The sequence below is a fragment of the Amblyomma mixtum genome, chromosome 3 (assembly GCF_055824585.1).
Source record: "Amblyomma mixtum isolate Tamu chromosome 3, ASM5582458v1, whole genome shotgun sequence".
In the NCBI taxonomy this organism is placed as follows: Eukaryota; Metazoa; Arthropoda; class Arachnida; order Ixodida; family Ixodidae; genus Amblyomma; species Amblyomma mixtum.
In genome coordinates, this window is record NC_143014.1 from 374,886,901 (window position 1) to 374,958,382 (window position 71,482).

Sequence of the window (71,482 nt, forward strand, 5' to 3'; positions counted from 1 at the left end):
ACGTACGTACATAAACCCACGAACGATTCAGGCGTCCAGTGACCCAGGGAGCCATTATGCGCACGTTTTGTCCTCAAATTGATCGGAGTTTAAAACGTTGTCAGCGCCAAAGCCAATGAACACAACGAACGCCGACGGCCTATGGCTTCAGCGACCCCGACGACCTATGGCTTCACCAACGAGGAGAACACGAAGAGAAACCATAAGATATCAATAAACGCTTCACAATTGATGCTGCACATTTTCTTCCCTTTTTTTAGTCATAATTACACGTACCAGAATTTCAAGGTTTAACAGGGAAGAAACCAAGCTAATAGCAACAAGCTTAACCAAAATATACCAATACCTCAAGCTACGTATGTCCTGGCATAGCAGAGCTAAGTCACTGCCAACTTGATAGCGATATCTAGCGATAAAATTTGGTGACAAATGTCTGGATGCAAGCATGAGCAGTTAAACTGATACGATTTCATCGTAATTTTTTGCCTTCCTGGTCAGAGCGGCTTTTCGAGCTGCGGAACACAACGCTAGCTCGTTCTAGACGTCAAGCGTATGCAGGACAACCATGGCGCGCAACAAGATGGCGCTCTCGTCGCGGCCACAGGAGCCAGACGATCGAGTTCGGGAAATTCGGTACTAACTGTCCCCACAAGGCGTGATGTGTGAGACTGTTGTCAGCGCCGTTCGACACGCCCATTACAGAAGCCAGGAGAGCGCCCCCTCGGCAACTCCATTTCTGCAGCGCTATTTGGGCCTCCGAGCACTCCTCTCTTGGAGCTTTTAGTTTCGAAGCTCGCAACAGTATGGCGGATGGGGGTGGGACATAGATTAAATCTGAAATTAAAAAGAACGAAAAATGTGTTCAGTACGGCAGATGGGGGGGGGGGGGGGGGGGTTCTGTTGCCATGCAGGATCCTCCTGGCGGGCGCCAAATCTAACAGTGAACAGCGTCCAGAGTGCAGTCCAGAGCCATTCTCCTGCGCGGCCATTTTCCGCCGACTGGCGCACCGCGGTGCGGGCGCTCGTTTGTGGACTGCTGGGCTGTGGCACCTTCGAGCGCTCAAAAAACAACTACCTTTCTTCGACAGTGCGGTAGCGTTGCAGGAAGCCTTTACGTTATCAAAGGAATACAATTGATGCGTTAGTCTTGATATTTAGTTCGACATTCTCGTTAAATTATGCCGATGCTTAGCACGCTCTCGTGCTGTCGCCACTGTAATTAGTTCTCCATCGGAGAGGAAACGTTTTTGGTCAATATCAAGCAGTAGGTGTATGGCTAGCATGCAGTTCCAGTTGCAATGCACTCTTAATCTGTCCGGCCGGCCACAACCCCCTCCCCCCCCCCCCTCCCCCCTACAAAGGATTTGTTGTCGCCTGCGTGGTGGTGTGCCAGTTGCATCAGCAAGTTATCGTTGTGAGTTCAGCTGAGGCGGAGGGCGAACAGGAAATTAACTTTGCTATCTGCCGCATATGTGTGCGCATTTTAGTCTATCTGGTGCATAAAAACGTATTTCCGCTTAATTTATCAAAGCTTGAATAAATATTAGCAGAAAAGGCAGGATTCACGAATTCTGCGGCCCGTAGGGGCGTCTATTTTATCGAAAGCTCTCGGTACGTGTGACAGCGTCGCGTAGCCCTTTAGCCAAGTGCCATAGAACGTAATAAAATCGTGTATAGTTTTTTACTCAGGGAGATACTAACAGCAGACAGACACCACGGTCAGCCCTTTACCACGTGATCCCTTGGACATTCGTGTCTAAATAGCAACTTAAACCGGTAGCGATCGTGCTTATTCATTCATTTAATTTCAAAAATATTCCCTATTTAGAGACCCCAGTAAGCGAACTCGTACCTGTACTCGGGGGCGACAGATGTCTGGGAGATCTTGCTTCGCGCAGAAATGTCTCGTATTCATCGTCATGAGCTACCGCAGCCGGTGTAGTATTTTGCCTGTGAGAATCCTGAGAGACGTCAACGACTGCACGCGCATTTGTGCTAAGCGACAACTTGGACTCAGATGGAATTGTCGTCTTCGTATACATGTCATCCTGGACCGCGGAGCTCAAGAGTGCATCATGCTGGAGTTCATTTTCCATAGAAAGTTGAGGATAAGCAACCTTGTGAAACCCACAATTATTTTCAGGGTGGTTAAGAAAAGCTCATATTCTGTTTCAGCAGATTGATTGTCATAGCTGTTGGTATCCGCCAAAAATAGTGATCGGTTTCTCGTCTCCGAGGTTACTATATTTTCTTCCAGCTGGTTAGCGTGTCATGTGACACAATTCCGATTGATCTCAAAGGCTACCTTCGTTACTGTCGTGCGAGCGGCTGCGGGGAATGCCTTCCTTAGGCGCACGCAGTTTTGCACCTCTACCGTATGTACCGAGTTCGGACATCTTCAAGCTATGCTTGGTATTTTGACGAACAGACCGAGTGGTGGCACTTGATGGCAGCATCGCTGCGTTTTGAGCGAGTTGGTTGCTCATAGTGACTGGAAATTTGGCGCACACAACAATTAGGGACAAGAAAAAAGACACACTCAGGCGCAATGATAAACACATGAAAAAGAGTCCGATTTATTAGAAGTGTATTTCATCATCGCTGCATTTTGAGCTGGTTGGTTGCTCATAGCGGCTAAAAATTTCGCGCTCACTACAAACATGGACATGAACGGAGAGACACACAGGCGCAAAGATAAGGACTTGAAAAAGAACCAGATTCATTCAAAATGTAGTTCAGCATCGCTGAGTTTTGGCCGTGTTTGTCACTCATAGTGGCCGGAAATGTTGCACGCAAAACAAACATGGACAAGGAAGGGGACGCACACAGCCGCAAGGATAGACACATGTAAAAAAAACCGGTGGATTGGAAATGTGGTTGAGCGGTGGCTGGCCTGGAAAAGTTAGGGCGTTCCAGGCAAATCCGCTAACAGTGCCTGGGCTGGCATGCTCTACGCCTGGAGTGGTAGACTGGGCATCTGTTCCGAGACTGTTGTCTTCAACAATGAAGCAGTCCTCATCGTCACTGCTGTCAATTATTATCGGGGCTACATCTTCAACCTGGGGCCTTCGCGGTTCCTCACTCCAATCTTGACCGCCGAGTGCATCTTGTATGTCACAAGTGCCGTTATTCGGCTGACCAGGAACTCCACACTCAGTGTCCTCGTGATGGCGCGGATTTACCTCCTCCTGAGACGGGCTGCTGCCTACACGGGTCACATTTCTTCCTTCGCGTGAAGGTCCAGCTGAATGATCTGATATCCTAATGGCAACCACATGGCTGTACCTCTCTGGACCACTCCTGAATTCCAAACAGTCTGGCCAAAACACGCTGCGATCCTCCGAGTTTCGGGAATGAGAAAACCCGCGCCCGGGCTCCTGCAGGCTTTGCTGTGGGCTCTTTTCAAAGTAAAGACCATAAAAAGAACTGCTGTCACAAGATGAATCCTCTTCGGGGTTGTTTATAACCTGCTGCGGACTACGCGCGGGCGAGGGCGGAGTCGTGCTCCTTGCAGAAAATTCATCTAGGATAGAGAGGAGTGATTCGTCCTCGCTGTCGACAGCCCACACAGCGGTCTCGCTTTCGTTAGACTGAGCCTCCCCAGTGGCCCCTTCGAGCCCCAGCAGGCCTTGCCGTGCGATGTCTTCAAAGTCAAGGCCAGAAAAAGAACTCTCACAGGGTGCATCCTCTTCGGGGCTGTTTACATTCTGCTGCGGAGTCGGTGCCGGAGAAGGCAAGGTCGTCCACCTTTCAGCAAATTCATCTAGGATAGCAAGAATTGACTCATGGTTGCTTTCTGCCGCTGCCTCAGGGTCTTGGCTATGGCAAGACTGAGCACTTCCACTCGCCGCTCTCTGGTATTGTACAGGATGGCTCATGTTTGAGGTTTCCGGTCTAGGCGTGTTCGGAGTCTTCAAGTGCTCTCGATCTCCGCCTGTTGAAATGAAAGTAAAAACAAGCAAGTTCTTGTTAGCACAAAAATTCTGAGGGCACTAAGTCTGCTTAGGTGGAGGAATGCGAAATCACGTGTTTTGAGGAAAGGAAAGATTTTTGAGGAAAGGGCGCGGGATCTCTAAAATCGCGACATCTCGATGAGCACCTCAACCGCGCCTTAAAGCATGCAACTGAAGGTGCATATGTCATCGGCCCGAACCCCTGTCGCAAGCTAAAATCGAACTTCACATATCGACATCTAAGTGGGCACCTCAACCGCACATTAAAAAAATGTAGTCTCAAAAAGCGTGCAATTGATGGTGTTTAAGTCATTCGTCGGAACCCCTGTCGCAAGCTAGCCTCTAGCTTCACTAAAACAGGGAAGCTATATGCAAAGAGAAAAGCAAGGATACCACCCGGAATGCTGTATGATGAACGCTTGCTCAAAATTTTGGGTAATGTATTCGGGAATACTGCCACCCCATTCAGGTCAACCAGTGATGACATCGCTCGGATTTCGTCTGCCGGTAGGATACAACTGGCATATCCTTTTCTCCTGAGGTATACTGGTATAGTGCCATTCAGGATCTTAGAGAAACTGCCAAACCCGCGCGGCCCCATTATTATTCTACTTAATCAGTTCTCGTGATCCGGATCTGTACTACCCGCCATAAGTAGACGTATTCTCTAAGCACTTCCAACGCCTTGCTATCAATCGTTAACTATTGTTCCCTTCCGATTTTGTTCAGCATTACTTTGGGTTCCTACATATTATTCTTTAGACCGCCTGTTCACCTATGCCTATCCAAAATATTGATCGTGCTTTTCATTTCATCCCATGAGTGAGTTCGCAAGACATTGTCATCAGCGAATCACTAATTACTGATATATTATTTATGAGGTCTTATCCACAACTATCTAGGCCTATGAATACCTCCTGTAATCAGGCGGTGAATAGCACTGGCGACATCGTGTCTCCCTGCATTTGATCCTTCCTTATTGGAGTTTTATTGCTCTCTTAATGGAAGACTATGGTCGCAGTTGTCGATATCTGTCAGGACCTTTCCGTATGCCTTTTCTACCCCTTGGTTACGATATGTCTGCATGACTGCTGAGGTTTCGATTATGTCAAATCCCTTCTCATAACGTGTGAAGGCTATATGCAAGGGTTGATTGTATTCTGGGCATTTCTTAATAACCTGATTGATAGTGTTAATATGGTTCATGTCGAGTAGCTTTCACGAAACCCTGCCTGATCGTTCGGTTGAGTGAAGTGTGATGTTGTCCAGGCTCTATTATTGATTTCCTTAGTAGATACTTTGTAGGCAACAGAGAGCATGTTGATCGGCCTGTAATTTTTTCAAGTTCTTGACGTCGCCCTTCTCATGGATTGACTTGTTAGCGTTCTTCCAAGCTTACGGTACTCTCGAAGTGATAAGACATTCCGCATAGAGGGTGGCTTGGTTTTCTAGCACAATTTCAACACCGTCCTTCAAGAGACGTGCTCTTACCTGATCCTCAGCAGGTGCTTTCTCCTTTCGCATTGCTCCTGAGGCTTTATTCACTTCCTCTTTCATTACAGAATAGCTGTCCCATTTCTGTACGCTACTGGCTCTCTCATTAACGTCCTGATCGTAATGGATACTGTATACATTTGCGTGGGTGTCGTGTTTGTTCCGTCCTCGTGTTTTTTCCGCGCTGGTTTACCATGGATAGTAATAACCAACTTGCCCACCTTTCTGTACTTTTAAGTAACTTATCCATATATTGCTAATGACACGGCCCTCTTTCCCTCTTAAAGCATACATGTGATTTTTTGCCTATGCCTAGTTTCCTCTTCACCACTTTCTTTCTGTCTTCGTTCTTTAGTACATGCTCATATGTCTCCGCATTAAACTTCCGTATGTCGGTTACCTTGCGTTTAATGATTACCTTTTATAGCTCTGCCAGTGCTATTCTGTCTGTGGGGTTACAAGCTTTCATGCTTTGTCGGGTCTTAATCGAAGCTCTTAATAAGACTAATTGTTACAATGGATTTTATACAACAACCTCAAAGACGACCCAACTCACACTGAACATGGCTTCTTGATTCAGGTGGATATCTAGCCACGCACAATTCAGTTGCGTTAGATTGAGAGAAGTATTGTTTTAGCAAAAGTAACCTCCTCAGTAACCTCAAAAGTCCTCGTACTGCGGAACCCTTGCAACTTCCCTTGAAGACATGGGAGCGAAAACAGGCGCTCTTTACGACTTACATGACAGACGTCAACATTCATTGAAAAAAACGTAGCATAGGGGTTGATTTTAATTTATGGGGTTCATGAATGGGCGTATAATAGGTTGATTATTCAAAGATAATTGAATAGAAAGCTGGAAAAATGACAACTACATGCCGCTAGTGCGACACATAGAACGACCTTGAAATTTCGCGTCCGGTGCTATACCAGCTGAGCTACGGCGACGCCTGCCTAATCCTCTGCTTTCGGGTGTATTTATCTGCAGTGTAACCTAGCCTTCAGACTGTTCACTAGCGCCATCCTCGTCCATAGCGGCTGACGCAGTTTGCTGCGCGAGAGCCCTCTTATGCTGCCTATGATATCGATACTTCCAAAACCGAGGCCCTCGTTAGCTGTTGAGACAAGGGAAGGGAAAAAAGGCGCCGGTTATGACATGCCTGGTTTTGTCAAATGGTCTTGTAAGGTGAGGAGAAGAGACCTCTTAGAGATTTAGCGCATGAATGGTGACATAGGTGCTTCACTAAACGGCTGAGAAGCATACCATGAAGCCTGATTATTTTTGGCAAGGACTGTATTTGAGAGTGACACTGCTGAAATGAACCAGTGACTGCTGCGGGATGTGTCGCTATAAGTTTTGCCAGCTTCCAAGAGCTTTCTTGCAAGCGTTGCCAGTGTCCGCAGTCAAACAACAAAGAAAATAAAGACAAGAAGTAAATCAAACTCCCGTGCTCGACACCCGGCCCCGAACGCCGGATGTGGAACGTCTCCTTCGCTTTACGAGCAGCGGGTTGCTGGTGCTTGAGCCCCAGAAAAACGGTGTCAAGCTGAAGCCTCGAACGTCTAGTATGCCAACTTAACATGCATAGCTAGCATTCTGAATTATGTTTCAATACAGACCGTTCAGATGGCAGCTTTATCTGCGTCTTCATCAATGTTATATATTTCATAGTCTAAACGATCAGACGACTGAACTTATGAAACGAAAGTCCGAACTCTCTTACCAGGGATTAATGAGTGTGACAAGCCCACCTTGGGAGTTCAAGTGCGGTGGCCGGCTGAGGACAACAGAGCCGAGGACAGTTCGCCTTGTGCTCGTATGCTGAAGGCCGCTCGACGTGCCTGCACCGTAAACATTCAGTGTGAGTGCGTACAGCAAGCATCCGCTCTGTAACGATTAGAGATATGAAAGGACAGCCCCTATTTCTCAAGCAACCTGTGTACTGCTTAAACTGCGTGAAGAAAACACGGACAGAGACAGAAAAAACACATACACACACTGAGCGCAGTTTAACCATGAACGAAAAGCACCAACTAGGCCGCCAGAAGACTCTTCTGTGTACTGCACAGTTACACTCATGACATACTTTATGCACTCGTGTATAAGGTTGCTTATGTTTGCCGTTACACTCTTCAGATGCTAATGTGAGAGGAATTTGGTTACAAAAATACCAAATAACTAGCTTCAGGTGCTGAACAGTGCTGTCGCCGCCATACGTGTATGCTTTCGCTGCCTATGCGCGCACTTACATGGCTGCATTTTGATTGTTTTTGGCTCCTATATAGTTACATGGTGTGCGGCCCCAACATTTCATGACTACTCTCGTGATCGTGCAGCCCAGCAGAGTAATATGTACTACGCTTCTCTCACTGTCGCCGATCTGTGGGCATATACGTATAAGCGATCGTACGACGCAATTTCTCATCGGCGCCTACTCCCGTCGAGACGGCGGCAGTCGTCCCCTCGAGGCTCACGTGAATCTGGCTCGGTGCGCCGGTCGGTCCAGAGTGCACACCGCATCGCCTGCCTCGAGTTTCGCTCACGTGAATCTGGCTCGGTGCGTTGGTCGGTCCGTAATGCATACGGCATCGCTTGCCTATCCTCTTCCATTCTTCCCGGCGCCGTCAGGACGCCGTTTGTGTTTGTGATGTTTGTGTTTTCGCGAGTGCGGCGTTGACTCATCAGCGTCGGCGGCAGGAAGCACGACGAGAGTGTGTGGTGCGCGAGCGAGCTGAGCGGACGTGCGTGTAAGAATGTGTGAACCCTTTTGAAGTGCGCGAACTTGAATTGTAACCACAATATATCCATCATTTATTCCCAATTTAATGTGTGCGTCAAGTGTCCTTACTCGCTCCCCCTTCCCATTTTCGGCCATCTCTAACATACGATAAAAGAAGCCTGTGAATAGTGCAGGTCGCGGCGCGGTCCTCGCTGTAATTACTCCTTATTACAAAGCAATAAATTCTTAGGAAGGGAAGCTCTGTACTAGCGGAGAGTAAGTCGCATACAAAGCGACAAGACCCTTCTACTGAAGTGTTAATCGACATTGCTTGTATTTGCACTGTAGGAACTACTATTTTAATGTATCCGTATTGCTTCCTCAGCTTTCTTGTCCGCGTTTCATTCGGTGCTGATAGTCCACTACACAAGGTAGTGAACACGGGGGGTCGCATTTTTACAGCAGGAGCTGCTGCTCCTGCTCTTGGGTTTCTCGTCGTTGTCGTCGTAGTAGTAGTGGACGCAGTAGCGGTATTAAGTCGTACTAGTCGTCGGTGTAATTGATGGCTGCGTTTTCATGGGGACCACTGGAGGAAGGCTACAGTGGAGGGAGGAGTTTAATGAAGCTGAGAGTGCGACGGAATCCCGTCTGGCCGGGTGGGGACATTTGAAACCGATGACTATTGAATAAGATGAAACTGCAGGCGAGGTTACCGCATCGGTGGATCAGGGTTATGAGTTCCAGACCATACGCCTGGAGAAGGGAGATGAAGGTGATAGGGTGACGGAATCTTGCTTCGCTGAGCGGGTGCGACTGAAACGAGGGAGATCTAAAAAAACAATTAGTATTAGATCTGAACTCGATATATGCCCGCTTCTTACTGTGCACTCAAGGCTATTTAAAAACGACTCACTTCTGTTAATGCTTTCACTACGGACGAAGCCCCCGCACTGGGAGCCGAAACTCCAACGATCATTCTTTTCCTGGCCGGCGTCTCTGTTTTTCTTTCAGGAAGGAGGGTATGATATGAGTGTAAGAATGCGTAACCAGTGGGTAGTTTTCACCGGGAACTATCGGAGGGTGACTATTGTGGAAGAAGGTGGGTATCGCGATACTGGAGGAATTCCAAACAGGGCGATGGTTACTGTGAAAGGAGGAGGGTAGGGCGAGAGCGTAAAAAGGGGCAACCGGCAGGCTGTTGCCACGGGAACCAGCCGGATCGTAGTTACCGTAAAAGTAGGGCATGCGGCACCGTAGGAAGATGAAACCGGAGGGCGTTTACCAAGTGAACCGTCTGGAAGGTTGTTACCGTGGAAAAAGGAGGTTCTGGCAAGAGCGGAGGAATCCCCAATCTGAGTATGGTTGCCGCGGAAGGAGGATATGGAGACAGCGTAAAAAAGCACGACGGGAGGTGGTTGCCACGAGAACCACCAAGAGAGTAGCTACCCTGGAACAAGGAGGGTTACTGTGGGCGGAGGGAGATGTGGCGAAAACGTAAGAAGGCGTGACCAGAGGGTGATTACCGTGGTACCGTCCGGAAGCTCGTTCCGTGAATGGAGAAGGGTGTGGCGAGAGGGGAAGAATCCCCGACTGTAGGATGCTTTCCGTGGAAGAAAGAAGGTATCGCCAGAGCATAGGAAAGCTTAACTCGAGGGTGGTTACTGTGGAAGGAGGAAGGTAAGGAGAGAGCGTAAGGTGCAAGCGCAGGGTGGTTGCCACGGGAGCCCCCGGTAGGCGGCTAACATGGAAGAAGAAGGGTTTGGTGAGACCGCAAGAATACTTAACTCGAGGTTGGTTACAAAGGTAACCGTCCGGTTGGTGCTAACCATGAAAGAAGACCGTGTGGCAGGTGCGGAACAATCCCCGACCAGATGTTGGTTTCCATAGAAGAAAGAACCTTTAGGGAGAGAATAGGAAAGCTTTACCGGAGGGTGGTTAACGTGGTAGGACGAAGGTATGGCGAGAGAGTAAATCGCAGAAGTTGACTGGTTGGCACGGGAGGGACCCGGAGGGTAGTTACCCTGGAAGGAGCAGGAGGAGGGTTTACCGTGGAAGGAGGACGGTGTGGAGCCAGCATAGAAGTGCGTAACCGGTTCGCGGTCACCACGGCTCCTATCCGGAGTGTAGCGTGGTTCCTTTGCGGCAGCTGGTGACAAACGCGCCATCCGAGGAGAGGGTCCCCAGTAAAGCAGTGCGCCTAGAGCAGCTGACTAGGGCAGAGAGCTAGGCGGAAAGGGAGTGTATGAGGAAAACAAAATAGAGCGATATAAAACTATACAGACACTCAGCCGCTCTCATATTCTCTGGGTCAACAAGTTGTAATCGATAAATCCCTTAACAGCTGTAACCGAACCTCGAGTCACGCAGTGGTAACCGTTATGTCAATTTTTTTTCGTGGTTGTGGCGTTGGAGACATGGACCTCAGAAGGCGAGATCGGATCCCGTAGCGTTTTAATGTAGGCGAAGTGCAAAAGAAGCCCGCGTGTCAAGAGACGCTATCACACGTTAAAAGATCTCAGGCAGTTGAAATTATTCCGGGGCCTTCTACTACGGCACATCTTTCTCGGTTCCTCCTTTCACTCCCTCCATGGTTCCATCTCTCATCGTGTGTTTGAGGTGTCCAGTGGGATGTGAGCCAGTTGCTATGACTTCCCTTCTCTTAGTTATGATTTTCGTCATATGACGGTGATATGGTTGAAATCGGCTTCTTGAGGTGTTGTTGAGAAGTTCTGGTAGGAGGGCCGATATTGTGACGGAACTGAAAAAAAACAGTAGGTGTCTCACTCAGTACCTGGGCGAACTTTTCCCGCTGGGGCGCAGGACTACATAAAGGAGAGGACAAGTACACACAACGTCGTAAAATTAGCAACTGACTGCCCCACTCCGACGCAGCGCGAAAGGTTCTTTACCAAAGAAATTCAACACCAACGATCCTGCGTACAACATTTGCCGTCTCACTCAGGCTAGAACAGTGAAATAAAAGCAAAGATGCGTTGAGCAAACGAGGGTGTTAGAAAAAAATGCAGGTGCAGCCACACTACACGCGGCTTAGGTCGGCCAATTTCCCTTTAGCCACCTGCTTTTCGTACTTCCGCAACTTGATGAAACTGGTATACCCGACAGCATAATTTCAATATAAAACACAGCTAAATAGTACAACTTTAGTAAGATAATAGCGCTCTTTTAAGCCAAATCTTTTCCCACTAGAGATTGGTTACCATGGCGAGTGAGTGGAGCAAATATCAACATTGCCCATGCAAAAAAAATTCGCACGCGTTCAGTGGCATTCTTGCGGCATGTTCGCGTTAGCAGCCTTGGTGAAATAAAGCGGCCGCGGTGTTCTCTTCCTTCTCTGTTCTCCATCCTACGGCCGGTGCACTCTCACTCCGTAATGATTTCCGTCTTTCTCTCGGGAACCTTTCAAGTGAGCGGACATATTTTGCTTGCGCTCCTGCCCTTGTTCGCCCTACTCGTCGCGGCAGTCACCTCCCAGCAGTCGGCGCTCCCGGACGAATGCGTCACTCGCTCCGCGGCGAATACGCACACGCTCGCCCGCGTCGCCTCACCCCCCAGCCGCTATAGTTCGCGCCTGCTGCCCTTTCCACGGCTCTTCGTGAGTGCTGTCGGGGAATGTGGGGTAGTTTTCCTGTGCCTGGAGCCGTGGATTACCCCCGTAACCAACTGATGCGCTGCCCGACGCCGAGCCTGGTGCGGGTGAAAGCCACTACCTTCCCGGTCCTTCCTGATGTGCCCGCGTGATCACCCCGAGAACGCCTGCACCCTGGAGCGCCTGCAGGAGCCTCAGCCTGCACCCCAACCAAAGAAGGTGTAGAGAACATTGTTAACCTTTTGCGCGCGTTAAAGTTACAGAACGAGCAGACCCTTTGCTGTCTTAAAAACGTGTTTTTCGGCGCTCGGGCAGCCTTCTCTGCGCTATAGCGCTACTTTTCGTTTTCCTCGCATTACCACGACCTTAGCGCAGATATAGCACCCCCTGTTCACACAGTAAGTGCAGCCCTACAGCGCTCGTCTCCTTAGTGCTTAAAACATTAGAGCAGCGTTTTTGTGCACCACTGATTTCACCCTTTCTCTTTCTCAGAGCGAGTCCAGCCTATGTGCAGCGCCTCTCCCTTTCGGCAGCGCCTCTCCAAAGCAGCACCTCTCCGTTTTTTTGGTTTTGTGTTTCGCTTACGCTTGATCGCAGCTTTACTCTGCCGCTGTTATTAAGGCGGAAGCCTTTGATGCCTCATCGTTGTAAGCAGGAGTTGTCGACAGAAAATGTCATGCTTTTCAATTGGTCGAAATGCTCGTGACGTCACAGTGCGCGAATTTCAAATGGGGCCAATTGTACTTTGGCTAGTAACCATGCAACCAATCAAAGGGATCGTATAGTGATGCTGCAACTAAGTTGGACTGAGTTTAGTTAATTGCTTAATTAATCAATTAGCCTAATTAATATAGAGGGGAATGAAGAGGTCAGAAGAAGAGAAAAGAAAGACGCGCGCCGCAGCGACAACAGCGTCCGCGGAAGGAGACGCTGCTGAAAAAAACAGATAAGTACGAAGCCGCGTTCCCTCCACCACCACGCACTTCCCCACTCAGTAAGACGTTGCTCGTTTCATATACGTTGTGTCGAACATCCTAGACAGTTCCAACAATTGACAGGTTAATGACAGAACACGATGGATAGAAATACAATAATATAAATATGAAATAGCCTAATTAACCTTTCTAGTTAGACCGCATAAATCAATAAAACCGAGAACGAAATTGGTCGAGTTGGGGAATCGAACCAGGGTCTCTGGAGTGCGATACGAGCACGCTAGCCACTCCGTAATGCCAGCTGAATGGTTTGGAATGAACAAAGGCGCGTCTAGCTAATACGGCGTCTTCGTTCACTCCCATCTTCCCCCTTTCCCTTACGGCGAGGTGCAGGTGTCCACCCAGATATGCGAGAGAGATACATTTCCTTTCCTCAAAAAATAAATTTACCGTCCAGCAAGGCGTACAGCCGAATTGGCGATGGCGTTCTGTGGACTCCCTGGCAGCGTTGCAAGACGCTGTCGCGTTCCACTCTTACAGGCGAAGCTTAACATGTTAACCACACATCAGTAACACACGCAGACAGCCAATGGACGCGTCATTCGCTGGCAGCACTTGATTCATCATTCACAACCACATTCGTGACAGAATGCTGTACTAAGGCTTTCGCCTTGCACAACTTTAGTCGCCAAAGTGACTCCTAATTTTTTCTTTGCTTCTCTTCTCACTTTCTTTCAGCACTTTCTTTGTCTTTATCCAGCCGTCCGCAGTGCCCCTGTAGTTTCTTTAAGGCAGCCCATCGGCGCGCTACATCTCTAGCGTTTGGGAACGGGCCTGCCGTTTTTGCTTTCTTTCAGAGAGCCTCGTGATCTGCGCAACTTCTCCGTGCTCTTGCTAGCGCCTCTCTCTCTTTTTCCCCTCCTCTAACTCCTTTCACCTGCGTTGTCACTCACGGTGCAGACATGCGCGGGCTGCAGTGTTTCTGAGAGTTAAATTCTCGCCCTAACACTAAGTGTCGCGTACCTCAGACTGCAGTGACTCCGGCTCTGCGCTCTCCCTCCTTTTCTTTTCAATCGCTAGCAGTCCTGACCTTTTTCTCTTAGTGTGTTTTACTTTACACGTCACTAGCGCAGCGGCGGCTGCCGCGCCGTCAGTGCTCGTTTATAGTTGTTTGTTGTTCGCAGCTGTTTCCACAGATCGTACCTGCCGAAACCAACATGGAAGATGGCTCGGATGGCACGGATTCCATCCCAACCAGCCGGCGTTACCGCACCACACTGGAGAGGGCAGCCAGGCACAGCGCCTGTAGCGTAGAATGCGACCCCCGGTTTTCCTCCGCCCCTTTGAGCTGAGGGTCAGCGCTCTCCTGGAGGAGGCAAACAAGGGTCGGCATCGCCTTCAGACGCGAGATGTCCCACTGTCCCCAACGAGATGTCCCCCCCCCCCCCCAACGAGCAGTACCACGGAGCTCGCCTTACAGGAGGCAATCCGCTTTGCCACCCCCTCGGGATCAAGGGAGTCCTCGTGCGATTTCTTGGTGTCGAACCCTTTGCCGCGCCCTGGCCCCCGACGGCAGCCCAAGAAGAAGAGGAGCTCTAAACCAAAACGCCCTGGCCCTTCCCCCCGCCCCTTAGCCAAAGGATGCAGCTGCATGGAGCTGCAGGATCTCCTGCAGCAATGGTAAGTAGCTCTTTGGCCAGCTGCGTAACACCCGCTATTTCCGACAAAGGTGCCCTCGAAGAGGCAGTCACTGATCCCCACAGTTGTGTTCCCTCCCATAACCATAATTTCCATCTCTCTGCCGGCACATAGAACGAACTTCCCAGACAAGGTAACAGGTAAAATATAAAGGTTTAATACATGATTAAAGGTGAGACAAGAAGGAAAATAGGTAGACAAGGTTACAAGGTTGAAGAAAAAAAAAGCCCCCTTCCATGCCGAACAGCGGCTTAAATAGGGTGTCCTGTCCCCAGGTCCGTAGTTGGGGAATTTGGTTAATCAAAAATGTGTCCAATCACTGTGAACTGGGTCACGTGTCCATTCGTAGTGTTCCGCCCACAAGGACGTCCCCCAGTTCACCCTCGCCACTTCTTCGAAGATGCTGTCCGGCCGATCCCTCGCAGCAACGATGACAAGCCGTTAAGTTCGAGCCATTCGTCAGCCGAAACACGAGTCTGACACCTGCACTTCACAGCGAGCCGCGGGGACGGAGGGCCGGCGTCGCACTTGCGCCGAAAGGTTCCAGGAAGACCGGAAGCCGTTACCGAAGCGCGAGCACGCCAGCACCCGCGCTGGCCACAAACAACACAGACAGCCGCCGACACACCAAGCCGTTGCGTTTCGTTTTGGTTTGGCACCGCTAATGGGAGTTTAGCCGAAGACCGTTCCCGTGAAGCGGATGTCCCCCCATAAACCACCAGGGGGTCCCCTCGTTGACGCCGCTCCCTGCTTTCGGGGTGCCGGGGCCGCCACGTCGACGCCTCTCCGAAGCCTGTCTATTGACAGTTTCCAGATGTCTGTAGATTCCTTGCAGGCTGGCGCTTCCCGTCTTTAACACATTAGCCACCGCCCCAAGGAGCCGTCCCGATGCTTCGGCGTTTTAGCGGAAGGAGTCGAGCGTAACACCTCCGCACCAACTGTGTTGCATGGTTTTCCTAGCGTGCAACACAACACACCAGAATAGCTCGACAAGCCGGAGCCCCGGCGGCCGGGAGTTCCCGACGGCCTCCCGCGCCGCGTGCAAAGTCAAAGCCTTCTCCCACTTATCTCCCAATACCGCAAAAGAGAGAGAGATAGAGAGAAAGAAAAAAAAGGAAAGCCCCCCTCGACCCCTCCCCCGCACACACAGGGATCTCGCTGGAGATTAGCCGGCACTCACAAGTCTCGACATGGCGTCGGCGTTGGCATTTTGGACCCCTTTTTTGTGTTCTATTGTGAGGTTGTACTTTTGCAGAGCCAACGACCATCGAGTGAGCTTAGCACTATGTGGACTGCAAAGGGTGAGGTAGCGAAGAGGATTATGGTCGGTGATCACTCGCACCTTAGTGCCGAACACCCACTCCTCGAGTTTCTCTAGGGCCCAAATGATGGCATAAGCCTCCTTCTCAATGGTGGCCCAACGGGCCTGGGCCGGACTCAGTTTCCTGCTCAGGAAGGCCACGGGGCACTCCCTACCCTCCTCGTCGAGTTGCGCTAGACACGCGCCGACGGCGAAGTCGGACGCGTCTGTGGCGAGGACATATTCTCGCGTGGGATCCGGTGCGCGTAGCGCTGTCGCAGACTTTAGCCTAGCCTTGACCTCGTCGAATGCCTTTTGGGCCTCGTCTCCCACGGGGAGTTGTTGCGGTGTCCGCCTCGTAGTGAGGTTTGTCAGTGCAGGCACCACCTGCGCGTAGTGAGGCACATACTGGCGGTAGTAGTTGGCAAGACCTAAGAAACTTCTCAGTTGCCTCTTCGTCTGGGGCGCGGGAATTTCATCGATTGCCCTCACCTTGTCTGGGTCGACGCGGTGGCTATTCGATCCCACAATGTGCCCCAAGAACCGCACCTCCTTCTTTGCGAAGCGGCACTTACTCGCATTGACGGTGAACCCCGCTGCTCCGATCGCAGCCAATACCTTTTCTAAGTGCTCGAGATGATCTTCCCACGTTTCGGAAAATATTGCGAGGTCGTCAATGTATGCACAGGCATACTCGCGGTGGGGAGCTAGCACTTCGTTAATTATGCGCTAAAAAGTTGAGCCGGCGTTTCTGAGACCGAACGGCATAACCCGCCACGCGTACTGGCCGTGAGGCGTCACGAATGCGGTGAGAGCCTGTGCCTCCTCGTCCAGCCGTATCTGCCAGTATCCTTTCAGCATATCTATCAAGGTGATGTACTCCGCCTTCGCCACTCTCAGCAGGAGCTCGTCAGGTACACTCATGGGGTAAGCGTCCGGTTCGGTGATGCTATTGAGTTTGCGGTAGTCGCAGCATAGTCTCACTCCCCCGTCCCGCTTTGCCACGCAGACCACCGGATGGGCGTATTGGCTTTCCACGGGGTAAACCAGGCCCCATTTCCTAAGCTCGGAAACTTGCCTCTCCACCTCCTTTCTAAAGGCCATCGGCACCTTGTACGGATAGACCGGTTGCCTCTCCGCGCCTGCCTTGAGCTTGATGCGGTGCACTCCTACGTTGCAAGTACCTGGCCTGTCTCCGAAAACGTGACCGTTTCGGGCCACCAACGCGTCGACCTCTGAGCGTTGTGACGCGTTCAGATGACTTAATGCGTCGGGCGGCAGCTCATTGATTGGGTCCGCAGGGGTAGGAAACGTCGGCACGTGGCCGAACTCCTCATCGCCCTCGAATATTAACCCGACCGCACTTACGCGCGCGTGGTACGGCCGCAGCTTATTTGCGTGCACTGAACGGTGCGACCCATCTTCTAGCTCAATGACGTAAGTGTAGGGCCGCAGCTGCCTAACGATCCTGACCGGCCCCACCCACTTCTCCGTTAACTTGTTCCCGCCTTGCTTCTCGAGCCACAATACCTGTTCGTCCTCCCTGAACCCCTTGTCTGTTGCTCTGAGATTGTAGCGGCTGGTATAAGTGCGCTGAGCTGCTTCTAAGTTCTCGTCGGCTGCTGCACTGGCCTCAGCCATCGTTTCCCGTAGTCTTTGCATGTAGTGCGCCGCGGGGACTCCCAGTGAGTCTGGAACTGCCCATTCCCCCGTCCAAGATTTTTGTAGGATGGTGAGTGGCCCCACCGGCAGCCTTCCGTACATCAGCTCGAACGGCGACCTCCCCGTGCTAACGTTGGGCACCTCGCGGTAGGCCCACAGGAGGAACGGAACGAATTTGTCCCACTCTCTCCCGTGTTCGTTTATGGTGTGGTGCAGCATGGACTTGAATGTCCCATTCCACCTCTCGACTAACCCGTTGCTCTGCGGGTGGTCCGGCGTAGAGAAACGAGGACATGCGCCTAGCTTTGCAAGGAGCTCCTGCGTCAACTTAGCCGTGAAATTTGTGCCCTGATCGCAGCAGATCGTCTCTGGGACACCTAGTCGCGCAAATATCTGTAGTAACCCGTCGCAAGTAGCTCTCGCGGTCAAGGCCTTCAAACATATTACTTCTGGCCACCTTGAATGGACGTCCACTACACATAAAGCATAACGGTGTCCTCTAGCGGAAGGCGGCTCGAGCGGGCCTACACAGTCCATGTTTACCACCTGGAATGCGACGCCCGGTCTAGCTAAAGGTGAGATCGGCACGCGGTCCTGTGTTCGCATAGGGGCTCTCATCTGACAATCATGGCACGTGCGGCAGTGCTGCTTCACATCGCGGGCTACCCCTGGCCAGTAGAATGACGCCTTAATGCGCTGTAGAGTTTTCCGCTCGCCAAGGTGCCCTGCCCATGCGGAATCATGGGCCATTTCTAGGACTTCCTTGTGGCGTTATGATGGCAGAACGAGCTGGCAGCACTCGTGCCCGGCGACGTGCTCTCGGTGATAAAGCAGCTCGTCGCGCACGAGCATGCCATGCGTGCCTTCCTTCGCCTGTGCCCATGCTTCTCTCAGCGTTTCGTCCATCCGTTGCGCCTCGCGGAATGTCTGCCGCGTCGTTTGCGCTGCCTCTTGTGAGGTGCTCTCGACGGTCACTTCGCATGCGCGCACTACTTCCTCGCTCTCGTTCTCGCACGATTCCCGCCCTGGGTCTAAGTTCTCATCCTCGCCTTCAGGCTCGCCGATAGGTGGTGCTGCCACTCTGTCCTCCAAGAGCTGCTCGTAATCATTAGGGGTTATCAGCGCATCTATGCCCCTTGCCAACTTGTCGGTGATTGCACACAGTATGCCCTTCTCCGAGGGGTAAAATGAGACACCTGGAGCGCCCTCCGTAGTCGACATCGGCACGTATGCCAGCTCGGCAACTACTTGCTCCCCAAACGCGCCTGTCAGTTTGATAGTCGACCCTGCGCTGTCGTACCTTGGGCATAGTGATTTGCGAATGACGGTCACGTCCGCCCCAGAGTCTATTCGCGCGTCGAATGTTTGACCTGCACTCCTTATCGTAACTGTGCTGGCCCCGCCGACTTCTGTTACTCGCACTGGCGCGTCCCCCGCCTCAAGTGGTGCGGCTACCCGAGCAACGACCTCTCTGTTCTCGTTGCAATTTTTCTTTGTCGGCTCCCTCGCTGATAATGCACCCTGCAGGCATTCCTTTGCTACGTGCCCGTAGCTGTGGCAATGGAAACATAGTTTCCTGCGCCGCGAATGTGGGCTAGTGTTTTCTGAAGGCCGCGCTGTCGGTGTCCCTTCAGCTTTCTGCCTTTCGTTCGCACTTGATGTCCTTCCCGCTGTTACTCTGCACCTGACACTCTCCTCGAATGCCTGTGCTATCGTAGCAACATCTTTGGGCTTAAGGAATCCTCGCTTTTGGCTTTGATTTAGCACAATGTGTGCTCTCGCGTCTGCGCTGAGACAATCCTTCAGACGGTCTGAGACTACCAGCTGTTTAATTTTCTCCAACGAGTTTGCTTCACTGCTTTCGACATAGTACTCCCAATAATTCTCTAATCTGACCGCGAATTGCTCCCACGACTCTTCCGGTCTCCTGCTGGATGATTGGAACAGGCGTTTGTACTCCGCAGCTGATAATCTGAGTCCCTGCAAAATTTTGCTTTTTAGAATGGCGTACTCTCGCCTTTCATCTGAAGACAGACGTGTAAGGAGTCCCCGTGCCCTCTCACTGAGTCGCGGCAACACAAGTCCGGCCCACCACTCCGTTGGTACATCGTAGGATTCCAAGGTTGCCTCGATGTCTTCAAACCAACCCGGCACTAGTGCTTCTTGAGTAGGCATTGTCGCGAGTACCCCCTTCAACAGGCTAGCAAATTTTAGTTTCCGGTCCTCCTCCGACCGCGTATCCGCACCTGAGCAGCTGCTCCCCTCGACGGACGCGACTCCACTTTGCGATTGCAAACGTACTGTTTCTAGGACCCTTTCAGCAATTTTTAATTGTAACTCCAGCAGCCTTTCTTGCTGCTCCGACGCCGTCTGTGGCGAGGCGTTACTACGGCCTTCTACCATTTCGCTTGTTAGCGCCGGCACCTCTCCCCCTTCCCCATCTACACCCGGGTTCTCCATTACTGGTTCTTTAGCGATGTCACTCCTCAAAACCCAAGGCTTTGACATTACACGCAAACACAAGAAACCAAACGGGTACTCGCCTAGCTACCGAAGCGTCGCTGTCGGTGCCCCGGCTGGGTCAGATGAGCCTGGAGGTCTGGTGGGTCTCCTTGGTAGCTCGGTCGCTCCCTCCGCCACTCTCGTCGTCGTTGTCGCTTGTTCCGGGTGAAGTTCTTCCGCTCAGCCTAAGCAGATCCTGTCCACTGCGCCAGTTGTGTTCCCTCCCATAACCATAATTTCCATCTCTCTGCCGGCACATAGAACGAACTTCCCAGACAAGGTAACAGGTAAAATATAAAGGTTTAATACATGATTAAAGGTGAGACAAGAAGGAAAATAGGTAGACAAGGTTACAAGGTTGAAGAAAAAAAAAGCCCCCTTCCATGCCGAACAGCGGCTTAAATAGGGTGTCCTGTCCCCAGGTCCGTAGTTGGGGAATTTGGTTAATCAAAAATGTGTCCAATCACTGTGAACTGGGTCACGTGTCCATTCGTAGTGTTCCGCCCACAAGGACGTCCCCCAGTTCACCCTCGCCACTTCTTCGAAGATGCTGTCCGGCCGATCCCTCGCAGCAACGATGACAAGCCGTTAAGTTCGAGCCATTCGTCAGCCGAAACACGAGTCTGACACCTGCACTTCACAGCGAGCCGCGGGGACGGAGGGCCGGCGTCGCACTTGCGCCGAAAGGTTCCAGGAAGACCGGAAGCCGTTACCGAAGCGCGAGCACGCCAGCACCCGCGCTGGCCACAAACAACACAGACAGCCGCCGACACACCAAGCCTTTGCGTTTCGTTTTGGTTTGGCACCGCTAATGGGAGTTTAGCCGAAGACCGTTCCCGTGAAGCGGATGTCCCCCCATAAACCACCAGGGGGTCCCCTCGTTGACGCCGCTCCCTGCTTTCGGGGTGCCGGGGCCGCCACGTCGACGCCTCTCCGAAGCCTGTCTATTGACAGTTTCCAGATGTCTGTAGATTCCTTGCAGGCTGACGCTTCCCGTCTTTAACACATTAGCCACCGCCCCAAGGAGCCGTCCCGATGCTTCGGCGTTTTAGCGGAAGGAGTCGAGCGTAACACCCACCCAAAGGCCCTGGGAACGGCGGCGCCCACCAACAATCCAACGGCACCAGCCAGCCTCTCATCCGAGTCCCACCCAGGCGGGAACCATATGGCAGGTGAGAAGCCAATGGACACACAGTGAAGTACATTGGACAACCTCCTGCGCATGGCCAGCTAATAGCTTCAAGCCACCGCACCACTACTCAGCAGTTACTCGCCGCCAGTCAGTCACCTGACACTCCCAGGAGATCCATCCCAAAAGGACTCAGGACAGGCATTGCCAGGAGTCCACTCTGCACCAAGAGTGAGTACCCATGCCGACTCGCCCACTAATCCTGAGCACTCCAGCGCAGGTGAAGGGGACGACAGCAATCCAGGTGGCTGGATAAAAGTCAAGTGCAAGGCCAGGCGTCCAGCTTCCCGCAGATGTCCAAGGCTGACAACGGTCCTTTTCCGCCCCTTACAATGGGCCGGCCTCTCGAGGACATGGCCATGGAGGACTACAGCGCCTTCCTATACAGGCAACCTGGAATCCTGGAGGTACGGATGAACAGGAAGCGCAACATCATCGCAGCAGACGTCTCCACCAATGCATCCTGGGACCAGCTGCTGGCTTCACCTCCTTCCTCTCCGCTCTGGTCCAGGCCTTCGAGGCTTCTCGACCTGAAGGCAGCATCGGAGCTATCGACGGGGTCGACCGCGAAGTGTCCGACAACGACATCGCGGCCACTATTGAGGCCTGTAGACATTATTAGTCTAAAGCACCATGGCCGTGCCGTCACGGTTCGCTTCACCACCCCTCCCCCTGACCACGTCTTTATCGCAGGCATGCGTTTCCGGGTGCGCCCTCACATGGTCCGGCCTCCGAACTGCTCCCAGTGCGAAGGCTACAACCACGTGGCAGCTTCCTGCACCAGGCCCCATGCGTTGCACGAATTGCAGCGGCACACAGCACGATAGGGAGTGCTCGGCTTCTGCATCCAGGTGTTTCCACTGCGGAGGGCGTCACCGGGCTTCGAACACCACCTGTCCCAGGTGGAAGGACCAGACCCAGGTAAACAAGGCCCTTCGCAGGACAGCCAACCCCGCGGAGCGACGCACAGTCATGGCTCAGCTCCGACCACCACAGCTGCCCAGGACGCGTGCGAGTCCCGCCTCTGCAGCCAGCTCCTCGGCAGACTGGACGGGATTATCCAGCTACACCAAGACTCTCGGGTAACGGAGCAGTAGCTGCTCCCCTCCCCCACGCCGGTTGGTTGCACTGGAACCGGCACCTCCCACGTTCGAGGCTGTCCAGCCCTCGGTTACCTCTGCCCTGTGGCAAATCATCCACACCCTTGTGCACCAGCTTCCCCCCAGTTCAGGGGCTCGGAAGCTGTACGAGGCTGCTCTCAATGCCGAGAACCCTACCGACCTTCATTATAGCCATTAGTAAAGAAAACACCGGAAGGCCACGCGTCTTGCAGGGGAACGTGAATTCCCCTGCACGCACGCCTTGACGACCTAAAAGACCTTGTCTAGCAGGGCACACTGTACTACGACGTGCTTGCCCTCCAGGAGACCCGAAATCCTACCGAAGCCTCCTGCCTTTCTGGGTACACGGGCTCCTCGGAACGCTCCTGCTTCTCCCTACAGGACTACAACGACGCCTCCTTTTTGTGACGATGCCAACCCTCAGGAGAGACCCCGCAGGACCATTTATGTCACAAACAGCATCGGCCACATTATCCTGGCAGTGCCTCACCCGGACCTGGGCCACTTGGAGATTTGTGCTCGGCGAGTCTGAAAGGGCAACACGGACGCCTCAGTGCCTTCGGTCTACCTCCCTCCCGTGTGCCTTGGGATCTATCCTGCCTCATGGCCCTCCATGCTCACCTAGGTAAGGATGCCCTAATCTGGTTTGGTTTATTGGGGTTTAACGTCCCAAAGCAACTCAGGCTATGAGGGACGCCGTAGTGAAGGGCTCCGGAAATTTCGACCACCTGGGGTTCTTTAACGTGCACTGATATTGCACAGCGCATCCACAGATTACGGATACCATAATCTGTGGTTATTTTCACTTTCATCGCAGGGAATGCAGCACACTAACCACGACCGCCAGAGGCAGAAAACTCCTGGGTCCCGTATCTAATGCCAGGTTGCGTAACCTGCAGTCCCCGACCACTACCATCATCCGACCAGCACGCTCGTCCATCATCGACCTCACCCTCCTGTCGGACGCCTGCCATTTCTCCTGGGAAAGAGGACTGGACTCCCTGGCCTCGGACCACTTTCTCATATTCCAGCGCTCTTCTTCTCGAAGGTGACGGAAGGAAAAGGTGCACAGAGCCACAAAGTGGCCCTTGTTGAAGGATCCCGTAAAGTATATACCGCATGCACGGGTCTTCCTGGCCCTCCTCAGTACGTGCGCCCAGAGCGCCACCGTCTACTGCTCTAACCGAGTGCAGGCCCCGGCTCTCGGCCTCCGACTGCTGGGCCTCCGAGCTGCCAGGTGACGCACAGAGCTGAAGGCAGAAAGAACGTCGCTGCCTGCAGATTGGACAGCCTACCGACGGATTGACGCTGTCTGCCATCGCCAGGCCAACCACCATGCTCAGGAAACGTGGGCTGCCATCTGCCTTTCCATCCCTTCTACCCGGCAGTGGGCAACAGCCTGGCGCCTCCTGCGGTCCCTGCTCCAGGTCGCCACCAACCGCCATCCTGTGCACGTAGCGGACATCGCCCGGAGAGTTTCTTATCAGGCAATAGCGGAGCAGCTGGCCGACTACTTCTCCAAGGCAGCCCAACCGAGACCCAGCCTCCAGATGTCCTCCCCCCCCCCCACCTAGACAACACAGTGCTGCCCTCCCATGCCCGCAGGCTCTGTAGGTGCGGCCACGCTGTGCAACGAGGCGATCCCAACCACGAGCTCCACAGGGCCCTCAAGCGGTCCGAGAAGAGTGCTCCTGCAGCAGACGGGCTCACATTACAGATGCTGCGAAACCTGGATGCCCGGAAAAGGCTCGCCTCCTGGTAGTGTTCAACGACATCTGGACGAGTAGCACCTTACGGACGTATTGTATCACAGCCATCCTTGTCCCCTTCCTTAAGCCCCGCTAGCCATCCAGGAAGCTCTCCTGCTACAGACCATCTCACTGTCCTTCGCCGCCTTTAAGACAGTAGAGTGGGTGGCCCTCTAGCGACTCACCTGCATGACAGAGGTCACCAGTTTCCTCCCCGAGATCCAGACAGGGATCTGCAGGCACCGATGCACAGCATACTCTATCGCGGATGTGGTATCCTCCCGCTAGGAGGCGAAGCATCATGGAGACATCACCCTCTAGTCCTCCTGGACACTAGTCGCCATTCAACAGTCTGCTTTACAGCACCATCGTGACGGAACTGGATGAGCTGGGGGTGACGGAAACCTCCGACGCTTCATTACCTCCTTTTTCTCTGATCGTTCTTTGCAGGTGCGGGTACGCAGCACCCTAGCACTCTCCACCTCATCACCTCCGGGGTACCCCAGGGATCGGTCCTCAGCCCCTTTCTGTTCAACCTGGTCATGGCAGGCCTCCCCAGCTCCATCCACCAGGGCCGCCGCCACTTGGTTCTCTGCTCTGTGCGCGCTAACGATCGGGCTGTCTGGGTTCGAGCAGCGAGGAGGCAGATCACCACAGCCAGGCAGGCTCCCCATCGTGCCCTCAGTGGGGTGCAGTAGCTCCTGGCGACCAAGGGCCTGTCACTCTCAGCCACCAAGTCCGAGGCTCTCTTTGTCAATCCGAGGAGAGCACGAGCCATGGCTCAAATTACTGCCCTCACATCAACGGGACTAACGTCCCTTGAAAACCCTAGGTGAAGTCCCTCGGCCTAACAATCGACCAGCGGCTCACCTGGATCTCTGCTGGCAAGGCCCTCCTCTCCCACATGGATCGAGTCGGCAGAGCAGCCTAACGCCTCCGCGCGCGAGACAAAGGCTGTACCCCCACCTGGGCCATCGGACTTTTTCAGGCACCGGTCACATCAGCCATCCAGCACGTCTTGACTCTTGTCACTCCGGCCTACCCGCGTTAATCGCTTGGAACTCTCACGAAGTAAATGGTTTCGGCACCCACAGTGATCGCAGGCACCAGCCACACTGGCAGATGTGTGCGTCTATCCGCTGAGCCTCCTGCTCCTCCAAAGAGGCCTGACGCACATGGACTCGCTCTCCCACGTTCCAGATGGTGGCGCCCTCCATGAGTGCCTGCATGGCAACCCCAGCTCCAGGATTGGGAAGCTGTCTACAGCCCGTGTGGAGACATTTGGCCCTTCCCTGGGGCACCCGATCCTCCCTGCCCTCCCAACCCGACCTCCCCTGCAGGATACCCTGGGCCTTGACAGAGTGGCCAGAAATCGCTGCCCTGCTACCGCCCTCCGCCATCGCACCGCAACCTTCCTGGGTGAGTGCAAAAGTCCAGTCCTTGTCTACACCTACGGCTCGGTTCGACCAGCCACTGGGCAGGCGGCGGTGGCTCTGGCGCTGCCCCAGTCGGAGCTGTCACGGACCTCCAGGCTCTCCTGCCGGGGCAGCTCAACAGAAACTGAACTGGCGGGTCTACACCTATAAGCTGACTTCATTGAGACCATCGACCCTCCTGGCCCCGTTATTGTGCTCTGTGATTCTCGGCCAGCTCTCCAGATCCTGGGCAAGCCCCACATCTACCAGACCTCGGCCAGTGTCCTTCGTTCCCAGCTTCACGCCCTTGAGGACGCCCGCTACCAGACGTCTGTCCACTGGGTACCTGGCCTTGCCGGCTATCAGGGCTACGAGGACGCCGACACCCTTGTGCAGTGCAGCCCACTACAACGGGCCTCCAGTGACTACGAAATAGCCCCCACGACTCTTGTTGCCCGCTACTCAACAGGTGGTAAGGACACTCCAACCCGACAGGCGCATCGCTGCATACCGGCCCTTCACCGACTTTCTCGGAAGAGATCCCTCGCCAGGAACGAACCCTCCTGCTGCGGCTGCTCCTGGACGCCAAAGCACATGTTCGTCTGCGGCCTGGCACCCTCCGCTGCCTGCGTGTCTTCACTTCACTTTCACTTCACTTTATTACCTTAAAGGCCCCCAGGATTGGGGGTATTACATAAGGGGTGGGTTACATTGAAAAATCAGATTACATAAACAAAGAAAAAACGTAAGATACAAATATTATTCGCTGTTAAAGGTAGCAGTTAAACAGTTCGCAAATGTTGATGGGCAGGTGATTGCGGCGATGTCGTGTGGAAGGCTGTTCCAGTCCTTGGCTGAGCGTGGAAAGAATGACGATGCAAATGTAGTTGTACGCGTACATGGCCGGGCTACTTGAAGGGGATGACCAATGCGGAGGGAAATGCGTGCCGGCGGATTGATGTAGGGAGGACGACGAAGTGAGCTGAAATAAAATTTGTGAAACAAGCACATACTAGTAATATGACGCCTACAAGCCAGGGATGTTAATCCTGCCTCTGCTTTTAGTGCTGATATGCTGACATTATATGAATAGCACGAATGTATGAATCTTGTGGCTCGATTTTGTACTGATTCTAGAGAATTTATTAGATAATTTTGGTTAGGGCTCCAAATAGCAGAGGCGTATTCTAATTTAGAACGGACAAGTGATTTGTAGGCAAGCAATTTTAGGTTTTGTGGCGCATGACGTAGATGTCGTTTTAAGAATCCAAGGCTTCTGTTAGCGGATGATATGATTTTAGTGACATGCGCGTTCCAGGTTAGATCATTGGACAATGTTACTCCGAGGTATTTGTAAGTCTGAGCTAATTCTACCGTGACATGCGAGATTTTATAGGAGAAGAGGACAGGATTACGTTTTCGGTGAAATGACACGACTTTACATTTATTGGGGTTTAGTTCCATGAGCCAGTTGTTACACCAGTCCTGTATGCTGATTAAGTCATTCTGGAGGGCGAACTGATCAGAGGCGTTGTTGATAGTGCGATAGATGACACAGTCATCGGCAAAAATACGGACGTTACAAGAGACATGCGTTGGAAGGTCATTAATGTATATTAAAAATAATAGCGGACCAAGGACTGATCCTTGCGGGACACCTGATGTTACCGGAACAGAGCTAGAGGCTTGATTATTAACGTTAACGAACTGGGTGCGGTTAGCCAGGAATTCGCTTATCCACTGTAATATGTTAGGATGAAGGTTTAACCAGGACAGTTTTAGTAGTAAGCGTTTGTGGGGTACTTTGTCAAATGCTTTCGCGAAGTCCAGGAATATTGCGTCAGTTTGTAGGTTACAGTCGAGGTTCACATGCAGGTCATGGACGAAAATAGCCAACTGTGTATCGCACGATAGGTTCTTACGGAAACCGTGTTGAGCAGGATGAAAAAAATTTATAGAGTCAAGAAAGTTCATTATATGAGTATAAATGACATGTTCCATGATTTTGCATGGCACACTTGTTAAAGAGATGGGACGGTAATTAAGGGGTGATTCTTTGTTACCTGATTTGAAGACCGGAACAACCTTCCCCACCTTCCAATCACTGGGTATGTTACCTGTGGAAAGTGATTGTGCAAACAGTTTTGACAGATACGCTGCGGAAGCATGGCAAGTATTTTTTAGGAACTTGGGGGTGATATCATCAGCACCTGCAGAAGATGACATCTTGATATTTTCAATGATAGATATAATGCCGTGCACAGAAAAGATGATTGGAGGCATATGCGAACTCAGGTTGTCAGTTTCGGTACAAAGTGGCATATCAGTTTCGTGTGTGAAAACGGATGAAAAAGCGGCGTTAAAAATATTAGCACATTCAATGCCACTGGTCATCTCACCAAGCGGGTTAGCAAGTGTGATGACCGGCGCCTGTTCGGGGTTTAATACTTTCCAGAATTTTCTCGGGTTATTTGTTAGAATCTTGGGGAGGTCAGTTTGGAAAAATGTTCGTTTGGCATCATGGATAGACTGCAGGTATGTTGACTCGGCTTCGTAATATTTCTTCCATGCGCATGCACTCGGGTTACGTTTAGCTGCACGGAAAAATCTCTTCTTTTTGTTTTCAAGTGTTTTCAAATGCTTTGTGAACCATGGTTTGTTGGGATTGGCACGAAATGTGATGGTGGGAATAAACTTCGCTGTAAGTTCTATAATTTTAGTTTTAAAGATAAGCCAGTTTTCCTCAATTGATCGATCATCGAAACTTGTATCAAAGTTTGGAAAGAACGCTATTAAATTATTATTGATTTCTTCGTAATTCGCTCTGTCATAAAGGCGAATCGTTTTAGGGAATGTTAAGCGCGATTGGGGGATGAAGGTGAAAGTAGCGTGTAAAACTTTGTGGTCACTAATTTCGCGGAGAGAAGTAAGTGATGATAAACTTTCCGGGTGGTTAGTTAGAATGAGGTCCAGGATATTGGAGGATTCATGTGTTACGCGTGTGGGTTCAGTTACTAACTGGGTAAGATTGAAATTCAAACAAACGTCGACAAAGTTCGTCATTTCAGTATTGCCTGTTGGTGTTGGGTTCAGCCAGTCAATGGATGGGTAATTAAAATCACCGAAAAGAAGAATGCGCGCGTTGGGATATTTGCTAGTTATTTGATTTAGACTATCGCTTAACTTTGAGGAAAAGATTGGACTACTGGAGGGGGGCCGGTAACAGACGCCTAGTATGACGATTTGTGGTACGGAACGGCAGATTATCCAAAGTATTTCAAGCTCTGATTGGATGTTAATGACAGAACAAGGCAACAGCTGGTTAGTGGCAATAAGAACACCTCCTCCTCGTGAACCTTTGCGGTCCTTTCGGAAAACGTTAAAATTTGGTAAATCAGCTAAAACTTCCGGATCGGTGACGTCGTCTGTTAGCCACGTTTCTGTTAGTACAAGTATATTGCTGGAAGATGATGAAACAAGATTACAAATGTGTTCACGCTTGGGAAGGAAACTACGTATGTTGGTAAAGATAACAGAAAAAGGAGGATTTGGAAGTTTACCGCGAGGGCTGTTACAAGGAAGATTAGTAGTGGCGCGACGATAAGACTTATGCTATGAGATTTCGTGTACAGACTGTGATGACTCGTCGAATGCATAGCGTTTAGAACCGATGCACAAAGTTTTGTAGCGCAAGGAAAATTTAGTGGTAGTAGCTTTGGCAAACTTTACGAGGTGCCTTCGCGCTTCTCGGACAGGGCGTGAAAAGTCCTCCCCTATGCTGTAATCGGTGCCTTTTAACTTATGGCCATTTGAAAGAATCATCTCCTTGGTTTTAAAAAATGTAAATTTCACTATTATGGGTCGAATGCGCTCAGGAGAATGACGCCCGAGACGATGAGCCCTTTCAATTTCTTTAGGGTCAATGGATAGATCTAACTGATCACGGCAGAGGCGGAGGACTGTTTCTTCAGATTCCGAATATGTTTCAGATGTACTCTCATCTTTAATGTTGTAAAAGATTAAATTGTTGCGTCGCGAGCGATTTTCGGCGTCATCCAAACGGGCTTCTATACCTCTGATTTCTTTGGCTGTTTGGGTAGTGTTAGCGCAGATCGTATCCATGTCGGTGCGTAGGGTTACAACATCTTGATAATGAATTTCTAGGGTGGATAACCTGTTACTAAGATCAGAAATAGCTTGTACCGTAGTTGTAAGTTGATTTCTAAGACCTTGGACCTCGACTATTAATTGTGACTGACCATCAGAGAGTTTCTTCAGTTCCTCTAGAACCTTTTCGGGGCCTGGGTTTGATTCAACATCGCCAGCCAAGAGCAACAGGGCACGCACGACATCAGCACATTCAAGAGCAATGGAAAGGCAGCTCTGTGGGCTCGGTAGCTGCAGGAGGCAGTAATTGCTCGATTTTTTCGTGAAAAGAGAGTATTGTTTACTGACCTGCGTGGCGAAAACGAGCGGAATTGATGACTGCATCGTGGCACAGCCACCGAGCCCACAGGGCGCCGAGCGCGGGTGATGCGGTTTTATAGTCGCCGTAGCTGCTGCTGTCGATGACCTTGGGTGAGTCCGGGGACAGTCGAGGTGGTCGAGGAATAGCAGCGGTGGCGCTGCCGGACAGGTTGAAGCCGCAGGCTGCTGTGCAGACAGGCCGGCGGGAGATTCGAAGCGAAGGGATTCGATGGCACAGGTGGCATGCGAAGGGGCGGGAACCAGGGACAGGAATAGCATCTGGGTGATGAGCGGTGCAAAAACCTGCGTGGCGAAAACGAGCGGAATTGATGACTGCATCGTGGCACAGCCACCGAGCCCACAGGGCGCCGAGCGCGGGTGATGCGGTTTTATAGTCGCCGTAGCTGCTGCTGTCGATGACCTTGGGTGAGTCCGGGGACAGTCGAGGTGGTCGAGGAATAGCAGCGGTGGCGCTGCCGGTCAGGTTGAAGCCGCAGGCTGCTGTGCAGACAGGCCGGCGGGAGATTCGAAGCGAAGGGATTCGATGGCACAGGTGGCATGCGAAGGGGCGGGAACCAGGGACAGGAATAGCATCTGGGTGATGAGCGGTGCAAAAACCTGCGTGGCGAAAACGAGCGGAATTGATGACTGCATTGTGGCACAGCCACCGAGCCCACCTCGTGCGTAGATGCAGGTACTTTGGGACACATGCTACATGCGTGCCTAACATTTTATCTGCACCGTCGCCGTCTCTTGCAGGTTACCGGGCTGTCGGACTGTCAGCCGACACGGGGGACCAGATCCTGTTCCCTGCTCGAAACCACCTCTCCGCCCACCGCGTCCTCCTGGCCTACCTCGTGGAGACCGGCCTGGACGCACTGCTCTAGGCCCGCGGCTCCCCTAGACCTTTGGCCCCATTGCACCTGCGACCCCCTGGAGCTGTGACTCCTAGGACTTGGACCATGACAGCAGCAACGACGTAGATGCTGACTGCACCTGCCCCTCCACACCCCCTCTACATCTCCCTTCCCCCTCCCTTAGCCGACAAGGGGGATCCCACAAATAAGAGTAACATAACCCACGTCCAGTGTAATCTCCCTAGAATACCCCAAAGTAACCACCACCACCCCAATGTCAGGCAGCCACGAATGTGGCATGCGACGCCAGATCTAGAATGCCGAGTAGGAATGCCGATTGTTTAACGAAGGAAATGCGAAAGTTTTTACGTGCTCTGTTTTGCCTTGTACATAATAATTCGAAGGTCGTTCCAACAAATAAATTGTGTACCTTTCGTCATCACTATTTTACATACAAACACAAATAACCACTTCACAGAACGGCCGACATGCGGCTGCCCTAGCTGTCAGCTGGTGGGAGACAGACGTTCGGCTCCGCATCACCGAAGATATACCATCGTTCTCTGCGAATAACCGCTTGAGACAAGGTTTTTCCGCCCACTATGGGAGCTTAACCTTGTTGAGGATGAAGGTTCGGGGTCGTGGTTCCACGGAACCACGGTCAAGACGACGCCCGTTCCCACCACCAGGACAGGAGCGCCGCTTTGCAAACAGGTTAAGAGGCGGGGAAAGAAGACTGGATTTATTTACATACTTACAAGAAGCAGCGAAAAGCACGCTACGTGCCAAGATGGAACACAGCAGGGAATGACACGAACAAAGGAGACGGGAGCCCTTAAACAGAGTCGTGACAGACTCCCGCCCCTTTTGTCCAATCAACCATGTCAGTTGGGCTGAATCCCAATTTTTAGCGGGGGGGGCAAGCGGAAAATTTTGGCATTGCAAACTGACAACTTTATAGAGGCAGGCTGATACCTAAATTTTGGTAGGTGGGATAAGTGCCAAATTTGGTGGTGAAATGTTTCGGAGGTGGGGAAACTTCCAGAATTGGTGGGTAGGCCACCTGCAAAATATTGTTACATTAGGCGGTGCATGCATAAGGAAGGAAGAAGAAGAAGCTCTTGAGTTTTTGTGCAGAAGACGACGGTCGAGCAGTGTCGGCTGGTGCCTGCAGTAAACGCCTGTGGTTTTAAAGCCCTGTTTTCCGTGTCCGCTCTCTGCAATCCCAAGCGGAACTACCCCGTAACATCTTGGTGGAGGTGGTTTCGATCCCGCTGGCCACAGCTCCTCGTATTTCTGCGCCAGAAACCTGGATTTGCGCAGTGGACGCCATCTCCCCGAACTCATACCACCGACTGCCACAGTAAGCATGGCTTCCCAGGACGCATCTCCCGCTCCGGACACTTCAGCTGCCCACATGGTCTTAACCAAAATCCGCCATCCGCCTATTTTTAACGGTGAAGACAAGACGAATGTTGAAGATTGGCTCGACGAATACGAAAGGTGCGGCAAGAATAACCGTTGGGATGCTAGCATAATGCTCGCAAACATCATCTTTTATCTCGCGGGAACTGCGAAGACCTGGTTTACCAACCACGAACAGGAGATGCCTACTTGGGACATCTGCAAGCAAAAACTTAAGGACTTGTTCGGCAAGCCAATTGGGCGAGCTCTCGCAGCCAAAAACGACCTGGCTAATCGCGCTCAATCGTCAACCGAATCTTACCTTGCCTACATACAGGACGTCCTCGCCCTGTGTCGAAAGGTAAACACCTCCATGACCGAAGCTGACAAAGTGCGCCATATACTTAAGGGTATCGCCGATGACGCATTCAATATACTTATCTGCAAAGACTGCTCTACGGTGGACTCAGTCCTGCAAGTGTGTCGCCGTTTCGAACAGGCGAAGCAGCGCCGCATCGTCCATCGGTTTGCGCGCCTTCCCAACACGGCGACTACATCCTCATGCGACGATCTGCCCACTTTGCAGCAGCCTTCAAGTCAGAATAACCTTACTACCATCGTCCGCAGGGAAATCGAGGCCTTGACTCCTGTTCCACTTACAACACCTCCTTCAGAGGCAACAATAGCTATGATACAGGCTGTTGTCCGCCAAGAATTCGCGAATGTGGGCCTCGTTTGCAATCCTATCACGCCACCCCCTGCACCACAGCCAATACCAGTGGTTGCTGCTGCTACGACAACCCCGCCCTACACACCGCCCTACACACCCCGCTACACCACCCGCCATCCTGCGGAGTGGCGCACGTCTGACAACAGGCCTATTTGCTTCGTCTGTTGTCGGGCTGGCCATACGTCCCGCTATTGTCGCAGCCGCCCGGCTCCCCCCTCTCAACCCTACTACAGCCCTGTCCGCCATGACTATTATGCACCGCGGCGCGTTTCTGTCACCCCAGCACAGCATCGTGCCGAAAGTATTGAGCAAGTCCGTCGTCCTAGCCGTTCGCCATCGCCACAAGCCCGCCGTTCCCGATCACCTACTCCTCGCCGCAGCTTGTCCCCAACGTACCAAGACCCCTACTCGGGAAACTAGGCGACGCAGCGCCCGGACGTGACGCTGCGTTACCGACCCGGACAGCCAACTGTGTCTCGACCATCGCACCACTCCGCAACCTGATCAATGTCCTCGTAGATAGAGTCCCTGTGCCCGCTCTCATTGACAATGGAGCCCATATTTCAGTCCTTAGTTCATCGTTCCGCCAGCACCTCAAAAAAGTTCTTACGCCCGCTAACACCTCTACAGTTCGTGTTGCTGACGGAAACACTGCTACCATCATCGGAATGTGCACTGCGCGCGTTAGCATCGCCGGCCACCCCGTCCCTGTGCTATTCGCCGTCCTTACTACTTGTCCTCAAGACGTCATTTTAGGCCTAGACTTTTTAACAGCCCATTCCGCTCTCATCGACTGTTCCTCCGGACTTCTGCGCATAGCCCTGCCCCATTGTGTTCACGACCCTAGTGCTGACCATTCCCAGCCTCGCCTCCGCTCCAGTACATTTACTCGCCTACCTCCCGAGACGGCAGTATACGTGCCCATGTCACCTTTTCCCTCCCTTCCTGACAGCGACTACGTTGTCAACCCCATCACCGACGTCACTCTACAACACATCGCCCTACCTCATTACATTGTACACGTCGAGAACAACCTCACCTACATTCCCGTACTCAACTTCAGCATGTCCTCGCAAGTTCTCCCGGAGGGCATTTACCTTGCCGAGCTGTCACCTTTGTCCACATTTACTATTTCTGCAGTGCTGCCCGACCGTCGCGCCGAGGTACCTGCACAGCCTGCCTCGTCACATAGTCCGGAGGACCGCATCTCAGCCATGGTTGCCTCTGACCTGCGTCCCGAATATGCTAGTGCCCTTGTCAGCCTTTTGCGGTCGTACAGCGACATTTTTGATTTCGGTCACGGATCCCTGGGCCAAACGTCCGTCGTCACACATCGCATAGATACTGGAGATGCCCGCCCTGTTCACCGACGGCCTTACAGAGTTGCTCTTTCAGAACGCCATATCATTCAGGAAGAAGTGGACAAAATGTTGGCCAGCAACATTATTGAGCCGTCGAGCAGCCCCTGGGCGTCTCCGGTGGTACTTGTCAAAAAGAAAGACAACAGCTGGAGGTTTTGCGTAGATTATCGACACCTCAACAAGATAACAAAGAAAGACGTGTACCCTCTTCCTAGGATCGATGACGCCCTCGACTGCCTGCATGGTGCCAACTACTTCTCCTCCATCGATCTCCGTTCTGGATATTGGCAGATCTCTGTTGACGAACGAGATCGTGAGAAGACGGCTTTTGTCACCCCGGATGGACTCTACCAATTCAAGGTGATGCCTTTCGGCTTATGTAATGCCCCTGCGACCTTCGAGCGCATGATGGACTCCTTACTACGCGGGTTCAAATGGACCACATGTCTCTGCTACCTCGATGACGTCATCGTATTTTCATCAACCTTTGAGGGCCACCTCCATCGTCTTTCGGCTATTCTTGGCGTCTTCCGACGAGCTGGCCTTCAGTTGAACTCCAAGAAGTGTAGCTTTGGTCGCCGGGAACTCAAGATCCTCGGACATTTGGACAACACCCATGGCATCCAGCCGGACCCCGACAAAATTCGCGCTGTAAGTGGTTTTCCTATACCGAAATCTAGCAGCGACGTGCGTAGCTTCCTCGGACTTTGCTCATACTTCCGGCGATTTGTACCAAACTTCGCGGAAATCGCCCGTCCACTCACGCAGCTTCTGAAAAAAGAGGTCTCCTTTTCCTGGGGCCACGAACACTCGGCCGCCTTCGCCGCTCTTATTGCCCACCTCACCCGTCCGCCTGTGTTGTCTCACTTCAATCCATCACCACCCACAGAAGTACGCACCGACGCAAGTGGTCATGGCATTGGTGCCGTTCTCGCACAACGTCAGCTCGGCTCCCCTCGCGTCATCGCCTATGCCAGCCGACTCCTCTCTAAGGCCGAACAGAATTATTCCATCACTGAACGTGAGTGCTTAGCCCTAGTCTGGGCCATTACGAAGCCATTCACAGTAGTCACTGACCACCACGCCTTGTGTTGGCTTTCTACACTCAACGACCCTACTGGCCGCCTTGGACGTTGGGCCTTGCGCCTTCAGGAGTACAATTTTTCAGTAGTTTATAAGTCTGACCAGTTGCATCGAGACGCCGATTGCCTGTCCCGTCATCCAGTCGACCCGCCAAGCCAACCTGAATGTGACAATGACGATTTCGTGCTCTCTATTTCTGACTTTTCCAACATTTACCGTGAGCAACGCCAGGACCCTCAGCTTCGGGAAATTATCAGTCGCCTCTGCGCCGATCGCCATGACCCTGCCCTTCGTTTGTTTGTGCTCCGCGACGGCACCTTATACCGGCACAATATGCGACCTGATGCCCCTGACCTTCTACTAGTCGTCCCTCAGCACCTACGCAAAGCCGTCCTTGAACAGCTTCACGACGTTCCGACAGCGGGTCATCTAGGCGTCTCTCGCACATACGACAGTGTGCGCCGTCGGTTCTTTTGGCCAGGCCTCTACCGCACAGTCCGCCGATACGTGGCTGCTTGTGACCGCTGTCAACGCCGGAAAAAGCCATTATTTTTACCAGCTGGACTTCTGCAGCCGATCGACATCCCCATAGACCCATTTTCTCGCGTGGGTCTGGACCTTCTAGGGCCTTTTCCGCTCTCCGCATCGGGGAACAAATGGATTGCGGTGGCCACTGATTACACCACACGCTACGCGGTCACACGAGCAATACCAACCAGTTGTGCAACCGATGTCGCTGCTTTCCTCCTCAACGACGTTATACTCATCCATGGAGCTCCCCGCCAACTGCTCACCGACCGTGGCCGTTGCTTTCTTGCGCGTATAGTCGACGAGATCCTACGGTTGTGCAACGTTCGTCATTCTTTCACGACTGCCTACCATCCACAGACGAACGGGCTTACCGAACGCCTTAACCGGACATTGACTGATATGCTGTCTGTGTACGTGTCCGATGACCACCGCGACTGGGACATCACGCTGCCATTTGTGACATTTGCATACAATTCGTCACGTCACAACACTTACGGCTACTCCCCCTTCTATCTTCTATACGGCCGTGACCCTCTGCTTCCATTCGACAGCCTGCTCCCTCCAGTCGCCAGTGCCAGCTCATATGCCCGTGACGCCATAGCCCGAGCTGACGTTGCCCGCGTTGTTGCTCGCAACCGACTCACAGCCTCCCAGCACTCCCAGAAACGTCGCTATGATTCCTGTCATCGCAACACCGAGTATTCTTGCGGCTCTCTCGTGCTGCTTTGGACCCCAGCTCGCCGCGTTGGCCTCTCGGAAAAACTTTTGCCACGTTATACAGGCCCCTACCGTATTTTACGACAAGTGACTCCAGTGACATACGAAATTGTGCCCTTGCATCTCGCACGCCATACCTCCACACCTCGCAATGAGACGGTCCATGTTGCACGCCTCAAGCCGTACTACACGGACCCTGGTGTGGACGCTAGTACGCACCGGGACGGTGCTTTTCAGCCGGCGGGGTAGTGTTACATTAGGCGGTGCATGCATAAGGAAGGAAGAAGAAGAAGCTCTTGAGTTTTTGTGAAGAAGACGACGGTCGAGCAGTGTCGGCTGGTGCCTGCAGTAAACGCCTGTGGTTTTAAAGCCCTGTTTTCCGTGTCCGCTCTCTGCAATCCCAAGCGGAACTATCCCGTAACAATATTTTTGAGGTGGGTCAACTCAGAAATGTTGAGGGAAAGCAGATGCTAAATTTTGAAGGTTGGCCAACTGCCAATTTCTGGGGGCATCCAATTGCCAAAATTTATAGGGGGGTTAATAGGCATAATTTTGGGCAGGGCAAAGTGCCATATTTTGTAGGTGGGCCAAAAGACAAATTTTTCTATGGCACCTGCCAGTTGTGGAGGTGCGGCAAGTGCCAGAATGTCATCGTGGCCACCAGATAAGGTTTTGGGCCAAGCGATAAATTTTTCAGATGTTGGCCAAATGTCAAATTTCGAGGTTCCTTCAGAAGTTCAAATATGCCAGTGCTCTCTGATTTGTCTCTGTAGGTTCACGTGACCCTGATGACGTCATCTCCAAAATGACCTATCAGGGGATTTCATTGTGTAGAAACCGGGTGATTTATGGAAGACGTGCACAAAGGACAAGTGATAGCATTTTGGCAATCGCCCAGGCAGAATTTGCAGTTCACCATCATGTCGGGCGTGCTCAGCTATGGTTGTACATCTTTTGTGGTCCAAACTGCCCAAGGTCAAATTTCGGCGCTGGCCCGGGCCAATTTTTCGAAATGACCCGTGCCAGATTTGGAAGTCACCATCGTGTCGGGCGTGCTCAGCTATGGTTGTACATCGTTTGTGGTCCAAACTGGCCAAGGTCAAATTTCGGGGCTAGCCCGGGCTAATTTTTCGAAATGACCCGTGCCAAATTTGGAGGTCACCATTGCGTCGGGCGTGTGAGCTATGGTTGAACATCGATTGTGGTCGAAACTGGCCAAGGTCAAATTTCGGGGCTGGCCCGGGCCCATTTTTCAAAATGACCCGTGCCAAATTTTGAGGTGACCATCGTGTCCGGCGTGCTCAGCTATGGTTGTACACCGTTTGTGGTCCAAACTGGCCAAGGTCAAAATTCGCGGCTGGCCTGGGCCAATTTTTCAAAATGACCGGTGACAGATTTGGAGGTCACCATCGTGTCGGGCGTGTCAGCTACAGTTGTACATCGTTTGTGGTCCAAACTGGCCAAGGTCAAATTTCGGGGCTGGCCTGGGCCGATTTTTCGAAATGACCCGTGCCAAATTTGGAGGTCGTCATCATGTCGGTCACGGTGCATTAGGATGGACAACGAATCTGGTCCGATTCGGCCAAGGTCGGTCTGTTACTATGATTTTCGAGGTTAAACAAAGGTCAAATCAGGCACGGAATGGTGACCGTCTTTTGCATTTTCTAGAGCTACCGCTCTAAAGTGCCCACTCAATGTAGAACCCCTTTGTTCACGCCTACACTTGTCAGAAAAAATCACTCCGGAGGGGCTCAAGACAGTCTTTGCCGCGGGAACAAAACTTCAGAGGGCAGCTAAGGCTGCTTACGTGCTGTGATGGCGAAAGCATTAGTGTGTCATCGTGAGCGTTTGGCGTCGACTAAGGTTGCGCGATCAGAAATTGAACGCCCGAGCATTGATCACACAAACACTGAATTCACAAAGGTACGAGAGAAACACTCGGACACAGGGTTCAAATACCTGCCGCGAGCTAGCCTCCAACCAGAGTAAGAAGCGTATGCTATATCGAGCGGGAAGCCGTATGAAGCTACCCGCACTGGTGCACGATGGACGATCTCGTCACAATTTTAATACCCACATAGGTTTTTGAGGAAAGGAATGGGCGCAGTAACTGTCGCACATCTTTGTGGACACGTCAATCGCGCCTTCAGTGAAAACGTACAGTCGGGGAAGTCATACACCTGAATGTGCATATGTCGTCAGTTCGAATCTTTGTCGCAAGATAGCCACCAATTTAGCGAGAACATGTCAGCTATATGCAAAAAGAAATGGTATGACACAGCCCGGAACGCTGTAGGACGAACGGTTCCTGAAACTTTTGACACGTTTGTAGTCAGAAATTCTGCACAACGTTGATGTTGGCCAGGGGGGGGGGGATATTTAAGGCGAATCAAATTTACAGCCGTCCGAAATTGCGGCGGTCGGCTTGCTGTGCGCGTCCTACGGCCGCTTGATGACGTCACCCTTTTTTCTTCCCGTCGCTGCGATTTCCTTCACCATCTGCGAGTACACACACTAACACATGCTGCCGGCTTTTCTCGTAATGAAGCTAATACGGCTTTAGCCTCCAGGAACGCGAAAAGCGGAACACGTTCCTGCACTGGCCACAACGGCATGTTTGGCACTCATGGTAAGTGTCCTGGTAAATCCTAGGTACACGCTAGTTACACAAGAAGACACATTGTTAAAGTACAACGGAGTCCAAAGAACGCCACCACCTGTTCGGCGCGGTGCGTTGTCCTTCGAACGCAACGCTTTTTGAGGAAAGGAAATGGTCTGTAATTCTCTGTCATCTCGGTGGACACCTGAGCCGCACCGTACAGTAAGGGAGGAAGTGTGAGTGAAAGAAAAAAGAGGGGCCGTAATGAACAAACTTAAAATTGTATTTGAGAAAAGGAAATTACTCATTAACTGTCTCACATATCTCCGTAGACACTAGTCGAAAATTGTATTTGTGGAAAGGATGTTGCGCAGTAACTGTCTCACATATTTCGGTGGACACCCGTCAAATCTCGCGCGGTGACGTCACGACAACTTGGGTCAATCTGAAACGCGGACAAATACGCCTTGCTCGTCGGTGAATTGGTTTTTGAGGAAACGAAATGTATCTCTCTCGTATCTGTCTCTCATATCTCGGTGGACAGCTAAACCTCGCCGTAACGGGAACGGAGGAAGATGGCAGTGAACGAAGACACCGTATTCACTAGACGCACCTTTGTTCATTCCAAACCATCGAGCTGGCATGGCGGATGGCTCGATTCCGCCATGCCAGCTCGATGGTTTGGAATGAACAAAGGTGCGTCTAGTGAATACGGTGTCTTCGTTCACTCCCATCTTCCTCCGTTCCCTTTACGGCGAGGTTTAGGTGTCCACCGAGAGACCTAAACCTCGCCGTAACGGGAACGGAGGACTATTGGAAAGAGCAAACTAAAGACGCACGTGACCGAGCTGGGAAATGGAAAGGCACCAGCCTTTCAATTTTCGCCAGCGCTACAGTCTGCAATCTTTTTTTTATTAGCAAACTCTGGTATGTGATGCAGGTTTTGCATTGCTCGCGTGTGAACGTTCAGAAGCTACACAGGATTTTTGCAGTTTTCATATGGGCGTCCGAATGGGAACGTTGTAGCAGAACGAACCTGTTCCGGAGGGTAAAAGATGGGGGGCTAGGGCTAGGGCACCTCTTTTTAAGGCAGCTGGTGAACCGTTTTTTTTTGTTTTTTCGCGACGTCACAGACCCGTTCTTGCGCACCGTGTGCCAAGTGAAGCTGCGGCGATTGCTGCCGGAGTTTGTGGTATCCACAGAAGAGCTCTCTGGTGGAACTTTTGGTTACTACAAATAGATTGTAGCAAGCGTTCGGTTTCTTTCGGCACGTTTTTCCACCGATTATTTGTGGAAAAGCAAAAGGAAAAAGTTGTACAATGATCTTTGTGATATTGTTTTCCCAGAGCCCATGTACAGGGCCTTGTACAGTGGAGGCCCGGGAGGGGATGTTTTAAAAAGGGTGAAGAAAATGCAGGTGCCACCAGGAGTAAAGACTTTCTTTTTTAAGTTACATACCGGGACGTTACCAGTTAAAAAGTTTCTAGAAGGAAAGGATTTCTTTTTACCGTGGGGATCGAACTGCTTAATTTGTAAACAGCCTGAAACAATGGACCATGTTTTTTTGCACTGCTGGGAAGGGGTTTATTTTTGGTGCGTGTTACAAAGGACCATAAAGAAAGAGCTACCACTTGACGCGCACGGAATTCGCTATTTAAGCACTGATAATGAGGATGGGGTACCTTTTGATCTCATAATGCTCTTGGGCCTCCACTGTATATGGCGCTCCAGAATGGCAGGCTACCATTGTGACAAAGACGCACGACCGGCCCGAATTTATTTTCGGGAAAGCATGGACTGGTTTCTTGCAATCCAAAAAGCAGCTGCGGAGCCTCCCGAGTGGCTCTCAAGACTAGAGCCGTTGTGTATGTTGCGGGAATTTTAAGCTGACGAAGCCAGTCTCGTGCTGGCTGACCACGACAGTGTCGTATGTATATAGCGTTATGTGTATTTTTGTTGTGCAATGTCATGAGCCAAAGACAGGCAATAAAGAAGAAAAAAAAAGAGCTGGCATGGCGGAGTGGTAGCGTGCTCGACTCGCACTCCGGAGACCGGGGTTCGATTCGCAAGCTGGGCAAATTTGTTACTGGTTTTTATTTTTTTACCTGATGTGACTAGAAAGGTTTAGGGAATTAATTAAACTCAGTCAAACTTACTTGGAGCATCACTAAACGATCACTTTAATTGGTTGCATGGTTAGTAGCCAAAGTACAATTGGCCCCGTTTGAAATTCGCGCGCTGTGACGTCACGACCGTTTCGACCAATTGAAAAGCGTGAACTTTCTGTCGGCAGCTCTTGCTTACAACGATGAGGCATTAAAGGTTTCCGCCTTAAAAGCGCGCTTCGATCGCGGAGGCCTCGCCGTGGTGGCACCGCCGTGGCTTGCGACGGCGCGAGTCGGTCGCGCTTCTCTTCGGCGTGACGTCACAAAGCACCTGTTGTGCTCCTAGCGGAGAGCGCAGGCGTTAGGCGCCGGTGGTGGTGGCACCGCCGCGCCACGCCGAAGTAAAGCTTTCGCTTCGCTTTAAAATGCCGTGGCTGGAAAAGCAGGCACAACGGATGTGGACAGTCCGCTCTACCACAAGGAAAGCTTACTTGCGCCTCTAGTAATACAGTTGGTGCACTCTAAATCCCGAAGTCAGGAAGTACTTAAGTTAGCCTATGAATCTTACTGAGGAGGTCACTTTGGGTTCAGGAAAACCGAGGCGGGAATTAAGTACAGTTTTTATTGGTCAGGAATTGAAGGGGGTGTAAGGGCATACTATAACAGCTGCCATGGATGCCAGACTGGGGCCAGTCGCCACCAGACGGGCAGAGTGCTGATAGAGCCGTTAACGATGCCGCAATACACGTTCGAACAGGTCAACGTCTCCGTTATAGGTTCTTTGGACGCACCCTCGGGAAGGGTCACAGGTATGCATTGTGCATCATGGGTTTGTGCACACGATGGCCTGTGGCGGAGTGCTTCCGCTCCCTCAGTGCGAAAGCTACCTGTGACGCTCCCTTGACGCTGTCCAGTCGGACAGGAATTCCTGAAGGGGTCGCCTCTGACTGCGGAGCGAAATTTTTGGCCGAACTTATGCAAGAGTTTCTGAAGAAGCTAGGCTCCTCACCAAGGTTTCCACACACTGGCACCTCGAGAGTAACGGCGTGGTCGAGTGGTGGGAACGGACATTTAAGAACATGCTTTGCGATATTATCCACAAGAAAAGAGGAATGGGATAAATTTGTGCCTTCCCTGTTATGGATATACCGCGAGGTGCCACACGACACTGGCGTCGCTCCATTCCAGCTGCTGTGCGGCCGAAAGCAAATCAGCCCATTGTCCGTTTTGTAGCGCAGCTGGGCGAGACAGATAAGTGTACCAGCAGTGCCGGGGCTGTCCCTATCACAGTGTATGCGGGAGCTGAAGGCGGGCTTAGAGCATGCAGCGGAGGAGACAGAATTGGTGAACTCAAAGCAGCAGTATGCGTACGCGACCAAGTACAACAGGCGGGAGAAGGGAAAACCCTTTCAGATAGGAGACAGTGTGTTGGTGTTTGACGAGCAACGTCCCGGTGAAATGTTTCCGCAGTGGAAAGGGCCGGGAATTATTGACGGAAAGTCACTGCGAGACTCTTACTTCGTGCAGATGCCGGGAGGAGGTCAGAAACAGGTGCACGCCAGAAAATTGCGGTCGTATCACAAGCGCGTAATGAGAGTTGGACGCATCTTTGTTGAGTAGAGGGCGTTTGGCGAAGTAGAGTACGTAACTAGATTGGTGCCGACGAGGGCTACGGTATATATCCTTCCCTAGGAGATGACGGCTCATCTGAAGGTGGAAGAGGGCGATCTCATTCGCGAAGTGTTCGCATAACATCGAGGCCTATTTGACAAGCCAGAGGTGGCTATAATAGGAGAACACAAGATCATTCTAGAAGAGGGCTCCGCACCGAAGTCAGGTCACCCTTATGATATATCCGCAAGCCTACTAAAAGGCGAAGTGGGCAACAAGTAGGCGAGAAGCTTGAGATGGGTCTGATTTTTCCTTGCGAAAGCCCCCACGCCCGTCCCGTGGGCTGTGTCCCCTAAAGGACGGATCGATGAGAATGTGTGCAGACTTTAGGAGGCTCAAGCGGGGACGGTGCGGATGCCTACCCGATGGCATTGCAGCAGGAGCTCATCCTGAGCATAGGAAGGGCTCACTATATTACGCACCTCGACCTTAGAAGAGGTTATTGGCTGGTTCCACTAGCACAGTCGGCGCAGCTACTCCCTGCTTTTGTCTGCCACCGCGGGCTACTAGCGTGGATGGTAATGCCGTTTGGACTGAAAAACGCGACCTAGACGTTCCAGAGAGCCATGAACGAGTTTTTAGTCCCGCATTCTGCCTTCGCGTTAGCTTACTTAGACGACATCACGGTGTTGAGCGAGATGCTACCTGATCACATACGACACATGCACGCCGTCTTCGCAGCATTAGAGAGAGCGAACCTAAAAGTTACCTGGAGAATTGCCAAGTGGCAAGAGGGTCCATCCGTAACTTGGGACATGTAGTGGGCTCGGGAAATCACATACCCGATCCCGAAAAATTGAAAGCAATTAGGGGACTGAACGCACGAAAAGCAAAGAGCTCCTTAGCAGCGTGCTCGGACTGTGCGGTTACTACCAGAGCCAGGTGCCTAGCTATGCGAAGTGAGTGCCGCTGACAGGAAGAGGGTCCATAACCAGATCTTTAACGGGATCCGTTGATGGGGAAGAGGATCCCTAAGAAAAATCTCATGTCTCACAGCAGCTGAAAGTGCGTTTCAGCGACTCAAAGGGTACTCTGTGAAGCCACAGCTCTCGGCACGCCTGATGCTGAGAAGCTGGTTTTGACTGTACACGGAGCTTCTGAGGTTGCAGTGGAAGCCTGTCTCTCCCAGTGTGCTGCGGACGGCTCCGAGTGACCGATCGCGTTCCCGAGTCACAGATTGTCTCCAACGCAGGCTCGATGGTCAACCATAGAAAGAGAGGCATTTGCAGTGATCTGTTGGCTATATAATTTCGACCTCTGGCTGTTCGGCGCGCAGGTTATGGTGGTGTCTGACCACAATCTCCTCTCCTTTCTTACCCTGACCACACCTCAGGCAGCGAAGCTGACGCGCTGGGCATTTGCCCTGCAGAGGTATAATGTTTGATAAAACAACGGGAAGGGAACAGTCACGGTAGCGCCGACGAGCGGTCTAGGTTGCCGAACGACAGCTGGGAAGCAGACAGCAATGATTGCGCCGGGGGGCAAGACAGAAAGAACAAGTTCACAGAAGGACAAATTCAGCAACATGTACTGTGTCAGTAAGGGGAACTGCAGTGAACTCCGCGCGTCTGAGTGTATAAATGTGGTTGTCTGCATGCGTACAACCACGCGTGGAGTGTACTGTGTGCTCCCTATTTTTTCATGTCATATGTGCTGCTCGTTTACGTTTGTGCAGTGTTCCATTAACGCTTAACCCTCCTTGAGTGCTTTCGCTGCTTACGTCGCCCTCAGGGTGATTATGTGACGGAAAAACGATCCCTTGTTGGTTCTAATTCTATAGATGCCATTTCGGCCCCTTGTAGAATTTTGGAAAAGGCGTGTAAGGGATCGGTGGATGGCCGCGCAGTTATTAGGACTATTGGTCCTTTTGTTGCTGCCCCCCCCCCCCCCCCCAGCAAGAAGCGGCGATCTCCTTGTTAATCCCCGTCGTGTGCGGTGGCATGAAGTGCACAAGGCGAGGAAGACAGAAGTTGACCCGCCCAGGCCGCGAGAGAGTCAGATGGAAGGACGGGGGCGCGTTTTCTGGGAACAACCCGAGGTACCATCAGGAGGAACAATACGGCTGCGCGCGAGACGCGGGTTGGGTCACACGGTTTGCTAATGGTCCCCCCCAGAGTTGCTTCGCCCCAGAGGCGCCAACAATAGTGGGGGCCGTAGCAGCGCCGAAGCTTCCATACGTTGACCGCCACCTCATCCTGACATAGCAAAGATCTTCAAAAACCCATAAACTGAAAAAACCATTCAGGGTGATCATTTCTGAAACTGGCATATGGCTAAAAACGGTTTCGATGTACTTACAAAGCAAACTTAACCTTTTACCGCTTGACGACCCCTTTATGGTTAAGAAATCTGACGAAATTTTAGACTTTGTTCGGTCGCGCTATGATGACAGCATGGTTGCATTTTCTGTGGATGTCAAGGATCTATATTACTCGCTGCCGAACGACAAGGTGCTGTGCTGTGTAGAGGAGTGCATACATGAGTTCGGGTGTGTTGCTTTCCAGAATGCGGCGGGTGTGTCGGCGAGCAGTTTTTTAGAAATTTTAGCTATTTACTTAAAGTCAACGTTCATTAACTGGGAAGGAAAACCCTACCTTCAGAGAGAAGGGATATGCATCGGGTCGTGCATAGCGCCGATTCTGAGTAATCTGTTTTTATCAAAACTTGACAAGGCTGTTTCCAGCCACCTAGACAGCTTGGACGTAATCAAGGTCTTTAGATTTGTTGATGACTTTTTTATTCTTGTTAAGTGTGACCACGGCTCACTTGAGTCAAAGGCTCATAGCATTTTAACTATAATGAGAGAACATTTTAAACCGCTTGTTTTAGATGCGAATTGCCCATCGATAACTCCATTACATTTTTAGATATTAACTTCACCTTTCACGCTAATAATATATGCTGCGCCTACCTGTCGCGTAGCAACAAGCCGATGCTGCCATATCACTCCGCTCATTCAAAACTGGTAAAAAGAGGCATTGTCAATTTATGTTTTCAAAATGCTCTCCGGAAATCTTGTCCGCACATGATGACCGACAGTTTTCAAGAGCAGTCCAAGAGGCTGACTAATGCCGGGTACCCCTCCCATGTTCAAGTTTCTGTTGCCGAAAAACTTGTTAAGAGAATGAAACCAGAAAATCAATGTAACCCAAACCCGGCTCCTCATTAACGAAAAAACCTTGTTGCAGTACCTTATCTACGCAAGATTTCCCACAATTTAAAAAGAATTGGTCAACGAGCGACTGCGACCGTCGTGTTCTCGGCGCCGAAAAAACTTGCAACGTTGTGCAAACTGGGAAAAACCAACACCAACCAAGCGCGCGGATGCGCAACTAGACAGCAGAAGTCCCACGTCACGTGCGATGACGGTGTTGTATATCAAATTCCCTTGTCATGCGGGAAACACTATATCGGCCAGACGGGGAGATGTCTTAAGCCTAATGGAACACGCTCGCAACGTCAGAAATGGGCAAGGCGGATCGCTGGTTGACCACATTCTCGCATGCAAGTCAAAAACCTGTAAGCCTTTCTTTGATAAAAGTCTGGTAATAGGAAAAAGTAGAGAAAGGTTAACGCACGAAATCATTGAAGCCGAAAAGATAAATAGGTCAGGATGCTCGCATGTAAGCAAACCTTCCATTCTCCTCTCATGTAAAGCGCTCGTTTTTCTAAGAAATTGATACTGTTCGCACGTGTGATTACTTTTTTCTGGTGTATAAATGTGATGCTTCAGGAGAATAAAATTTGTTGGAAGTTAGCGCTCTTGGTGTTCGTCTCTGGTCTCTTGTGTCCTCGTCTTTTGCTGCGCTACAGTGTACTGGATCATTTTAGGATTCTTCATTTTCAGAAATCCATCACCTACTGGTACAAGCGCCACCGGAAGTGATTCGACATCATTCTTTCGAAACGAAATTAAAGGGCAAGCTTTCGACCGGCAGGCTGGCGATCCGGAGTTCGATCCGGAGTGGCGATCCGGCGTTGAACGACATGCCTACAAACAGCGTGGCGGCAACCGCATATTAACGCGGAAGCCTTTAATGCCTCATCGTTGTAAGCAGGAGCTGTCGACAGAAATGTCACGCTTTTCAATTGGTCAAAACGGTCGTGACGTCACCGTGCGCGAATTTCAAACGGGGCCAATTGTACTTTGCCTACTAACCATGGAACCAATTAAAGGGATCGTATAGTGATGCTCGAAGTAAGTTTGACTGAGTTTAGTTAACTGCTTACTAAACCAATTAGTCTAACCTTTCTAGTCAGACCAAATAAATAAATAAAACCGAGTAAGAAATTGGCCGAGCTTGGGAATCGAACCTCGGTCTCCGGAGTGCAAGTCGAGCACCACTCCGCCATTCCAGCTCGATGGTTTGGAATGAGCAAAGGTGCGTCTAGTGAATACGGTGTCTTAGTTCACTCCCATCTTCCTCCCTTCCCGTTACGGCGAGGTTTTGGTGTCCACCGAGATATGAGAGACAGATGCATTTCCTTTCCTCAAACACCAATTTACCGACGAGCAAGGCGTATTTGTCCGCTTTCAGATTGGTCCGAAATGTCGTGACGGGTGTCCACCGAAATATGTGAGACTGTAACTGCGCAACTTCCTTACCTCAAATACAATTTTCGACTAGTGTCTACTGAGATATGTGAGACAGTTAATGCGTAATTTCCTCTCCTCAAATACAATTTTCATTTCCTTCATTACGGCCCCTCTTTCTTTTTTCACTCACACTTCCTCCCTTCCTGTACGGTGTGGTTCGGGTGTCCACCGAGATGACAGAGAAGTACACCGTAATTTCCTTTCCTCAAAAAGAGTTGCGTTCTAAGGGCTGCGCATCGCGACGACCGGGTGGTGGCGTTCCCTGGACTCCCTGGCAGCGCTACAACACGCTGTTGTGTTCCACTCCTGAAGGTGAAGCTTAAGAGTCATTATTTGGCAGTTAATTAATGAACCAACAAAATGTGCAGTGAACAGTCGTGTAGCAGAATGCAGCACTCAGGCTTTCGCCTTTCACCACTTTAGCCGCTAAAGTTCCTCGTAATTTTACCCAAGTCTGCAGAGCTACACTGAAACCTGGCCGAAACCCCGCGAATGTGGAACGGCCTCAGCAAAAAGACACGCCCGGCACCGCCAGGAAACGAAGCCGAGAGGCGGCGACACATCAGGAACCGTGGAGAGGCATGAGCAGCAGTCCAGTTCTTGTTGTTGTTGTTTACCTTAGCAAAAATTGCACATAACCACGCAGGGAGTTGGCCAAGGCACGATGGTGGACGCCAATAAAGTTTTTGAGCGGGAAAAAAAGGCCTGGGGCAGCGAAGTAGAACAGTGGAATGACTGAAACTTGCAAAAGTTTAGTTTAGTTTAGTTTATTGGGTTTCACGTCCCAAAGCGACTCAAACTATGAGAGACGCTGTAGTGAAGGGCTCCAGAAATTTCGACCACCTGGGGTTCTTTAACGTGCACTGACATCGCACAGTACACGGGCCACTAGAATTGATTATAGCAAAAATTTGTATTAATTGTCGGAAAACTCAAATAAATGCAACGAACTTAATATAACTGCAATAGAACAAAAACACTTCTCGGCCATGCGACAGAATTTTATGTATAGTTAACAAGGGAACCGGCAAGTTGCAACAATGTAATCATGAAGGTAGCCGAAAACACTATTTAACGAGAGTCCCTTGGAACTCGTACCAAATGAGAGAACGTGTTGTCGCGCTAGTTGGTTCAATACATCGGACATTGTAGTTGCGCGAAACACACAATGCAGGGTACGGGACGACGGGATTGCGCTCGTCCCGTACCCTATCTTGTGTGTGTTTCGCGCAACTACCCTGTCTACAAATGAGAGAAGAACTGGTAGAGGCTCAGAGAGTGCTAAACTCAAAAGAGGGGCCTCCAAATATTGCTTTCTCTCAAATGCGGACCGCCGCAAGAGTGGACAAAATATTCTATTGTTTCAACTTCTCCACATGAGTCAGAAAGGTTTTTCGCAGCGAACCCGCTTCTGCGTAAGTATAAATTCTGGGATGGGGGCGGGGAGGACCCATATCACGCCGAAACTTTATAGCATTGTTGCTTCTTTTTGTCCCTGAAACGGCAGAAAAATGTTTTGAATAATGTTCTTGTTATCTTATTTAAACATTTAAAGAATATAAATGCAACTTTTTTCTTGAATGGTAAAGTAACCTTTGAACAGCATCCACGCCGGCCTATTGTGAAGGTACGCAACGCTTGGCAAGGCCGAACAACGAGGGCGAAACTTCAGTTCTGGAAAGCACCATAACCACCATTTTGAATTCATTCACTTCGCAACGGATACCACGTAGACAAGCTAGTGTAGCCAGTATTGACGAGTATTTTGTTAGTGATGGGGGTGAATGGCTAATAAAGGTTCCTAAAAAATAATGCGAATCTGTACAAAATCTATGTCAGCACAGTCAAATAGATTTATGCAAAGAACTGCTAGTTGAAGAACCCAGGCATTACAACACCATTGGTCGAACGTCGGGCAATTATTTGAAAAAATATTGGCACGAACATCAGTCCTACATTGGCCTTTGGGCCTAGCGCTACCAATATGACACATTGGCCCTACTTTCATTCCAGTTTAGGGCCACCGTAGGCCCGGCGTTCGTTCTGCAGCATGGGCCAGTAAAGGTCTCATACTGGCATCCAACTTTCAAACAATTGCATCCAGCTTTCGAATAATGGTATCCAGCTTACGAGCATTGGTATCCTGCTTTCGAAAATTGGCACATACAATTAACCCACTCGCCAATGACCGGCACTGTGGATGTACCATTCTACTAAGCAAATATTCATAATTAAGGCGGCCGAAGAATTCCTGAAAAAAGGCCCGCTCATTGCTTCGGGTTACAAGAATCACGCTTCTAGTGCACGCAGGATGGCTTGCGCTACCACCAGCCCCCCTGGGGAGCAATGGAATGGGGGCCCAAAAGCATGGTGCCAGAGGCTGTGGGAAAATAATATATTTTCAAGTTTGGTGCGTGCCGATCATTCGGAAAGCTGCTGTGGCACGGGTAAGGCTTCCATAAAGTGCTTAACGGAGCTGTCCTCCAGTGAACTCATCAGTCATATCCGAAGGAATCGTTGCACTCCTCATGCAATAGGACTGTTGCACTGCATTCAAAGAAATGTCTCGTCCAGCACTTGCACGATGACCTCACGAAGCGCCGAGCCTGCACAGAAATGCATGATGCGATGATGAGCCTAATTATGGTCGTCACAGGACAAAAACAATAATGACTAAACAACACCGAATTTTTGAGACACACTCTGCGTGAACACGCTAGCAAGAAATTTTGCAGGATAATTTTTAATTTATGCTTAAGAACTAACACCACATTAGTAGCACAAAGTGGAATTTAATTTACTAAACTTGCCTCGTACCAAATGGTTCATTTTTAGTTTAGTCCGCTATGTCGCACACTCAGTAAACATGTTCAATGCGACAAAAGCAAATTAATGTGATATTGAAAACAGTTAATGTATTATTTTGTTTTAATATCATAACTCGTATCCCTAAATTGCGAGCTAGGTTTTGTTCAAGTAAAGATTCACAGGTTTTAGCATCTCTTTCACATGGGCGTCAAAACAACATTTTTGATCAGTTTTTTTTTGCTTGCGATTTTTTGCGAAATACGCTGAACGCAAGAAACTCAGGACACCTTTGCTTTTTAAAAAGAAATCTAACTGTTTATCATAGTCGCTTCGAATTCATGCAGTATGGGATTCGAAACAGCGATTTCAAAACCACACAGAAACACTCGTTTGATAGCCCAGAGTAATGACCTTTTTTGATTGAGAGGCAACTTGGGCAAAAACTTCACGAAGGAATTGCAGATCTTCTATTGTGCCTGCAAGTGCCGAGGTGGAGCAGGATGTAGGAGAGGAAAGGCAGGAAGGTTAAACGAAGAATAATTGGTTTGCTACCCTACAGGGGGGGAAGGGGGTGAGTGGATAAAAAAAAAGAAAAGGAAAAGAGAGTACCAGAAAATTGAAGTCACATGGAAAGTCAGCGTTCGTTAAGTCACAGCCTATCATGCAGGTCAGATGTTCGCAATAAGCGAAGCAGTGCCTTGGAGGCCTTCACCGCCGACGATCGCCGCGGCCAGTGGCCGAGAATCTTCATTACCGTCAGTGGGCGTGGATCCAGACGCTCCATAGCACGGCTGGGAGAGTGCCTTTCGGCGCTGTAGTCAGGGCGGTCACAAATAATGTGGGATATAGTCTCGTGATACCCGCAGACGGCACATGCAGTGCTATCAGCCATTTCGATTAAGAAAGAGTAATCGATGGTGAAAGCTACACCAAGCCACAGGCGACAGAGTAAAGTTTCTTCACGTAATGGTAGGCTGGATGGAAGCCGGAGCTTCAGATCTGGGTCCATGGATTTTTAACGTGAATTGGCAAATTGGCCGGAATTCCACGCGGCAATCGTGATGTCCCGCGCAAGTGCCCGAAGCCTGCCCGCTGCGTCTGATCTCGAAAGGGGCATCGAAACAAAATCGCAGTCCTGGTGGTGGAAGCCAAAAAGAAAGAGTACAGAAGTATTACACATATTCTTACCGACTGGTCTGCAGTGGACAATTAATTAAGCGGGTCTGATTCCTGTCGTGCATAAGCGTTAAATGACAAACGTATTCCCGAATGCATCCGATCTCATGTCACATGAATTCAAATCCGCTGTTAGACAAAGTAGTGAATGTTTGGTGGATTCATCTCACCTGAGAAGAAAAATGCAGTATTTACCTTTCGGCCACATTTGCAATGCGCACGACGTCAAGCAAGACATTTCGCAATGAGAATAGGTGCACAGAAGTAGAGATGTAAAATTTCAAGAAATTTTGAATGGCGTGAAAAAAACCGTTTTTTTCAAGGTTTTTTTCATGAAAAATTGGAAATTTTGCAAAACATGACAAAAACAGATTTATTTGCAATAGCACAACAATCAATAATAATGCTCCGAAGTTCAGTCGAATATGCAGTTATAGATGTCATATTGTGAAACGAACTTCTTGTTCTATTGCACCGAGAAGATAAATAATGATTTGCACTTCATGCGAATATGCAGGTATAAATATCGTATTTGTGGAACGAACTTCTTGTTCTATTGCACCGAGAAAGGGAACATGAAAACTGATCTATAAGTCACTCCATATCGGACTCAGAGTCACTGTCGCTGGATGCGGCACTACGCGCAGCAGCATATATTGAAGCTGTGTCCACAGCTAGGTTCGACTGCACATACACAAGCTTTCGAACGCGTTCCCCTGAAAGCCTGTTGCGAATCCTTGTATGGACGTTCCCGAAACGTGACCAGTTTGTTCGCAGCTGGCGGATGATGGTGGTATCTGCAGCAGTCGGCAAGCCAGACGAGTTAGCGACTGGCTGGGGTAAAGGCCTTGCCACCAGGTAGATGGGGTCACGTGCTTCACTGAAGACCCCTGTCCTGTACCAAATTCCTGCGGATGTTCTGTGTTCTGCTACGTTGGAAATCAAGAAGCTAGGCTTGTATTTGGCTAAAACCGCTTACATGCACAGCAGCCTATGTTATTTATGCCGTGTGTGTAGTGCTGTAGAATTTGCAGCCGTTTTTTTCTACATCAGCCGTGAGTTCAAGTATTAGTGTGTTTTTAAGTCAAGCCTGGATCTTATATGTGACCTGGACTTCAACCCGCGTACTCGTAGCACGAACGTTTTAAAAAGCACTACCTGGCACCGGCGATGACGACTGCCCTCCAATCGTTCAACGATGCACGCTGTAATTGTTTTCAAAGCAAAAACAAAAACCTAAACTAAACTAAAAGCAAGCAATCGTAAAACCTTGAAATTGCATTGTGAAATTTTGAATGTTTTTTTCCATTTTCCCTCGTCTGAAAAAAACGAAAAAAAACGGTTTTTTTCCAAAATTGCAGTGTTTTTTTCAGGCCTTCACATCTCTACACAGAAGTCGTCCTCGTGCTTTGGCTGGTTCTCTTTTCCTGCCGGAAAAATTAACGCGCATGCAGTCAAAGCAACATATACCCCCAAAACGACGTTAACTTCAGACGTATATCAAGACGAAAGAATTTTAGTACTTAAAAATAATATCTTGCAGACCAGAGTACGAACCGCGTCGGAGCTCTCCTAACCTATGAGAAGTGCATTATCCCTTTCACAGACTATGAACGAAGCCTGCTCGAGTGTGCATGCTTTTTCGTCACGCTGGTTGTGTGCTTTTGCGCCGCCGTGGCAGCCAAGGCAGGACCCATCGAGTCAAGGATGTGTCAGGGTGATGTATAGCGCTATTCCATGAAGTAGCGCAATGCGACGCGGGACGTTTTTTGAAGCGAAAAGCTTCACTAGACTAAACACCGGGTCTGCCCCGGTCAAAAATCCTTCAAAGTTCCTTCAGGGAGCCAACAGGATTCTTGACTGTCACCTCTACATGCACCTGAAGGTCCTGAAGGAATCTGCATGGATGCTCTGTTTGCAATGGCGCGACTCTGACGGGGCTGAAGGCATCTCCATTAGCAGCTGTGGTTGTACCGGCACGACTCTGAAGTTGCTGAAGGGATCTCCGTCAGCACCTCTGTTTGTACAGGCACGACTCTGACGGTGCTGAAGGCATCTCCGTCAGCAGCTCTGTTTGCACCGGCGCGTCTCTGAAGGTGCTGAAGGGATCTCCGTCAGCACGTCTGTTTGTACCGGCACGACTCTGACGGTGCTGAAGGCATCTCCATTAGCAGCTCTGTTTACCGGCGTGACTCTGACGGTCCTGCAGAAATCTGCATGCAGCTGCTCTGTCTGCGGGCGACGTTAGCTTCGACCGTCACCGGTATAGCTGCGAATCGCTTCGGGAAAGTTATAATACTGGCAAGAAGCTTAACTGTACGTTTTAATCGGTTTGTGTAGCACACATATCTTGTAGTACCAGCACAACCGCTCACCAGTGGAGATTTATTTGGCCAGAAAGCAGCTTACGAAATTAGCGGGGACATATCTGAAACACACGTACGTATGCTCAAACACATACAATATTCGTGCAAATTGCATGATTCTTGCAAGCACGCATTAAGTATATGTGAGCTGCGCGCCCTTCCGATAGTGCCTGAAAATTCTTTGCACGGAGGCCATGAATCGCTGTAGAGCTCGCGCTCTCGATCATATGCTTAGCTTTCAAGGATCATCCGACCGGCTTCACTCGATCCTGGCTCATTTTCGGCAAAACTGTACACATATCATATATCAATATTGGACGGTAAACATTGTCTCGTAGTGAACTTGACAACTGATGCGTACCAACTGTTGTGTCCCCTTATTGCTTTTGTGTGTGTGCGCCCCCGCATCCTCCTCCTAACGACCACTCGCATCCTCCTCCTAACGACCACTCGCATCCTCCTCCTAACGACCACTTGCCCCTCGTCGCACGCTGTCGCCAGATGCCCCCCCATGGTGCGCCCCCGCATCCTCCTCCTGTTTTGGGAAGCCACTCCCTCCCGTGGACGCTTCTCCGCTCCCTCCTTTCTTCGGGCGGCCAGTTCGGCTCCTGCCTCGGTCGACGCTGGTCGCACCCTCATCGGCTTAAATAAACGAAGTCTAAAAGTACCGTGTGCGTGTTTCGCTGCATTCAACACAGCGACCGGACACGACAGTGGCGACGAGAAAGTGGATTCGACCCGCGCTACGCAACGCTATTGACAAGCCATGGCTACGCGAGGGTTTCCCAATCAGATACCAGAGTTCAACGGCTCATCGTGGTCATCGTGGGTTGGACGCCTTCAGTTCTACTTTGAAGCTAACAACATCACAGACCCAGCCTTGAAGAGGGCCAACCTGCTGACGCTGTGCGGGGAGCAGACCTACGATACTGTCTGCGCCCTTATTCAGCCAAGCACACCAGCGGCAGTGTCTTACGACGACATCGTAAAAGCGCTGCAAAAGCACTACGACCCAAGGCCATCCGAGGTCTACAGCCGGGCTCGCTTCCAACGACGAGATCAACTGGGAGGAGAAACTGTGAGCGCCTACGTAGCCGCGCTCAAGAAGCTCGCTGCCGACTGCAATTTTGGAACGCTGTCGACAACAGCTACCGGGCAGGAGGGAGACGCAGCTTCTTCTGCTAACACCACCATGCTTCCCTTGGACGTGATGTTACGCGACAGATTTGTGTGCGGACTGAGTGACGAGTCACTGCAGCAGCGCCTGTTCGCTGAGAAGGACCTCACATTCAGCAAAGCTTACGACATCGCCGTTCGAGCGGAGAGCGCCGGTCACCAGCAGAGAGGGATTCGCCGGAACACCGAGCCGGTACACCAGACAAGCAACCAGGTGCGCAAGCCTTCTGTTGTTGTAAAATCGGTCAAAAAGGCACAACGCTGCTGGCGGTGTGACGACCAACACAACCCCCAGGGATGTCGATTCCAGTCAGCCACGTGTAATTTTTGCCACAAGCGAGGGCATATCGAAAGAGCATGCATTACGAAACGGAGACTTGCCAAGATAAAGTCACCTTCCCAGCCTAATCACAGCGTCAACGCCTCAGAGAATACGCCGCTATCTGATCTCCATGGAACAACATCAGCAACACCATCTGTGTTGTACGACCTGAACACCATGAATCTCGGCACGCGACCGAAGATTTTTACAGAAGTAAGCGTACATCACCAGTTGATTAAGTTCGAGGTGGACTCCGGCGCAGCCTGTACTCTGATCAGTGAGGACACGTTCCGAACTTCATGGCCATCTGACGCACCCGCCCTGCAACAAGACGACACGCACCTGCGAACGTGGTCAGGACAGAATCTGCCACTATTGGGCTCTGCCAACGTGCAGGTTAACTACAACGGCCAGACCCATACGCTACCTCTGCTTGTTGTGAAGGGCACAGGATCAAGCCTTCTAGGGAGAAACTGGTTTTCTCCACTAGGCGTGATGATATGCGGCATACACCAGACGCCGAGCCAGAACATGGTTGAGCAACTGCAAGAGAAATACGAAAGAGTATTCTCGCAAGAGATTCCAGGAAACGAAGGGCCCCCGGTCACACTGGAGTTGTTGGACAACGCGCAACCCAAATTTCTGAAGGCCAGGCCGGTGCCGTTTGCTCTCCGAGATTCAGTTGAAAAAGAGTTGGACAAACTGGAGCAGCAAGGTGTCATCGAGCCGACGCAGCATTCAGAATGGGCCACACCACTTGTCGTAGTTCGCAAGAAGAACGGAACCATACGCCTCTGCGGAGACTACCGGAGCACCGTCAATCTTGCGACTAAAGCGTCCTCTTACCCGCTACCGACACCTGAAGAAGTATTCAGTGTACTACGTGGCGCAAGAGTCTTCAGCACATTGGACCTCACCCAGGCGTATCAGCAGCTGAAGGTGAGCGAGTCAACTGCTGAATTATTGGCAATTAACACACTGAAAGGCTTGTACAAAGTCAAGCGACTGCCTTTTGGCGTAGCTGCAGCCCCGGCCATATTTCAAAAATTCATGGAGACAGTGCTTCAGGGCATCCCAGGAGTTTGTGTCTACCTTGACGATGTCATCATCAGTGGCACTTCCACTGAAGAGCATGCAGTGCGCCTAGAGCTCGTTCTCGAAAGGCTAGCAAACGCTAATTTGTGCATAAGCAAATCGAAGTGCTGTTTTGCGGTGCCAGAGGTGCAATTTCTGGGACACCGAATTGATGCGGAAGGCATTCACCCTACCGAGGACAAAGTGCGAGCGATCACAGAAGCACGAGCTCCAACAAACAAGCAGGAGCTACAGGCTTTTCTCGGACTCTTGACGTTCTACGACCGGTTCTTGGAACAAAGAGCTACCGTGGCCAACGACTTATACCAACTCCTTCGGAAAGATGTGACATGGACATGGTCGCCACGCCATCAGCAGTCATTCGATGCCCTGAAAGACCTGATTCGAAGATGTACAGTCCTCCGCCACTACGACGAAAGGAAGCCTCTGCTTTTGGCTTGCGACGCATCACCGTACGGAGTCGGCGCGGTTCTATCGCAAACTGACGAGCAAGGAAGGGAAGCTCCCATCGCCTTCGCCTCACGTACGTTGTCGCAAGCAGAACGCAACTACGCGCAACTTGACAAAGAAGGGCTAGCCATCGTCTACGCGGCGACACATTTTCACCAGTACATTGCCGGCCGGAAGGTGACCTTTATAACCGATCACCGACCGCTATTGGGCATTCTGGGACCACAAAGCCCTATGCCACCAACTTTGTCTCCGCGAATGACACGTTGGTGCATCAAACTCTCAGCGTACGACTACGCTCTGGTCTACCGCAATGGGAGTAAACATCAAAACGCCGATGCGCTAAGCCGTCTGCCACTAGACGCAACTGTTGACGAACCATTTCCACCAGGAGACGTTCTGATGTTCGAAGCACTGCCAGAACCTCCGCTTACAGCAGGCACAGTTGCAGCATCTACGCAGAAGTGCGCAGCTCTCCGGCTAGTTTACACAGCTGTTCAACAAGGCAACGTGCATAAACTCAAAGGGGACAACTTCGACGCTTACCGCAGGCGAGCTACAGAGTTGAGCACCCATCGCGGCTGCATCATATTTGGGTCCCGAGTTGTGATGCCGAGAGAACTACGCGCACAAGCTATGTCTCTCATCCACGCCGGACATCGGGGCATCGTTGCAATGAAAAAGTGTGCCAGAAGCTACATGTGGTGGCCTGGCATTGACAACGACATCGAAACAGTGGTGCGAGAATGCAAGCCTTGCCAGAGCAGCCGGAGCGCCCCGCCGAAAGCTCCTGTCCCAGAATGGGAAAAGCCAGACACACCATGGCACACACTGCACATTGATTTTGCAGGACCAATTGAGGGCTGCACTTTCCTTGTGGTCGTAGATGCCTACACAAAGTGGCTTGAGATAAGGCAAATGGGACAGACGACTTCGGCAGCAGTCATTGACAACCTCCGATCACTATTTGCAACGTTCGGCCTGCCGCGCAAGGTAGTGTCGGACAACGGAACACCGTTTGTGTCTGCGGAGATCCTCAAGTTTTATCGCGACAACGGGATCTCATCAGTTACATCGGCCCCCTACCACCCAGCGACAAACGGACAAGCCGAGCGCTACGTAGCCGAGCTAAAACGCGCCCTTGAAAGAGATCAGACAGGCTCGCTGCAGCGCCGCCTTGCGCGCTTTCTCTTCAAGCAGCACACGACGGTTCAGAGCACAACAGGCGAGACCCCCTCGAAAATGATGTTCGAGCGTGAAATGCGAACCCAGCTCACAGCCATCCTCCCCGAGCCAAAGGCAGAGACGTTCCGGGAAGAAAAAGCAATTCCGCGCTGCGGCACGCTTAATGAGGGGCAGCGCGTCCTCGCCCGACAGTTTCTGAAAAAGCCACGCTGGGAGGAAGCTACAATTGTCAGACGCATAGGCCTGCGCTCTTGGCTCGTCAACATACATGGCACAGTAGCACGCCGACATCTCAACCAGCTGCGTAGATTTACGACGCCGTCTGAGAGCTGTCCGCCAGCGGAGAGAACACGTGCACCATCTTCCCACATAGCCGGGCACCTCTTCCCGGAAGAAGAGACTTCGCCCAGGACAGACCTAGGAGACACAGCGAACAACAGCCAGCCTACAAGTGTTTCTCCCCCGAGCGCACAAAGCCAGCGCGCCTCCACGCGTGAGCGCCGACCCCCTGCACGATACCAGGCAACTTTCTAAGGGGGAAGGAAGTGTTGTGTCCCCTTATTGCTTTTGTGTGTGTGCGTCCCCGCATCCTCCTCCTAACGACCACTCGCATCCTCCTCCTAACGACCACTCGCATCCTCCTCCTAACGACCACTTGCCCCTCGTCGCACGCTGTCGCCAGATGCCCCCCCATGGTGCGCCCCCGCATCCTCCTCCTGTTTTGGGAAGCCACTCCCTCCCGTGGACGCTTCTCCGCTCCCTCCTTTCTTCGGGCGGCCAGTTCGGCTCCTGCCTCGGTCGACGCTGGTCGCACCCTCATCGGCTTAAATAAACGAAGTCTAAAAGTACCGTGTGCGTGTTTCGCTGCATTCAACACAGCGACCGGACACGACACCAACCAAGCGGTTCGCATAACTGAAGTACTTCTGCGTTTCGTGCGAAGCATATATATGGCCACCCATGCAAAGACGGCCGGCCGCTATTCGGCTTTGCTGACTTTTCTTCACTCGTCCTCGGCGCAGACGATTCCAGGCGCACGGCATAAACTACGGCCAGGTGAAAAAAAATGTGTGTTAGCTGCGCAGTTAATTTTAATCTAGGGAGAACCATCAATTTAGGAGAATGAATTTTTAAAAGGTGCTGCACAATTAATTCTAGCTTAACGCGTTTGTGCGCGTTGCGCGCAAAAAGTAGAGCAAATGTGGTATCGGTACGTACGTCGATCATACTTCATACTCAAAACTGATTAGGTTCGACCTTTCCGCTATGCATATGCTGCGCACAGCGTGCAGTGAACCCGCCCGCTATCAGGGCAGATTTGCCTATCTGATAGCCAGTGCACGTACGCATGTTTGTGTGCGGCATACACCGGCCAGGAACTGCGCCAGTCGGAATTAACTTTTTCTACTTCGCATAGCCTTCCCTCGATCCTCGATCATCCTTTCAGCAAGGTGGAGACGCTGCATGCATGCTCGATCGTCCAGAGCTTCCTCGATCGGGCAACGAAACCAGTGCCCATATTCTACGCCGGGGCGCGTGCCCGCACCAATTTTCGTAGTCACGAGGAATTCATACGCCAGCGCACCTTTCAGTCGGGGATTAAGGTGACTGAATGCAGCGCACAGCGCTATAAGCGCGGCAAAGACGTGCAGCGGATTGCTCGCGCTGAACGACAGCGCAAATATTTTTTTTTCCATGGCGCGACGTTTCTGTTTAAATAATTTTCACCAAGCAGGAAAGCGCCCTGCACTTGCATTGACTGTTGAAGCCAAGCGCAGTGAGTACACTGAAGTCCCCTCGAGGCATCTGTGTTGTCATGAAAAGCCGCACAAGTCATGTGCGGCTCTCCGTCAGTCTTTATCTCCCAAATTCCCCTCCCTACGCAGAGTAGCATGCCAGCAATATTGAAACGCCGGCTAAATTCTCTGTATTTCATTAAAGAGTCTCTCTCTGGCGATGTGTATCGTTGAAAACATTAAACTCGCAAACCTAGCACCGCGATGTCAAGTGAACATATTCCTTGACGCTGGATTCATGATCTCTATGCAGTTAATTCCCAGCCCCCTGTATGTCACACTAAGTGAATGGGGATTAACCATCACATCACACCAACTGGCCAGCTCTACTGGCTGGAGGACCTTCTTTGAAAGGCATTTGCGTAAAAATTCTTCGTATCACTGTAGGGTATACGGCAACTTAATTGACAGCAGTAACAGAATTTTGGTTCCCGGAACACACCCATGGAACATGTAACGCTGCATCAAAAATAAGTGCAGCCAGTTTTGAGGCTTTGAGGTTTTGAGGATTGTTTTCGCAATCACTCTCCGAAGGTACCATTCCAGACGACTGGGAAGTGGGGAAGGTCGTTCCCGTCCACAAATCAGGTAGTACTGATTCACCTCTTAATTATCGCCCCGTTTCATTAACAAGTGTACCGTGCAAAATACTGGAACATGTCATTTACTCTCAAATCATGCAATTTTTGGATTCAAAAAATTTCTTCCATCCATCACAGCATGGATTTCGCAAGGGGGTCTCCTGCGAAACTCAACTAGCCATTTTTCTACATGATATTCACGCCAACCTTGATACTAACCTGCAAACTGACTCCATATTCCTAGATTTCGCTAAGGCATTCGACAAAGTACCTCATCAACGCTTGCTTCTTAAACTCTCCCAGTTGAAGTATACATCCGAACATAATTGCATGGATTAAAGCTTTCCTCACGCATCGCTCTCAGTCCGTCGTCATTAATAACCAACTTTCCAACCCGCTTCCAGTAACCTCTGGCGTCCCACAGGGTTCTGTTCTCGGTCCTTTGTTATTCCTCATATACATTAATGATTTACCCCAGCATGTCTCTTGTCACATCCGCTTATTCGCCAATGATTGCGTCATTTATCGCTCAGTGACTAACCATTCTGACCAAGAATCCCTTCAGGCAGACCTGCACCATGTGCAAGACTGGTGCTCCCAGTGGATGATGATGCTCAACTCTAACAAATGCAAGTGCATGTCCTTTCACCGCCGTCGAAATCCTCTTGTTTTCAAATACATAGTCTGCAATTCCCCAGTTGACCTCATCCAGTCATATAAATACTTTAGAGTCACCATTTCTGATGATTTATCTTGGCGTTTGCACGTGACTAACCTGATACCATCTGCTAATAAAACACTAGGTTTCTTATAACGTCACCTATGGGAAGCCCCACAACACGTAAGACTACACGCTTACATCTCATTCATTACAACTAAACTTGAATACGCATCACCCATCTGGAGCCCTTATCAAGAATATTTAACACACGCTATCGAATCTTTTCAAAACAGGGCTATCAGATTCATGCACTCCTTATACTAGTATGACGTCATCATATCATCCCTCAAATCGCAGTCAGGTCTAGGTAATCTTTCTAGTCGCCGTCACATAGCCAGTCTTGTCCTGTTTCACAAGTTCTTTTATTCACCACTAAAACAAGAACCATACATTTGCTTAGTTCCACAACGTAGGTCTCACCGCATCGGTGGATCATTCTCTTCCAAGTTTTGCGTCCACGTGGCCGTACCACTGTTTTTGCCAACTCATTTTTTTCTCGTGGAGCAGCCGACTGGAACGGCCTTCCCCATAATATTGCTGCCATAACATGTTCATCATCATTTTCAAGCACTGTTGATTCCTGCATTTTGTAAACCCCACCCCTTATGTAACACCCTGGAAAAGGTTTGGTTTGGTTTATGGGGTTTAACGTCCCAAAGCGACTAAGGCTATGAGAGACGCCGTAGTGGAGGGCTCCGGAAATTTCGGCCACCTGGGGTTCTTTAACGTGCACTGACATCGCACAGTACACGGGCCTCTAGAATTTCTCCTCCAAAGAAATTCAACCGCCGCGGCCGGGATCGAACCCGCGTCTTTCGGGTCAGCAGCCGAGCACCATAACCACTGAGCCACCGCGGCGGCCCTGGAAAAGGGTCTTTAAGGAAAATAAAGTGATGTGATGTGATCTACAAACATGATTTATTACACACACTAGGCCACAACAACAAAGCAGAGGGAGTAATAAATGTTGGACAGGAATGTGCATTATTCTTTAAACTTAAAAGCAGCAAACATTTTAAACACATGAAAAAACAAGGACGACAAAGCATCATACTATCAGGCTGCAAGGCCAGGTATATCCTTATGTCTAGAGACCAGATTTTAGGCAAATGCCTATTTTTTTCAAGGCATCATAGGCGCACCATTTTTACATATGAGCATGAATTAGGTGTTCACGACATGTTTAATACACATTTGATGGTGCCTATAAATGCCTATTTTGGGCGTCAGCGCCTATAAATGCCGATTTCCAACGTTGGTGCCTAAAAATGCCCTATTTTGAAGAAAATGGCCCTGATATACGTTGTGGTTTTGTTTTCAGATTCTCTTTGTTTTCGAATCCATTTCGGTTTCGAGTTGAACCCACACATGGCAACATTAAATGACTTCGTCACTTGGGTGTGGTGAACACTACTGCAACGCCGACTGTGTAGACAATGTCAACCACATCAGCCAAAAATATCGAAATAACCTTTTTCCTGTTTCTGCCGTTTTGTAGTTACAGCTTGTAAACTCTGGCCGTTAAAATGGTAGTTGACCAGATGGTGCTACATTTTGGAAAGTACATGAAGTACGTAAGTTTCGTCCACATAATTCCCAGTGGGTTCGAGTTGACTGCAAATTGTTCCATAAGCTGGCTGGATAAAGTTTAACTGGATAAAATTTGCCATATTGGTAATCTGCCTTATGATCATTCCTTGTGCCTCATCTGCATGTCATCCTAATCAAATAGCCTTTGGCGGCAGTTTTCTTGGAGCAGGCCGCACTGGACAGCTGAGAGCCGTGCCAGTCGTGCGTGCATACGGAACACATTCATGCACTCAAACAATGTTTGATGCTTGTATGAATATCACTCTTTTGGCGTCACTCCTATGTCATATTATCTCAACCCTTCAATCGAAATGGTTTCCTACAAGCCCACTCCTGTAACATCTGTTGGTGTGGAGCGTTCCTTTTCAGCTTACAAGCTTGTTCTCAGTGAGAAGAGGCACAATTTTGAGCCCACCAACATGGAGACGTTGCTTGTGTGCTACTGCTTTCATGACTTTAGTAGTGATTACTATATGAATGGTGTTTATTTATTATGAATCCCCAGTGGCTGTACGTAGGCCCGTGCTGAACTATATAATTATTTTCGGCATATAAAGCATCACCAGCACTAAGCGGCTACATTTTTAGCATTTCGTACTTATGGTTTCCAGACCCTTTTAATAGCAAGCACCATTTTAAGTCCGCGTGACTTCCGACACTTGGAGCCACTAACTATAAAACGCAGTTTATACAAATGGCGACACATTTATTAATGTTAAAGCACCGTGCATGCCTGCAATAGATAAGTTTAATTCCTATGAGGATGACTCTGAACACATGTCGGATGCTTTAAAGTCACATTTGCGTCAATTGCTAAATGCATGGCCTCTTGTTTTACTATTGTGCACGACAAGCAAATTGTTTGTTTCCAGGTATGCCAACGCATTTTAAAAGGCTTTGTAACCATCTCTTTTGCTCTGCTGAAGCATGCGTGTTGTACGAAAAGCTTCACGACAGCTTTAAAAAGAGTGCTTCTAAGGTTCGCACACAATGGTTAAGATCTCAAAACATTCCGGCTGTTTTTACTTTATAGCAGATATTGCGTGCTGATGTTCGGATCTGATAAGTGCAATTTTGATGCAGTTTATAGTGCCTATTTTTCTTTTTAGGTGCCTAAAATCAAATCTTAACCCCCTATTTTTGGCGCCTAAAACATGCCTTCTTGGTGCCTAAAAATCCGGCCTCTACTTATGTCTTATAAATCCCATCAACAGACTTTGTCAGCATACATTGCAATGTGTTCTCTCTTGCATTATTTGCTCTAAATACTTTGAAGCATAAATGTTTCAAGAATAAAAGAAACTTTGAGATTAATGTAATATTGTCACGTAGTTGTGATTGCTGCAGTTTGGCAGTCAGGTAGACAGCAAAACGGCTTCCAAAGAAACACTGTTGGGCTCTTTCACACCCACAAAGAACTGAACGACTTGGCAGCGGTGTAGCAACAAGCGTGCTTGGCGGTCGGCGAAGACAATGCCTGCCGCTTGTGGCCGTGCTGAATTTATAACTGACGACGAACTTTTGACAATGTGACAATATGGAGCAACCTCCCGTCACAATCTGAAGATTGGTGTAATTGCTGCTAGCTGCAATGAATTTCATGGCCACAAGTTTGAAAAAAGTTAAACACACTGAAGAGCTACCTTAAAGGAATACAAAAACAAAAATACACTGAAACTACATTCATGAACTGTACATCATACATCACTACCAGATCAATCTCTTTCCTTCTGGTTGGGCACTTTACACAAGTATGAAACATTATTAATACTAAAGAAAACACATTGCAGAGACACATCATCAAGGGAGTGCAAAATATTGTTACGGGGTAGTTCCGCTTCGGATTGCAGAGAGCGGACACGGAAAACAGGGCTTTAAAACCACAGGCGTTTACTGCAGGCACCAGCCGACACTGCTCGACCGTCGTCTTCTTCACAAAAACTCAAGAGCTTCTTCTTCTTCCTTGCTTATGCATGCACCGCCTAATGTAACACTACCCCGCCGGCTGAAAAGCACCGTCCCGGTGCGTACTAGCGTCCAAACCAGGTTCCGTGTAGTACGGCTTGAGGCGTGCAACATGGACCGTCTCAGTGCGAGGTGTGGAGGTATGGCGTGCGGGATGCAAGGACACAATGTCGTAGGTCACTGGAGTCACTTGTCGTAGAATACGGTAGGGGCCTGTATATCGTTGCAGAAGTTTTTCCGAGAGGCCAACGCGGCGCGCTGGGGTCCAAAGCAGCACGAGAGAGCCGCAAGAATACTCGGTGTTGCGATGACAGGAATCATAGCGACGTTTCTGGGAGTGCTGGGAGGCTGTGAGTCGGTTGCGAGCAACAACGCGGGCAACGTCAGCTCGGGCTATGGCGTCACGGGCATATGAGCTGGCAGTGGCGACTGAAGGGAGCAGGCTGTCGAATGGAAGCAGAGGGTCACGGCCGTATAGAAGATAGAAGGGGGAGTAGCCGGAAGTGTTGTGACGCGACGAATTGTATGCAAATGTCACAAATGGCAGCGTGATGTCCCAGTCGCGGTGGTCATCAGACACGTACATAGACATCATATCAGTCAATGTCCGGTTAAGGCGTTCGGTAAGCCCGTTCGTCTGTGGATGGTAGGCAGTCGTGAAAGAATGACGAACGTTGCACAACCGTAGGATCTCGTCGACTATACGCGCAAGAAAGCAACGGCCACGGTCGGTGAGCAGTTGGCGGGGAGCTCCATGGACGAGTATAACGTCGCTGAGGAGGAAAGCAGCGACATCGGTTGCACAACTGGTTGGTATTGCTCGTGTGACCGCGTAGCGTGTGGTGTAATCAGTGGCCACCGCAATCCATTTGTTCCCCGATGCGGAGAGTGGAAAAGGCCCTAGAAGGTCCAGACCCACGCGAGAAAATGGGTCTATGGGGATGTCGATCGGCTGCAGAAGTCCAGCTGGTAAAACTAATGGCTTTTTCCGGCGTTGACAGCGGTCACAAGCAGCCACGTATCGGCGGACTGTGCGGTAGAGGCCTGGCCAAAAAAACCGACGGCGCACACTGTCATATGTGCGAGAGACGCCTAGATGACCCGCTGTCGGAACGTCGTGAAGCTGTTCAAGGACGGCTTTGCGTAGGTGCTGAGGGACGACTAGTAGAAGGTCAGGGCCATCAGGTCGCATATTGTGCCGGCATAAGGTGCCGTCGCGGAGCACAAACAAACGAAGGGCAGGGTCATGGCGATCGGCGCAGAGGCGACTGATAATTTCGCGAAGCTGAGGGTCCTGGCGTTGCTCACGGTAAATGTTGGAAAAGTCAGAAATAGAGAGCACGAAATCGTCATTGTCACATTCAGGTTGGCTTGGCGGGTCGACTGGATGACGGGACAGGCAATCAGCGTCTCGATGCAACTGGCCAGACTTATAAACTACTGAAAAATTGTACTCCTGAAGGCGCAAGGCCCAACGTCCAAGGCGGCCAGTAGGGTCTTTGAGTGTAGAAAGCCAACGCAAGGCGTGGTGGTCAGTGACTACTGTGAATGGCCGCCCATACAAGTAAGGGCGGAACTTCGTAATGGCCCAGACGACGGCTAAGCACTCACGTTCAGTGATGGAATAATTCTGTTCGGCCTTAGAGAGGAGTCGGCTGGCATAGGCGATGACTCGAGGGGAGCCGAGCTGACGTTGTGCGAGAACGGCACCAATGCCATAACCACTTGCGTCGGTGCGTACTTCTGTGGGTCCTGATGGATTAAAGTGAGCCAACACAGGCGGACGGGTGAGGTGGGAAATAAGAGCGGCGAAGGCGGCCGAGTGTTCGTGGCCCCAGGAAAAGGAGACCTCTTTTTTCAGAAGCTGCGTGAGTGGACGGGCGATTTCCGCGAAGTTTGGTACAAATCGCCGGAAGTATGAGCAAAGTCCGAGGAAGCTATGCACGTCGCTGCTAGATTTCGGTATAGGAAAACCACTTACAGCGCGAATTTTGTCGGGGTCCGGCTGGATGCCATGGGTGTTGACCAAATGTCCGAGGATCTTGAGTTCCCGGCGACCAAAGCTACACTTCTTGGAGTTTAACTGAAGGCCAGCTCGTCGGAAGACGCCAAGAATAGCCGAAAGACGATGGAGGTGGCCCTCAAAGGTTGATAAAAATACGATGACGTCATCGAGGTAGCACAGACATGTGGTCCATTTGAACCCGCGTAGTAAGGAGTCCATCATGCACTCGAAGGTCGCAGGGGCATTACATAAGCCGAAAGGCATCACCTTGAATTGGTAGAGTCCATCCGGGGTGACAAAAGCCGTCTTCTCACGATCTCGTTCGTCAACAGAGATCTGCCAATATCAAGAACGGAGATCGATGGAGGAGAAGTAGTTGGCACCATGCAGGCAGTCGAGGGCGTCATCGATCCTAGGAAGAGGGTACACGTCTTTCTTTGCTATCTTGTTGAGGTGTCGATAATCTACGCAAAACCTCCAGCTGTTGTCTTTCTTTTTGACAAGTACTACCGGAGACGCCCAGGGGCTGCTCGACGGCTCAATAATGTTGCTGGCCAACATTTTGTCCACTTCTTCCTGAATGATATGGCGTTCTGAAAGAGCAACTCTGTAAGGCCGTCGGTGAACAGGGCGGGCATATCCAGTATCTATGCGATGTGGGACGACGGACGTTTGGCCCAGGGATCCGTGACCGAAATCAAAAATGTCGCTGTACGACCGCAAAAGGCTGGCAAGGGCACTGGCATATTCGGGACGCAGGTCAGAGACAACCATGGCTGAGATGCGGTCCTCCGGACTATGTGACGAGGTAGGCTGTGCAGGTACCTCGGCGCGACGGTCGGACAGCACTGCAGAAATAGTAAATGTGGACAAAGGAGACAACTCGGCAAAGTTAATGCCCTCCGGGAGAACTTGCGAGGACACGCTGAAGTTGAGTACGGGAATGTAGGTGAGGTTGTTCTCGACGTGTACGATGTTATGAGGTAGGGCGATGCTGTGTTGTAGAGTGACGTCGGTGATGGGGTTGACAACGTAGTCGCCGTCAGGAAGGGAGGGAAAAGGTGACATGGGCACGTATACTGCCGCCTCGGGAGGTAAGCGAGTAAATGTACTGGAGCGGAGGCGAGGCTGGGAATGGTCAGCACTAGGGTCGTGAACACAATGGGGCAGGGCTAGGCGCAGAAGTCCGGAGGAACAGTCGATGAGAGCGGAATGGGCTGTTAAAAAGTCTAGGCCTAAAATGACGTCTTGAGGACAAGTAGTAAGGACGGCGAATAGCACAGGTACGTGGTGGCCGGCAATGCTAACGCGCGCAGTGCACATTCCGATGATGGCAGCAGTGTTTCCGTCAGCAACTCGAACTGTAGAGGTGTTAGCGGGCGTAAGAACTTTTTTGAGGCGCTGGCGGAACGACGAACTAAGGACTGAAATATGGGCTCCAGTGTCAATGAGAGCGCACCTCCACCAAGATGTTACGGGGTAGTTGCGCTTGGGATTGCAGAGAGCGGACACGGGAAAACAGGGCTTTAAAACCACAGGCGTTTACTGCAGGCACCAGCAGACACTGCTCGACCGTCGTCTTCTTCACAAAAACTCAAGAGCTTCTTCTTCTTCCTTGCTTATGCATGCACCGCCTAATGTAACAATATTATTCTGATCAGCCGGTGCATGGGTGCTGACACTGCATGATATGTAGGACATCAAATACAAGTGATGAAACAAGAAGCCTTTGGGAGTGAAAATATATACAGCCTGCAATCTCATAAATTCCAAGTACATAACAATATGAGCCGTCTACCATTTTAACATAACAAGAGCAGGTCTTTTTTGGAGTCGAATAATCCGAACTGTGTATAATAATGCTGCCAATTTGTGCTCGAAAGTACCTACACATCTGAGGAATGCAGCCAAAGTGTGAATTGAAATCATTTTTAGCTGCTCGGGAAATGAAGGAACAGGGTGTGGCCCACCTAGAGCACATGTCTGGTAGCTGTTTGTGTGCTGAGCGCCAATATTTTTCTTGGCAAAAGCCAAATGAGCTGGGAGCTCCAAATTTCTTTCTGAGCTTTGATAGCACTGCTGCATTATGCACCGTTCAGCGACCTGCATAGGCACCAGCTTGGCTGCTGACAAAAGCCGCAGTGCACGGCCAATCCCATCTTCAAAACGAAACGTGGACACACCCCATAATGGGCCAAACATGCGCGTAGCCTTAGAAAGGTGCAGCAGCTGGTGAACATTATATGTCATAGCTGCCTCACCATAGAGCCTCGCTGCTTCCCTAGTAGCACAGTATGTTACTGCAACGTTGCCACAACATTGCCAATGTTGTACTATGTTGCGCTAACATTCTTCAACATTAGATAATGTTGCTGCAATGTTGCCAAGCAACTTGCTGATAACGTTGCTCTTAGGTGGTCTTTTCACATTGCAGCAATATTGTCAAATGATGAATAAATGTTGAACCACATACGATGGCATTGCTATAACATTCATGCTATAGGTTAATTGTCTGCCCTCTCTGGCTATTTCTGAAGCCCAAATAGAAAAGTCGGTACCAGATCACTTCCCCTCACCGTGAGAGTATTAATTTGTTTATTAATTTTTACTTCGATTGCAAGTTTGCATGTGGTGTGTATGCAAATGGTGACACTAAGGTAGAAAGATATATTTCTATCTGAAATATTTTTAAACAGCTGGAATTACTTTGTTTTTAATTAAACAGGCAGACAAAATTAAAACTGCCGAAGAAATTAAGTTCTGGTTTCACTGACGCCCCGCAGTCTAATGGTCATAGAGATCACTATCACAAATCCAAATCCAAACCGCGGCTACTCGCGGCCGCGCCGAGAGCCAATCCTGCGGCGCACGCTGGTCCGAGAACCCGCGTGTCAGCGGCAGTCATGGCAAGATTTTCGCGTTTTTTGTTCTTCTAGTACAGTTTTTTGGCGGTCGTCCTGCCCGCGCTGCTGTGTTTCGTTGTTGTTTCACTGGAATTCAGCTGAAACAACAAAGGCTTGCCCAGAGGATGACCTCAATGGTGAGTGATTTCTAGACTTGCATTGTTGTGCTGTGACCTGTGTTGGTTGGCACAAAGCCAGTAGTGTATATATGTTACCCGTGCCCTTCGTGATAGTTTGATAAAGTGCTACATTCGTTGTATCATGAAGTGAATGAAGTGTTCGCTAATCGAGGTGTCCTTTCGGCAACAGCAGAGGCTGTTCACGACGAACTAGGAAACTGTTTTCGTCAAGGGTACCCACGATGGAGAGAGCCGGCTTTTGCGGGTACGCATCACGAAATGCTACCCTGTTTGGCAGTTGTCAGTCTTGATAATGGTCATGGCAGCAGATTGTGCGCAACAGGAGCAGAACAGTTTCAAGATGCCTTTTCATCGCATAATGTTATTTTATCCTCTTTATCAGCGCCGGTCGAGGACGCAGTTGAAAGCCGCAGTTCTCACTTGTCAGATTTTAGCACCGCTAGCAGCATCCCTGACATAGAAAGTGCAACGTAAGAGTTGTCGCGGATTTCTGACAATGAGGAGTTGGTGGTTTATGAAGATAGGATGACACCTGAGTCTGGTTCCGCTACTCAATGTCTAGAGCACGACTTGCGCGTGTGGGCAATTAATAGCCAATTGCCTGCTTCTCACCTGCATTCCCTGCTTAAAGTGCTGAAGCCATACCATCCAGAGTTACCCACGGATTCTAGAAAATTACTAAAGACGCAGAGGCATAGTGATCCAGCAGTGATGAGCGATGGTCATTACCACTACTTTGGAATTTTTCGTTCTCTGGAAGAACAAGTTGTGCATGTTCCTTAACGTCTGCACTTTGTGCGAGGGCATTACACCAGTTCTCATGCATTCTACTGGAAGATAGCATAGATCCAGCGACATTGTAAGCAAGGAACCAGAATTTATTCTTTCACTTAACACTGACGCTGCTGCATCATGCCAGTAGTGCAGTCTTTGCCCTCTCATTCTTAATCAGATGTATACTCTTATAACCAACATTTATGGGACTGTGCAGCGATTTGCACCAAGGGTAAGAAAAGTGAAATATTCATTGGTATTCAATCATCCTTCATCATCATCAGCCGGACTATACTCGCAGCAGGGCGACAGCCTCTCCCATATTCCCCAAATTAGCCCTTTCCTGTGCTAGCTGCATCTACTTGACCCCTGCACCCATCATCAGTTTGTGATCTAGCTTATGTAGCCCAGGAAGAATCGGCCGTTAGCAACTATGCCTTTCAAATTGTGCACAGCAGTGAGGCTAAAAAGACTATAGGCTGGGCCTGCCCTCTCCGCTCGGTTTACTTTGTCGGCCAACCGCCATGGCACAATTGAGGGAAGACAAAGGGAGTGATGTGCAACCACCTCCAGCCGGCTACGCCTTCATCTACAAACGCCCTTGTGGGTTTAGCAATTGAATGGCCGTCCCCATGGCTGACACCAGTAGGTCCGCTTGTAAGGCAGGATTCAAGCGAGACAGCAGCACTGGCCATTGCTGTGAGGTGCGGGAATGGGAATTTTTGTTTGTACATTATTTGCTTGCTTTTGAGGAATTTTAGGTGGCATGAATAGTCGATGTCTTTTATGTAATGAATGCATTTTTTAGCCACTTTCAGAACAATTTGTTGCTCAGGATGTTAAAATATGCTCGCCCTGCCAGGGAAGGGCGGATTTTTTTCTCACTATTTTGGTTTGAGCCAAATGACTGGACATAAGTTCTTTGTACAGAGCTGTCCAATGTCTGTGTTCATTGAGGATTGT

The 71,482-nt window shown here is 50.5% G+C and overlaps 2 protein-coding genes and 1 long non-coding RNA gene across 10 annotated transcripts; 1 reads left to right on the plus strand and 2 right to left on the minus strand.

Moving 5' to 3' along the window:
- Window positions 1-2,595: 2,595 nt before the first annotated feature.
- Window positions 2,596-7,975, minus strand: LOC149356820 (uncharacterized). Of its 7 annotated transcripts, none has more exons than XM_089577829.1 (3): window positions 7,698-7,889; window positions 7,172-7,289; window positions 2,596-3,934 (listed from the first exon to the last, which is right to left on the minus strand). In XM_089577829.1, exon 3 carries the CDS (start codon window positions 3,876-3,878, stop codon window positions 2,769-2,771), a length of 1,110 nt encoding a protein of 369 aa, XP_089433955.1. In that variant the 5' UTR covers window positions 3,879-3,934; window positions 7,172-7,289; window positions 7,698-7,889; the 3' UTR covers window positions 2,596-2,768. The 7 variants fall into 6 exon arrangements, with proteins under 7 accessions (XP_089433958.1, XP_089433959.1, XP_089433954.1 ...); XM_089577832.1 differs by lacking the exon at window positions 7,698-7,889 and adding an exon at window positions 7,923-7,975; XM_089577833.1 differs by lacking the exon at window positions 7,698-7,889 and adding an exon at window positions 7,923-7,969.
- Window positions 7,976-11,660: 3,685 nt separating this feature from the next.
- Window positions 11,661-31,110, plus strand: LOC149356821 (uncharacterized). 2 transcript variants are annotated; one of them, XR_016291697.1, is made up of 3 exons: window positions 11,661-11,993; window positions 13,894-14,389; window positions 30,571-31,110. It is a non-coding gene; the product is annotated as an uncharacterized LOC149356821 (long non-coding RNA). Both variants share the same exon structure in this region.
- On the minus strand, window positions 28,915-30,165 carry LOC149356822 (uncharacterized). The gene has a single exon (XM_089584337.1). It carries the CDS (start codon window positions 30,148-30,150, stop codon window positions 28,957-28,959), a length of 1,194 nt encoding a protein of 397 aa, XP_089440463.1. The 5' UTR covers window positions 30,151-30,165; the 3' UTR covers window positions 28,915-28,956.
- Window positions 31,111-71,482: the final 40,372 nt, after the last annotated feature.

Bases quoted from the DNA above. Each gene is read 5' to 3' on its own strand.
- LOC149356822 (XM_089584337.1), bottom strand. From the start codon at position 30,150: ATGCAGTCATCAATTCCGCTCGTTTTCGCCACGCAGGTTTTTGCACCG.
- LOC149356820 (XM_089577828.1), bottom strand. The intron at 3,935-7,199 runs GTGGGCTTGTCA...TCATTTCAACAG, and splicing joins ACCGCACTTGAACTCCCAAG to GCGGAGATCGAGAGCACTTG.